A 60948-nucleotide genomic window follows, 5' to 3' on the forward strand; every position below is an offset into this window, starting at 1 on the left:
CATAATTATGTATTGCGGCTAACTCTCCGTCGTCTATTATCGGAAATGAACACTTGCAAAACAGCATCTACGCAGATCGGATTTGTGTCCGGCGGAGATCCTCCGATGCTTAAGTCAGAGAGGAAAGTTGGTGAATAGGAGTTGAATGTAAACAGTAGCAGAGGTTTGCCCCAGCGTAAGCTTATCCGTCCTATTTTCCTTATCCTCTTTTTATAGATGAGGTTTTCGTAACCGTCGGATGTGGTCCCATATTTTATGACGCTAAATCATCGGGCCATAATCACATAGTGGATCGTTAATTCTCACTGATCGTGCCGTGATATGCGGTCGGTAATCATTCATAACAGTTATGGTATGTTGAGTAGATTGATCGATCATATGTTGGTAGAACCGACCATATATCGGTAGAATCCATGAGTGACCGTCGGCTAGTAGTTTTATTATACCGATGGTCTAAGTCGTATGTTGTCGATCGGTAAAAATCGAATTATTAATCGATCAACCGGCAATAGATTGGTGCAGTTCACTCAGTTGGTCGATGAAAAATCGAAACCGTATATTCAGTCGATGTAGAGTCGGAGTTGTATGTCTGATCGATCAACTGTTGTTGAGTCGGAGTCGGTAGTCGGTTGAACTGAATCGGAGGTCGATTGACTTACCCCAAAAGTTGCCCTCCACTTTCAAGTCCAAGGTGAGTCGACGTGTATATTACCGCGTAGTTTGTCACATTGGACGAAGGAAGTTATTTTTTATCACATCGAATCTCGATTTTGATGATGTTTTCTTCGAGATATGGGTGATCAGCTATTGCGGTGAAAGCCTGTGTAGTCGATGGCAATCAGTATGAATTTTTTCTATCCAGATGCCAAGAAAAAAAGATCAAGTATGTCAATCCCCCATTGTATGAAGGGTCATGGTGCTACAATCGATATCAGCTGACTAGCCGGTTGACGTTGTGTATTTGCATACTTTTAACATGGTTCACACCTTCGGACGAGTTCAACTGCATCTTTTTTTCATGATGAGCCAGTAATATCCTTGTCGCAAAACTTTATAAGCTAGAGACTTGCCTCCCAAGTGATTTCTGCATATCCCTTCATGCACTTCTCTAAGTGCATAGTCGGCATCTGTAGGTCCCAAATACTTTAGCAAGGAGAGAGAGAACGATCTTTTATAAAGATATCCATTCATTATTACATATTGAGAGACCGTCCATCAGAGTCGTTTAGCCTCTAAGGAGTCTACAGGAAGGGTCCCATCGATCAGATATTAAATGATCGGATCCATCCAGCTTGGTTCGATAGTGAACTGTAATACCTCCTCGACTTTATCAATACTCGACTGTTCGAGGTATTCAACAAATATCTGACCCAGCGAGTTGAAAGCAGTAGTAGCTAGTCGTGAAAGTATGTCGATCCGAGCATTTTCGTTTCTAAGAATGTGAAAGATCTCAAAATATTTCAAGCTTGTCGTAAAATCTTTCACTTTTTGAAAGTACATCATAATGGGGTCGCAGATCTCAAATTCACCTTTGATCTGTCCAACGATCAGTTGTGAGTCAGTGAAGACCTTCAAACTGTAAATCTCAAGCTCTTTGGCTATCTTCAAGCCGACCAAAAGTGCTTCATATTTGGCTTGATTATTTGAGGCTTTAAAGTTGAACCGAAGGGCGTACTCAGTGACTACCTCTTCGGAGTTCGTGAGTATGAGGCCAGCTCCACTACCTTGTGCATTAGACGCTCCATCAATGTGCAGCATTCAGCTCACTTTAAGTTGGGTTTGGGAGTGGTAGCCTCTTTTATTGTGTTGTCATCTGTATCTTCTGGCTTATTATCGAATATAGTACATTCGGTGACAAAATCGGTTAGGACTTGCGTCTTCATGGATGGTCGTGGACGATATTGAATGTCGAACTTGCCAAGCTTCACTGCCCACTTTGCCATCCAATCTAACGTGTCAGGTTGTTGTAAGATTACCTTCAGCGGCTGATCTGTCAGAACTACAATCGAATGGGCTTGGAAATACGGATGAAGTCGCTATGTCGATATGATTAGAGCGTAGATCATTTTTTCTGTCCTTGAGTATCGAACTTCGGCATTGTGAAGTACTTTGCTGGTATAGTAGATTGGTCGATGGATTCTGTTCTCATCTTTCTGGACGAGCACCGAACTAACCACTTCTGCTGAAGTTGCCAAGTAGAGATATAATATCTCTCTAATCCTTGATTTTGTGAGCAAAGGTGGAGAAGTAAGTATTATTTTAAGTCTTTGAAGGATTGTCGACATTCATCCGACCATGAAAAATTTTTTGTTTGCCATAAAATTTTAAAGAATGACAAGCATCTCTCGACCGACCTATAAATAAATCGGCTGAGTGTGGCAATCCTTCCATTGAGTTGCTGTATCTCTTTCTTTGAATTCGGATGCTTCATGTAGATAATGGCTTTGATTTTTTTCGAAACTAGCCTCAATTCCTCATTGTGAAACAAGAAATCTGAGAAATTTTTTAGAGGTTACCCCAAATGTATACTTAGTCAGGTTTAATTTTATCTGGTACTGTCGGAGTGTGTCGAAAGCTTCCTCCAGATCCTGAACATGATCTGTAGTTTGGAGACTCTTCACCAGCATGTCGTCTACATATACTTCCATGTTCCATCCGATCTGTGTCTTGAAGATCTTGTTGACGAGCCTTTAATAGATAGCACCGGTATTTTTCAGATCAAAAGGCATTACTTTGTAGCAGTATATGCCTTTGTTGGTCATAAAAACTACGTGCTCTTCATCTTCTGGTGTCATGCGGATTTGATTATATCCAACGAAGGCATCTATGAAACTCAGAAGTCGGTGGCCAGAAGTTGCATCAACTAATTGGTCAATCTTCGACAACAAAAAGTTATCCTTCGAACAAGCTACATTCAGATCGATATAGTCGATGCAGATCCTTCACTTTTCATTGGTTTTTCTTACCATTACCACATTGGTAAGCCAGTCGGGATATGTAGCTTCTCTGATGAAGCCTGCCGCAAGGAGTTTGTCAACTTCTTCATCAATGATCTTTTGTCTTTCAGGAGCAAAAGGTCGCTTCTTTTGTCTCACCGGCTTAACATTTGGATTGATGTTAAGTCGGTGAGTTATTATTTCTAAAGGAATCTCAGACATGTCGGTGGTCGATCAAGCAAAAATATCGGCATTTGCTCTAAACAATTTTATTAGTTGTTGCCGCTCTGAGTCGGATAATTGTGATCCAATTCGGACCATTTTCTCTGGATCTTCTTCTTTTAATGGGATGGAAACCAGTTGTTCAGCCGGTTCACCCCTCTCCTAATTTTCTTTTTGATCCAATTTATCAACAGATAAAGAGTCTTCAGATTTGTTATTTTGGATGGAGACAAGGAAGCAACGTCGGGCGAGTGTTGATCTCCACGCATCTCTCCGACTCCATGTCTTGTTAGGAATCAGACTAACAAATGGTATGTCGAAACCATTGCTCTCAAAACATTAAGCCCAGGTCATCCCAGTATGGCATTGTAAGTCGAAGGTACTCGAACTACCATGAACGTTATGAAAATAGTATTCTGTTGTAGTTCGATCCCAGCAGTTAAGGGGAGAGAAATTTCTCCCTCCACTGTAATAGCATCTCCTATGAAGTCGATCAGTGGCGTCGAGATTCTTCTGAGTCTACTGCTACTGGAGGCTTCTGACCGCCTCCGTAAGAACGTTCATTTGCTGCACGATTGCAGCAATCTGGACGTCCGTGGTGACCACGGGTCGCGAAGAACTGGGCTCTACTATCGGAGGCAGGGGAGGAGCCTCTTTCCGACGGAAAGAGTGCCTCACAGATCCAGTTGCTGTTGACTGTTGAGCTCTGATTTTTGTCATTGCAAGTTATCTCCTCCCCTTCCTGGCACGCCAATCTGTTGCGGCCAACTCTCCATCGCCTGTCGTCGAGAATGAACACCTGCAAAATAGCATCCATGCAGACCGAATTTGTCTGGTGGGGACCCTCCGATGCCTAAGTCAGAGAGAAAAGTTGGTGAACTGGAGTTGAATGTAAACAATAGCAGAGGTTTGGCCCAGCGTAAGCTTACCTGCCCTATTTTCCTTACCTCCCTTTTATAGATGAGGTTTTCGTAACTGTCAGACATGGTCCCGTATTTTATGACGCTAAATCATCGGGCCATAATCACGTAGTGGATCATTAATTCTCACTGATCGCACCGAGATATGCGGCCGGTAACCATTCGTGATGGTTATAGTATGTTGAGCAGATTGACCGATCATATGTCGGTAGAACTGATCATATGTCAGGAGAATTCATGAACGACCGTCGGCTAGTAGTTCTATTATACCGATGGTCTAAGTCGTCTGCTGTCGATCAGTAAAAATCGAATTATTAGTTGGTCAGTCGGTAATTGGTCGGTACGGTTCGTTCAGTTGGTCGATGAAGAATCGGAACCATATATTCAGTCGATATAAAGTCGGAGTTATTTGTCTGATCGGTTAGCTGTTGTCGAGTCGGAATCGGTAATCGATAGTCGGTTAAACTGAGTCGAAGATCGATTGACTTACCCCAACATTGTGAATTATCAAAGAAAAGTTATTTGTGATTTAATGGATCGTAGTCCACTCCATCAATTTGGATGGCCAATTGGCTTCAGATCGGATCTGGACCTGTGCTTAGATTTTTCAAAAATTTTTGGACCTAAAACCAACCTAAACCCCTGCCCAAGGCCTCAAAAAATTTTAAGGTGACTCAAGCAGGATTGTTGCCGGATACAGTCTGATCTATCTTCAGCTCTAATTATAATCATGCACACCACTAATTATAATTATTTATTTCTATAACGATGCATCAAGAAACATACTTGATAATGGAGACCTATAAAAAAAATGGTTGTGATCGGTGGCATGCATGTTAATGCAGCGTAGGAAATAATTTTTCCGTACTTTACGTGCAAAAGATGGCGTCACAATGCTATGGTAAGGAATAATTTGTGGGACCATATCGGGCATTCAGCGCTGGACAGGAGTTGTATCTTTAGTTTGCAAAAAACATCCACCGTTGATCACGTAATAGCCGCTTTAGATCTGTGGGTTCATTTTGTGTGTGGGGAAAGAGCAGCAAGTGCATATTACGTCATACCGTTCGTTAATGGCCTACATATTCATTAAGGAGATTTTGACGCGACTTCGTATGCGCTTTCATCGTAGCTGAAATAATGCCGACTAGAAGGTCAACAGAAATACGTCTAGCGAAGATATCTTATCTTAGATTTAGAAATTAAGAAACCCAGTTCACTTGGTAGTGGATCCGAATCCAAGTTGCACCAAGTTTGTGTTATCGAATATTATATCGTATAACTGCAGAAAAGTTGGGTGACAGAAAAATAAATAGTTAAAAAAAAATTATATTAAAAAAATACTTAAGTAAAAAATAAAAAAAATATTAAATAGACTTACAATAATTTAAAAAAAATTCTATTTAATATTCAGATATCGATACAAATTTTTTTTTTCACGTGACGTGTGTGACAATATATTGATGTGATAAATAAAAAAAATAGAATCTGATTAGAGAGGTGATAAAATCACTACTCTAAAGGAGATTTCGGTCCCTTTTCGTACGAAAATTTGGACCGCACATCCTTCTTTAAGATATAATTTAAAAATTAAGTACTCCAATATCCGTCGGTGGCACGATATCAACTCTCCTCAGCCCAAATGATTAAATGAAAAAAGAAAAAATAGTGAGAGAGAGTATGTGTTTTAACAGAATTTTAGAAAGAGGAAGGAAGAACTCTCGACTGCATGAAAAGAGAACTCTCAGGTTGAATAATCAGAGAACTAAGAAAATGATCTTTTTATAGGCTTAAACCGGCCACTAGTGCACAGAGTGCTCGTGCAACATCCACCAGCGCGCGGAGTGCTCGCGAAGTGGAACGATCGTGCGATCGGAGCTCATGCAGAATGGCCACGAAATGGCCTTGTGCGGATCTTGCATGGAACGGCAGCGGAATGGCCTCGCGCGAATCTCAGCCAGAATGACCTCGCATCTCGGAAAGGAGTTTTTGAAACTCCCAAAAGTCAACAATCCCTCACAAGTTTCAAAAACTCATAAAAAAATATTTACATATTTTAAAATTTTTCTTAGGCTTTTACTATGCTTAGTACAAATATCTTTTGGGTTTGAACTTGCATTTAGTATAAAAATACATACGGTATGAAGATGAATTGATCTAAATGCGGGGTAGTGCTATTTAGGCCATGTGCTTGTCTTGATTTTCATGAGAGTTAGTAGTGATTCGCCTTAATCCTATAGTCGCAGCCTCACGACTACTCTCACTAAGGTAGATGCTCCAAGGATACGTGTAACGAAATCGCACCTCGCTGAACTTTTAGTCTTGGATCTATAGAGAGCTATGCTCAACCTATCCATTACACATAGAGCACTACACCATAAGGATGGGTTGGAGACAAACTCCAAAAATCGGTGCTCCCAGATGTCACCTTAGAGATCATTACCCTTTGAACCTTGACCGTGGGATCTCTAATCGTAAAGGTAGGGGTCCACTCTGATGACTAATATACGGGCTTAAGCCCCATCCCCCTTGATGTCTCAAATACCAAAGTTTTTGAAAGACCTTTGGTCAAAACATCAGACAGATTATTTTTTGATCTTATAAATTGAAGTGATATCACATCTTTTATTTTATTTCTCATAGTTTTGTATCTAATCAGGATATGATTGTTCATCTTTTTGTTTGATATCTATTGATTTAACAGATCTATTAAAGCTCTACAATCACAATTTATTGGTATTAAAGATATTTTAAATAGAAAAATTTTAATATTATTAATTAAATTTTTTAGCCATAGTGCTTCAGTGCAAGTGGTGTCAAGAGTAGTTAATTCAGATTCTAGCGTGCTTCTTGTTATTATTGTTTATTTACATGATCCCCAAGATACTGCACCTCCCCTAAACATGAAGAGATATCCTGTGGTGGACTTAATATCTAAATTATCTGTCATCCAGTTAGTATCACTATATCCTTCTAGTACTTCTGAAAATCGAAGAACAAAAGAAAGTAATCTAGAGTTCCCTTCAGATATCTAAAGACTCTTTCAAGGGCTTTCTAATATTTTTTACTAGGATTGCTAGTATACCTACTTAGCCTACCTACTGCATAAGCTATATCAAGACGGATTCTATTTGCTACATATAACAGTGATCCTATCCTCTGGAAATACTCTAATTGTCTTACAGATTCTCCTAAATTCTTAGTTAAGTGAGAATTATTATTAAATGGAGTAGAGACAGGATTTAGATCAAAATATTCAAATATTTTAAGAATTTTTTCTATTGAATTTGTTAGGTTTATTGCTATTTTATTATTTATTTTTTTAAGTTTCATTTCTAAGATTATATCAGCTTCTCCTAAGTCTTTCATATCAAAATTAATTGACAGATAATCTTTAGTTTTTTGTATTATTTTTAGCGATGTTTCAAATAATAGAATATCATCTACATACAGGCATAAAATGATAAAATTTGAGTTATTTCTTTTATAATACATATATTTATCATGTTCATTAATTCTAAAGTTATCACCTAGGATAAATTCATCAAATTTAATATGCCATTGTTTAGGAGTTTATTTTAATCCATAAAGTGATTTAATTAGTTTACATACCTTATGTTCTTATCTTTTAACTATAAAACCTTAAGATTGGTTCATATTGATTTCTTCTTCTAATTTTTTATTTAAGAATGCAGTTTTTATATCTATTTGATGAATTATTAATTTATGAATTGATGTTAATACTGCTAAGGTTCTTAAGATGGTTATCCTAGCTACAGGAGCATAGGTATTAAAATAATCTGTCTTTTCTTTGGCTGTATCTCTTTGCTATTAACCTAGCTTTATATCTTTCTACTATTCCATCTGGTCTTAATTTTTTTTTCAAAATTATTTAGTTTCTATTGCTTTATTTTCTAGAGATAAATCCGATAAAATCTAAGTTTTATTCTCTAGAATTGATTGAATTTTACTATTTATGGCTTCCCTCCAATATGATGAATCTGATGATGATATAGCTTTATCATATATGCAAGGATCACCCTCTACAAGGTATGTAAAGAATTCTTCTCCAAAATTTTTTTCAATTCTGTTTCTCTTACTTCTTCTTAATTCAATTTTAGTTTCAAATTCTAGTTCTATAGATCTAAAAGAAGATGGTTCACATACTAGAGATCTAAAAATTCTAGTCTTAAAAGAAAAAATATCCTCAAAGAAAGAAGCATCTTTAGCTTCAAGAATTGAATTATAACTTATATCACTAATATCAGAATTAATCACTAAGAACCTATAGGCATCATCGTTTTGTGCATAGCCTATAAAGACAGCATCTATAGTTTTACATCCTAACTTTCTCTTTTTAGGTTTAAGAATATTCATCTTAGCTAAACACTCCCATACTTTGAGATAATTCAAGTTAGGAGTCATGTCTTTTCAAAATTCATAAGGGGTCTTACCACTATCCTTAACAGAGATCCTATTTAGGATGAAGCAAGAAGATAGAAGAGCTTCCTCCCACAAGTTCTCAAGTAGGCCTGAACAAATCAACATAGCGTTTACCATATCTAAGAGGATATGATTTTTACGCTCTGCTACACCGTTGGACTATGGAGAGTCAGAAGCAGTTACTTCATGAATTATTCCATATTCTTGACAGAACAGAAAAAAATCATTTGAAGTATACTCCCTTCCTCTATCAAACCTAAGAATCTTAATTTTTTTTTCTTGTTAATTTTCTACTTCACTCTCATAAATTTTGAATTTATTGAAAGCTTCATCCTTAGATTTAATTAGGTAACAATAATAATAACTGAAAAAATTATCTATAAAGATTACTATGTACCTATTGCCACCACGAATTGCAGTTTTGGAAGAGTCATATACATCACTATATATCAACTCCAAGATTGAAGAATTTCTTTCAACTGATTTAAATAATTTTTTGGTTGTTTAGATTCAGCACATATTTCACACTTAGATGTATCTAAGATTGATTTGAGAATAAACTTTAAATCCATTATATATTTGATTTTTCTTAAGTGTACATGACCCAATCTATCATGTCATAATTTTTTATTAGATTTATTTATAAAATAAACTTGATTCTCAGTTTTATTAATAAAATAATTTATTACATTCAATTTGAACAAGCCTTCACTGACATATTCTCTTCGTATAAAAGTATTATTCTTAGTTATCACAACTTTATTATAATCAAGGATAATTTTATATCTCTCTGAACCAGCTGAGACCCACTAACTAGGTTCTTTCTAAGGTCTAGAATATACAATACATCCGTCAAGATAAGAATTTTTTCAAAATTCATCTTCAAGTTAATTCGTCCTTGTCTCTTGATCCTGACGGCTGTATTGTTCTCAAGGATTACACCTCCGCTTGAGTCCTGAATAGTAGTGAACCAGGAGCAATCAAAACAAATGTGAACATGAGCTCCTGAATCCAACCATCAATCAAGGTTAAAAGAAGAAATACTAACTTCAGGGTCAAAGCTTACTAACCTAAAGATGGTGTCTTCTGAACCTTCAACTACATGAGCTTGAGATCTCGAAGAATCAGAAGGTTTGCGAAAGGGCTCCTTCTTCTAGTGAAAATAGTCTCTCGCAAAATGGTTTGTCCTTCTGCACACAAAGCAAACTTATCACTTGGATCTTGGGCAAGTTTGTTAGATCCAATGTTATTGGCCTTGAAGTTTTTACCTTTAGGCTTGAACTTATTTGATTTAGGCAGTTAGGTTGATTTGATTGGTATTGTTGGTTTGATTGAAATCTAGGTTTTGATTTGGATTTGATATAGGCCAGGTTAGCTTGGGTATCTGGGACTCCGATTTGCTGGGTTTTGGATCTATGTTGGTCTTCTATCCTGCTTGAATTTAGAAGTTGAGTTAGGATTAGTTTTCCTTGTTTATAGAGCTAACCTTTGGTAAAGTCATCCCAAGAAGGAGGCAACTTATCAAGAAGGCTCGAGATCTTAAATTCTTTAGAGAGAAGGGTTTCATTGATTTGAAGCTTCCTAAGATATTCTTGAAATTGATGGAGTTGGTCATTTATAGATTTGTTGTCTATCTTAACAAATCTAAGAAATGATGCAATGTTGAACCGTTCAACCCTAGCATCATCAAGGTCATATTCAGACTCTAAATTATCCCATAATTTCTTTGCACTCTTTGTAGATAGATAGACATTATAGAATGAATCAAAAAAGGTACTTAAAATTCTACCGTTACAAAGATAGTCTGCTTCAAGGATAGTAGAAGTGGTTGAACTAAAAGAGGCAAAGGATTGGTCAATAATCGATCAGAGCTCCAAAGTGGTTAACCAAAATTTTATTTGGCTTTACCACCTTCTAAAGTTGGTTCCATCAAGTTTGTCAGGTTTAAGGCTAATGGTTTCATCTCTAAGAGTAGCCATTTGGTCCAAGTAAGGTTCAAAGGAGAAGACCAAAATTTGAAAAAAATTTATTAGTTTTTCTTTTCTTTTTTGCTTTATTAACTAGCAATACTTATTACTTAATAACTTTATTAAAGGTTGAGCATGTAGTAATACAAGTTTTGTGGGGATCTTTGATTAACTTGCACAATAGAAATGATGCTATGAATAATTAAAGAAAAATTATACAAGAAACATCATAATTATGTACAATAATTATATTTAATATAGAATATATGCATGCATTACAAAAAATATCTACAAAATTTTCTTTAGACTGTTATCAAATATTATATAGTATAACTACAGAAAAGTTGAATGATAGGAAAATGAACAGTTAAAAAAAAAATCTGTATTGAAGAGAATGCCTAAGTAGAAAACAAAAAAAATATTAAATAAGCTCACAATAATTTAAAAGAAAAGGGGTTCTATTTGATATTCAGATGTCGATCCAAAATTCTTTTTTTTCCTCATGATGTGTGCGAGACAATATATTGATGTGACAAATAAAAAAACAGAACCTGGCTAGGGAGACGGTAAAACTACTATCCTAAAAGAGATTTCAATCCCTTCTCGTGCAAAGATTTGGACTGCACACTCTTCTCTAAGGTACAATTCGAAAGTCAAATACTCCAACGTTCGTCGGTGGCACCATCTCAAACATATGTCGATCAAACTCGTCCTCAGTCCAAATGATTAAATAAAGAAAGAAAAAAAAATAGTGAGAGAGAGAGAGTGTGTTTTGACAAAATTTTAGAAAGAGGAAGGAAGAACTCTCGACTGCATAAAAAGAGAACTCACAGGTTCAATAATCAGAGAACTAAGAAAAGGGTCTTTTTATAGGCTTAAACCGGCCGCTGGCACATGGAGTGCTCATGGAACATCCACCTGCATATGGAGTGCTCGCAGAGCAGAACGACCGCACGGTCGAAGCTCACATAGAATGGTCACAGAATGGCCTTATGCGGATCTTGCGCAGAACGACCACGGAATGGCCTTGCACGAATCTCATGCGGAATGGCCTCGCACCTCATAAAAGAGTTTTTGAAACTCCCAAAAGTCAAGAGTTTGGAATCCTACATGGATTGTCTGGAACACTAATGCATGTTTTGAGGAGTACACCATATATTATGTTGCGATAAATTTCTGGCTCTGACTGGAGTGACTAAAGTTGATTGAAAATTATGGATGCAGCGAGACTTGCAAAATAAGTTTGGATTGGAGTTAGCTCCAACAGAACCCTCCAACGCCCAAGTCAGGAAGCTAAAATAGATGAAAAAGAGTGTGAGAGTGAGAGAAGGCGCGAGCCTGCATGTCTAAAGGGTTCCTTTTTTTTACCTTTATTTATAGAGAGGCAAGAATCATAAGGAAAAAAATAGTGGGAGGCCATTCCAGCCTCTTTAGTTATACGACTCTATGATATCCGATTTGATTTTTGGCGGAGGACGTCACCTTATTCGACATGCAGCCAGCTGCTCCCAATGGGGCATGATTTGTCGTGACTTCACTCTATGCATAGCTGGCCGTTGGAGTGGCATGGTCAGACATTGAGTAACATGACTTGATGGGATCGTATGGGGGTCGACCTTTCCAAATATGGCAGCCAACAGTAGTTGAAAGGAATGTAGCCTGCGGCTAGAGCCAAGGATCGGCAAAGGATCCTTTAGTTGAAGACAACATTGGGGTCAGGATCTTTTTTAGATAGGTGTCCAATATCCTGATGTCGCCCCGATGTCAGCAGTTGAGGGCCTACGATCGAAACTAAAATTGACAATCAAAATCTAGATTGGCAGCCGAAGTTAAGATTAGCTGCCAAAGCTAGGATTGGCGGCTGAAGTTAGAATCGGCGGAGTTTTCTATCAGAAAGCTTCATTCGAAAGGGCCAGTTAGTAAGTAAGGAACAGTTAGAAAGTAAGGATCCCCTATTGCTTCATTATATAACGAATGACTTCTCTACCATTGGGATTACACTCGTTTATCTTCGATCGATACTGTGACAACAACCTTTCATACCTCATCATGGATCCTCTACTAGTTCATATCTTCGGCACGTGTGACATATCATCTCCCAACATATGATTTGTGAAAGATTTGGTTTTAATCAAGTATGCAAAAAGCTTGTGCATAAGAACATTAACTAAAGTTTTGTGAAATAACAAATAGAAAATGCTACTTCTCAAAAGGAAAAACAAGTAGACAATGCTAACTGAAATAAACAAAAACGAGTAGTTGTGAAAATTTTGGTTAGTTCCAATATGGGAGACTGTGTGTAAGCAATAGTTAAGCACCAATTACCATTGCTTCTAATAAACAGGGCAAAATATTCTTAAGATCTCTCTCTTCATATATATGTATATATAATATGTCTATGCACATGTGGTTTTTTTTTCTTGTGGCAAAAGGCCAATAATTGGTTATATTTATATCTTCAGGTACTCCGAGTATTACACCATTTTTTCCGCTCACAAATGAGTGCTCAAGTACTCCAAAAGGTTTTTAACGACAAAAATCATATGGAATGGACGCTAAGAGAAGGAACTGGGAGCAGGCTTTCTGTTTTGCCATGTTTTCTCTCGTACCCATCCTAAAGCAAAAATCCAAAAGTGTGAAACTTTTCCTGCGAACGGTTGTCCCATAATTTTTAAAAAATAATAATAATTTTTTTTCTTTTTTATTTTTAAAATATAATTTTATAAATATATACTATATAACTAAATAATACATACTCAGTAAATTAATCATCAAATAAGTTAATATATATTTCTAGATGAATCAGTATATAATTTTTAAAACATGAAATTAATCTATATAATCGGATGATACACACTTAACAAATTAATCATCTAATAACCAAATATATATCTTCAAATAAATTGATATATTATTTTAAATTATTAGATTCGTTGATACACGTATATCATGACCAGATGATGCATACTTGTCAACTTCTTGATATATATTGCAAACTATTTTGATATACACTCAACAGCGATCCAATATATATCTCTAGGTAAAAATTATGTTTAAGAAACTATTTACCGATTTATCCGAGGTGTGTATTGAATCGCTACTAAATGTATACCAAAGAAACTGGCGGTATATATCAGAAAATCAACAAGCATGAATCATCCAACCATATAATATATATCGATGAAAATAATATTTTAAAAATTATATAATAATTTGTTTGAAAATATATGTTAGATTACTAGATGACTAATTTTTTAAGTATGTATCATCCGAACATGTACTGTATATTGATGAACTTCATATTCTATAAACTATGTATTGATTTATTTAAAGATGTATATTAACTTGATAAAAGATTAATTTATTTTATATGTATCATCTGATCATATAGTTTGTAGTGATAAAAGATATATTCTAAAATAAAAAAAATATAAAATATTATTTTTTTTAAAAAAATAATGTGATCAACAACTCTGTTGATAAAAAAAAAAATTAATTTTAAATATCTACTTTAAGATAGACATTAGACGAGACGTGGCAAAATAAGAAGCCCGTCGCATATATTTTACTCGGATGCCCGCCCATATGAACTTTGTTTATTTTGACGTTCAACACTAAATTCTTATCTTTAAATGGGAACTTTGACTTCTCGCCTAACAAGTTTGGTAAGGCCAAGTAGTCAAGTTCAACTTCTTAATTCCGGCATATTCCTTCTTTTTTTTTTTTTTGGGGGGGGTAATGGGTTCAGGCATACTTTATTAAACAACCAATTGCGGACCCATGAGCGAATACGTGGCTTCTACGTTCAAAGCATCTTTTGCCATGATGGCTTTAAAATAAGAAAATGCATCCTAACAGTAGTAAACCATGTAGTCCCTTCAAATACCAGCCAAGCAAGAACTATTTTAAAACGGCCCGTTCTCTAATACAAAGCCAAGCAAGGTCTACTTTTAAAAGACTCATCACATGCAATTTGTGCGATATTTCTTTGGCCAATTCTTTTGGCTCAAATCGACAACATCCACTGAACGTGACGTGGCATGGAACATGATTAATATTTTGGATATAAAGAAAAACTAATTCAAAGACCCTCTCGCCGTGACACCCTCTCAATGGTGCAAAAACATGGATCCACTGTGACGCATGATTTGCACTATAAAATACTATACACACTCAATAATTATTATTAAAAAATAAATAGTCATCAAATAAAATGAATAACACATTATATATATATTATCTAATAATCATTCATTTTTATAGTGATTATCGAATAGTATTTATATTTTATAATATAAACAATGCACCGCAGAGATCCTAAGCCCACCGGCAGAGGAGAGTAAGCCTCAGCCATCTGGTACCCTAGAAGAACATAGCATTTGGGTTGATTCGTTGAGCCATGATTGGCCAATGAGGTCGGCCCTTGGACCATGTCGCGTGAAGACGTGTTTGGAGAACATGGGCTACTTGACATGGCTTGCAGCTTGCAAAAGCCAAATTAACAAGCGGATGAAGTTACAATGAGCTACTGTGATAAGTAAAATCGGCCTAGGGTGGTTATAATGTCAAAGTTGTGCATAAAAAAGAGCATGCAAGGTTCTTGAATTTGTCCCATCTTGTACTTTTTACGATGCATGTTCTTATCCCAATGGAATGCCATGAGAGAATTTTAGCTGTCTCCATTTAAATTAAATGGTTATGAGGTCAATACTTCAATGACAAGCACTGTTACCAAAAAACAAAAAAAATGACAAGCACAATGATATCTCTCCCAACAAATTAATTAGGAGAGAACATATCTTCTCTAAACACAAACTAGTCTCCATTACGATTTGTTTGGATGATTAGACTAAAAATCATATAAGATTCATAGATTAAACCAAAACAACTAGCACGGTCTCTAGATTACTGGTTGGACTGAGCCTGTATGTATAAATATTTAAGAATGACTTTAGAGTGGACCGGTCCAAATCTCATCTCAACTAGTTCTGAATATTTATAAATATAGATGTAGCCTATTCTGACCTTTGTGATCTTGATGGTTATACTAGCCCAATCCACGAATTCTATAAGATTTCAGCCCAATCATTTAAACAAACCCTTATTATGCTTTTGTTCTCTAAAAGAAGAATGCAAACAAATCATAGAAGACTACTGAAAACTACTTGAGGAACAAAGTGATAATGGATAAAATATACCTGAGAATAAACAAATTTTATTCTTTTTCTTGCTTAGTGGGTTATTACGTGCGCCAAAATGGATTCCGAGATTCCAGGGCTAAAAGGCTTTAGTGGTCGGCATCCATTAATTTGTATCCAGCAAAGAAGATTATATGCCAACTGATTGGCAATATTGGAGCTAATGGAAGTCGGAATAATCTACTCCATCTTCTAAATTGATACGAGTATAAAGTGAACCAGTTAAGCACATGCAGATGGAGACAGTCAGCAGCTTGATTATTCCTAAACTAGATTCTTCTTTCTTTGCTTTCTTCTATTTAAATTGAAGCGAGAATGCTAGGAGATGAGATGCCACCTCATCAACATTCCCACTATAACTTAAAAGTATGAAACTGATGAGCAGGGGCTTTGCTAATGCCATGAACTACTTATAGCTCATTCTGAAAGTTTAGAATTTTAGGAGGAACTTTAGCAGTGGGGGTCATGGGATGGCAGTAGAACTTAAAATTTCTTGCAACTCAGCACATGTTTAAGATGTGAGGGATCAAATATCATGCTGCCACGTGGCATGCCATGCAGCATGCACCAAGAACTTGTCCTGAAAGTGTTAAAAGTGGGTTGTAGAGGGCCTTTGGCCTGACCCATTTGCATTGGAGCCCAACAACTCTCATGGACGATCGCCCTGATGAAGAAGAAAGACCAATGCCATGACCACATACAGAGTATAGTTTCACAAATGATGCTCATTAGCCTGCTAGGTTCTTGGGTTTTGACATGCCATTCCGATTGCCAGAAATGGCAAAGACAATCACATCCTTAAGTTGTCAACTTTTGCAAAGAACTTCTTAAACCTGGGCCCGTTATTTATGGGAGTTAAGTAGTTTACGTATTACTACTGATGGTATTATTATTTTCCAAAGGGAAAGAATATAAATATTCGTTTTTGAGTGGCATCAGCCCTAGTTTTGGCAATTTGATTAACATGGTTTCTATTTCGCAAGTTTTGACTTGGTTTATTAATGAAATAAAAAAGTTTGTATATAATATAGGATGGATGTAACATCTGAAATGTAAAGCTAGAATTTCTGGTGGAACTTCATCTCTGATACTATGCCCTAAAGTTGCCAGGAAATCACTGCATCCAAAATGCCCCGGGTAACAGCCTGCATGCGAGCAGTACGTTGGGCGGCGTAGCGTCATTCATGATTAGAATTCAACAGTGGATCGAAGGAGTACTGATTGTATTTTTCATGTAAAAAAATAATTAAATTTTTTTAATATCAAAAAATTGATTGCATACTGTATAGTTATCAAAATGATTGGTTTTTTTTTACGATGCCAATTATTAAATTATGTATTATATAAATATCTAAATATTCCATCCATTTGCATAGATCCCAAAACAGTTTTGTAAAATCCCATAGCTGGAGTCATCAAAAAAAAAAAAAGGTGAATCATTTTTTCGCAAAAGACAGCCCGAACCCTCAAAGGGATGATATATAGGATGCATGATGATATTGCTTTGGTTGAACGTAACCTTTGATTTCGTTCCGTGTTAGAAAAATTAGCTAACTACGCCAATGCATTAATAAGAAAAAAAAATAAATAAAAAAGAAAAAAAGTATGGACGAAAAAGTCAACGAGATTTGACCCAACCATACATCAAATCGCACTGATATTCCCTTTTTTTTTTTTTTTTTTTTAAGTTGCTTGAAAGTAAGGGCGTGGATAGAGATTCCAAACCGAAAGTTTTGGAAAACATTGACGTCAATAAGATACTTAAATTACTTTAAGCAGGATTATATTCGAAGAAGTTACCGTGTGATCTTATATTAGAAAAATGTTGGAATTTTTTGATCTCAACAAAATAATGTATATATATATTTTTTTTTGGGAGCACTACTGGATATAAAAATATAGAGTCTCTGACAATAAGGCTGATTCTGCCTCATAAAAATATTAAATAATGAGGGAGCGCGATGGGACGTCACAGCACTTTTGCGTCGTGGACTCATGAAAGTGAAATGCTATGGTGGTGTTTCCAGTTTTGGCGGTGCTTTGGGTCGTTTTTAATTGCATCAATCATAATGAGTGGGAGGCTAGGAACGTTGTATTTTTATCTTTTGCTTTATTCTATTAAATAAGTTGGGTGGCCACTACAAACTTATAAGATTAGAAGACCTGATGTGTGGACCTTCATTGGGTTCTTTTTGTTTTTAATCTTATCTAATGGCAAAAATAAATGGAGAAATCTGCCGATGCTAGGGTTCATTTTTAATCTCTTCAAGAGATAGGCAGTTTTGGTCAAATTAAGACAGCGATATGTGAAATCTTGACCAGATGCAACCTAACTTGAAATAGCTGACGCTCTTCTAATGGGGCAGGAAAAAAATGATCGATCTATTTTCGAAAAATCAATCATTGGATCATATTCTATAAAAATTTTAAAATATGATATCAGCTTTGTAATCTATGAGGTAGATGGAAGGAAGAGGTTTGTCGCAATTTGAAAGTTATACCAAATACGGTGCAATAGTTGGTGTCATAAAAAAAGATTAATCATTTTTTTATGCGAAAGATACAACCTAAACCCCTTCTAATGATACCCATCCATGGGTGAAAACTTTGACCAACACACTATCCGTTTACAATTTGAGTCACACACAAAAAAAAAAAAAAAGGGCCCATACTTGGAACAAGTAATTCAAACCTGGCCCAAAATAGGTTGGGTGAGAGTTTTTCCCTGGGCCGGATTTTCACCTCCTTCCGGTCCCTAATTGTAAAATTATTAATAGATCTCAATTTTAAAGTAAATTACATTTTAGTCCCCGTTCCATTTGGTAAACTATCATGTAAAATTTTTCTCGTAAGTCCAAAACATACAAATAATTATATTTTCATTCCCCCAAGTTCACCTCGGCAACTTCTTCCAATCTTCCTCTCCCTCTTGCCGACGGCCATGACCTCCCCCTCCCTTCTGTCCTCCACCTTCTTCAGAGCCCTCTCTCTCTCCTCTCTATATATATATATATATATGTCATGCACGAAATCTTTTCAAAACCAAGCCCTTAGCCCACCCAATGAGGCAGCCTCTAACGGAGATCTGATCTCGGATCCTCTTCCAATCTTCAGCACCTCCTTCCAAAAATAATGTCACAAGGGGTTTGCTGCAAATAATTTCATTCCTGTTAGTCATCCATGGTTTCCTCTTATTTTAGAAATTTTCAAAGGGTAAATCCGACTTTATGTTTCTTTCCTAATTTAAAAAAAAAAAATTTTGGTCACTTACTAGCTGAAATGTTGCTGTCAAGCTATTGTGGCAATTCATCAACTTATGTCGGAGTTTCCACACAGTGGTCCAGCGTTTAAGTTGACAATAAGCATTGTTGCAATTGTTTTTTTAATTTTCAGATAAAAGTGATGATTCCGTATCGAGGTGTAGACCAATAACTTAATCAATTGGTGTCCATAATTCTTGCAATCCATCGATGGGAAAGTATCCAACAATACAGAACAGAGGCATTTCTAGATTCGTTTTTATTAGACGTGCCTTCCAGCAGCCTAGCTGCTTTAGCACTCGTCCAAAAACTTAAAAAACAATGTGAAAGAATCGACCTTAAAAGTGAAGAAGAGGAAGAAGAAACTAAAAAATCATTGCGAAAGAATCAACCTCAAAAAGCGAAGAACAAGAAGAAGAAGAAAACACTAAAAAACCATGCAAAAGTTAAAGTTAGAAGAATGCAGGCCACAGAACAACAGGTAATAGCTCATAGGTATCAAACATATGCTGAGTGCTAGTTGAAGCATCCATATTTTGGCTAGAACGGCTGCTTATTCTCCTCCTTGAGGATGGCCAGTCTTGGAATCACATCTAGAATAAAGCTGCCATCAGTCCACACGGTCACGGAGGCCTACAAGATCATAAAAACAAAAGATAGTACATTGTAAGGTAAGATGATTCTATGATTCCAATGGTGAAAGGTAAAAAATATCTCTAGAGATCTTCGTGGAGGCTAATATGTTTTCTTCTTCATTTTTGTTTACTGATATTTTATATACCAACTGTATTATAACTTTTTAAATCTTCTTTCCTCTCTCTTGTAATTTGTTCTGAATCTTCAATAAAAACCGGCTGGCTATTTCTGCCTCCTTTTCATTCAAAAAGATTTCAATGGTGAAGATGCGTGGATATATAAATATATACATGATGGATCACTTTGATCACCCGCAGTTTTCACCTCCGTGCTTGCTTTGCGCATGCATGGAGGCATGCAACAACTAAAACAAAGCTGCCTTCTTTTATATAAGCCATACCAACTGATTGAGCGAAGAGGCTGATTTAATTGTCACTGAGAAAAAGGCTTCCAGTTGAGGGGGTGGGATGTTTTGCGTGTGTGGAGGGGGGGTTTAGAAAGAAAATGAGGTTGACCAGGAAGAATGTATTGGCATGGTTGTAGAAATCTTACCGCTATCTAATTCCATGAGTACTGTTGAGTCCATTTGACTTGAAAAACCAAAAGAAATCCGAACAAAAGAAAGTAAAAAGTAGATTTCTTTTGAAAAAAGAAATGTGATAAGTATTGCTCTAAGAATTGATTTTGAAGATCGCAAACCATTTGAGGGGAATACTAATGAGTTTTTTATCTTTGGAGAATATTTTTGTGTTGTTTCAAGTAGTCCAAAAGATTGAGTCTGAAAAGCTTCATCAAGTGTGTCAAAATTAAAGTTTCTACAAGTTGGAGAAGTTTTCGAAGCCTTTTGAGAGTGTCAAATTGATTTGAATCCATTTGAGAGCATTTAAAAATGTTCTGGTAAGTTTCGAACTTTAAATGCATGAAAAATTGGGTTGCAATAATATGGAACGACCCATCTGGGTCATCCCTTTTCATTGAGTTGCCGGCAATCTTCTTTTTGGCTCATGGCACGCAGTGGGACAACCCATATAGTGGGACGACCCACCTGGGACGATCTCTGAGACCCTGAGACCAAAATAGAAAGTCTGATTTTCAGACTGACCAAATGAGGCGTCCCATGAGACTTTCCAATCACAGTGGGACGACCCACCTGAGACGATCCATTCTGGGCGAGTTCGTAACGGCTAGTTTTCAGTCTGTTTTTGATGTATTTAATGCGCATTAAACACTCTCCAACATCTAAACTAACTCTAAGACATTCTCAAGGATAAATGATGACTATAAATGCTCTCTTGGAGTGGAAAATCAAAAGTTTAACTAAGCATTCAAGTTCAAATTCGAGAAAACTCTATCAGCTCTAAAGAGAGAAAAGAAGTATTTAATCACTTTACCAACCACTTTTCAGTTGCAATCAAGTATGAAATTCATTGAGGGTATTTAGCAAAAGCTTCTTCTCCTTAAGTATTGTATTTCTATTACATTTATTATGCTTATTTAAGGAGATAGTGTGTTGAATTTTTTTTACCTTGTTTTTCTCATATTGTTTTTGGGTTCTTGAGTTTTGGGAGATTTTAAAACTCAATTGATTGATCCGAACCCTGAATTGGATTATTGAGGATTGGCTTATATCTGAAAAATAAATGATCTTACTTGGATAGCAAGGGTCGGAGGTGTCTGACGTGGTGTAATCCTTGTAATCTGTTTAGTGGATTGAATTCTCAAATAGAAATTTGGAGAGTGGATGTAGGTACAAAGTTCACACCGAACTACTATAAATTCTCTGTGTTTGTTGTGCTTGCCTCTTTTTACTTGTTCTTTATGCCTTATACTTGCAATCTTATCATTTGTGTTTGAATTTATTTTTATTGAAAATCAATTCTCTCCACTCAAACACTTTAGCACATTATTTTAGTGCACTAATCTTTAAAATTTTAAAAAGACCCAATTCACCCCCCTCTTGGGCTCCATATCAGGGCAATAAGTGGTATCAGAGCTCGGTGCTCTAGTTCTTGCTTGATTTAACCATCAAGAGCTAAAGATCTATGGTAGCCCAATTTGACACATCCCTAGTCGAAAGGCAATCCACAAACCGACCTCCACTTTTTAATGGATCAAACTACATCTATTGAAAAGCTCGGATGAAAATTTTTATTCAAGCACTTGACTATGACATGTGGAGTGTCATAGTAAATAGATCTCACACACCTATTAAATTGATTGATGGTATGTCTCTCCCTAAGTCGGAAGGTGAATTGGATGAACTTGATAAGAAAATGGCTCAGCTCAATGCTAAAGTCATGAATATTTTATATTGTGCTTTGAATGCTAATGAATTTAATCATATTTTCACATACAACTCAGCTAAAGAGATTTGGGATAGATTAGAATCACACACGAAGGCACAAATCAAGTAAAAGAATCTAAAATCAATAAGCTTGTGCACAACTATGAACTATTTAAAATGGAACATGAAGAATCAATAACTCAAATATTCACTCGTTTCATTGATATCATAAATAGTTTAAAAAGTCTTGACAAATGTTATTCTATAGTGACCTTATGAAAAAGTGCTCAGGTCCTTACCAAGATCATGAGAGGCAAAAGTCACTGCAATCCAAAAGGCCAAGGATTTGAATACTCTACCATTGAAGGAGTTGCTTGGATTCCTCAGGACTCACGAACTAACCATGAAGCAACACACTGAGGAGGAAACCAAAAGAAAGAGGACCATAGCTCTCAAATCGACAGCTCAGGAAGAAGAAGACACAGAAAAATCAGACAATAACGAGGAAGATGAGGACTTGGCCCTGATTACCAGAAAATTTAAACGTTTCATGAAGAGAAAAAGATAAGGGACCAAGAAAAGACCACCAGTCAAAGAGGAGCCGAGCAAAGAAAAAGAAAAAGAACAGCTCATCATCTGCTATGAATGCAAGAAGCTGGGCCACTTCAGATCAGAATGTCCCCAGCTCAAGAAAGGTCAAAAAAAGTTCAAGAAGAAGAAGGCCATGATGGCTACATGGAGCAACAGTGATGACTCCACCACTGATGAAGAATCTCATGAAGAAGCCAATCTGTGCCTTATGGCATATGAAAATGAGATGTGTCTTGCATCTTAAGCAACAAAACGGAAGTGGTATCTCGACAGTGAATGCTCAAGATACATGACTAGTGATGAATCACAATTCATCACATTGAAAGCCAAGAATAGAGGGATGATCACCTTTGGAGATAATGGCAAAGAGAAGATCATCAGTATTGATAACATTAATATCACTCCCTCCATTTGTATTAAAAATATATTACTTGCAGATGGTCTTAAGCATAATCTTTTAAGTATTAGTCAATTATGTGATAAAGGTTATAAAGTAGTTTTTGAATCATCTATGTGCATTGTAACTAGTCCTACTGATGTTAGCATAAGATTCATTGGACATAGGCATGGCAATGTATACATAGTTGATTTGGATAATCTATCCTTACGAAATATGCAATGTCTTGTAGCCATGAATGCTAAAATTAATGAGACTAGTTGACTTTGGCACCGTAGGCTTGCACATATTAGTATGCACACACTTTCTAAAATTATTAAAAAAGATTTGATTTTTGATTTGTCAAAAACTAATTTTGACAAAGATAAAATTTGTGATGCATGTCAATTAGGTAAACAAACAAGAGTTTCTTTTAAATCTAAAAATATTGTTTCAACTTCTAAACCTTTAGAACTCTTACATATGGATTTATTTGATCCTACAAGGATGACTAGTCTAGGAGGAAAAAGATATGATTTTATCATTATTGATGATTTTTATATTTTACTTAAGTTTTATTTTTAGCTTCTAAAGATGAAATATTTTCTGCATTCTCTAAGTTTTGCCAAAATATTTCGAATAAAAAAGATTTATCAATTATTTCTATTCGAAGTGACCATAGTACTGAATTTGAAAATAAAATTTTGAAAAATTTTGTAATGAAAAGGGCATAGATCATAACTTCTCAGCATCTAGAATACCACAACAAAATGGAGTTGTTGAAAGAAAAAATAGAATTTTAGAAGAAATGGCCCGTACCATGCTATGTGAAAGCAAACTCCAAAATATTTTTGGACAGAGACAATTAACACAGCATGTTGCATTTTAAATCATGCTTTAATAAGACCTATTTTAAATAAAACATCTTATGAATTATGGAAAGATAGAAAACCTAATATAGATTATTTTTATATTTTTGGTTGTCGGTGTTTTATTTTAAATAATGACAAAAATAGCTTAAAAAAATTTGATGCTAAATCTAATGAAGCTATCTTTCTTGACTATTCCACTTCTAGCAAAGCTTTTAGAGTATTCAATAAAAGAACACTAGTAGTGGAAGAGTCAATTCATATTATTTTTGATAAAACTAATGATCTTCTATCAAGAAAGAGAGAGGGTGCTAATGATGTAGGTATCGTAGAAGATAGAATGAAAGAACTCATCTTCAATGACTCAAATGAGCAAAACAAAGATCAATTAGATGAAAGCATCAATGATCAGAACATTCAAGAACAACCTCAAGACATAGGTAATCTTTCAAGGGAATGGAGGTATATCCACAATCACCTTAAAGAATTAATAATTGATGATCCGACACAAGGAATAAGAACTAGATCCTCATTTAGAAATGTTTATAATTATGTAATTTTTGTTTCACATCTAGAACCTAAAATAATAGATGAAGCTAAAAAAAATCATAACTGGATAATTATCATGTAAGAAGAGCTACACCAATTTGAAAAAAATAATGTACAGACACTAGTTGCTAGACCTAAAAATTATCCCATAATAGGAACTAAATGGTATATAGGAACAAATTAGATGAAGATAGAAATGTAATAAGAAACAAAGCAAGATTAGTTGCTAAAGGATACAATCAACAAGAAGGAATTGATTTCGATGAAACATTTACTCCTGTTACTAGACTATAAGCAACAAGAATGCTACTTACTTTTGCTTGTTTTATGAACTTTAAATTGTTTCAAATGGATATTAAGAGTACTTTTTTTAATGGTTATATTACTGAAGAAGTATATGTAGAACAATCTCCTAGTTTTAAAAATTATAAATTTTCAGATCATGTGTTTAAGTTAAATAAAGCTTTATATGGATTAAAATAGGCTCCTAGGGCATGATATGAAAGATTAAGTTTTTATTAAAAATAATTTTTCAAGAAGAAATGTTGATACTACTCTTTTTATAAAAAGAAAAGATAAAAAAATTCTAGTTATACAGATATATATTGATGATATTATATTTGGGTCTACTAATAAAGATTTGTGCCGAGAGTTTGTCAAGCTCATGTAGGAAGAGTTCGAGATGAGAATGATGGAAGAACTCACTTTCTTCCTCAGACTCCAGATTAAACAAATGAAAGAAGAGATCTCCATTATCCAAAGTAAGTACACAAGAGAACTATTAAAGAAATTTAGAATGGAAAGCTCAAAAATTGTAAGTATACCTATGACCCCTTCCTGTAAATTAGAAAAAGATAAGCATGGGCTCTTTATTGTATCTTACTGCTAGTAGACCAGATATAATATTCAGTGTATATATGTGTACTAGATATCAATCTAATCCTAAAAAATCTGACTTAAATACTGTTAAGAAAATTTTTAGATATTTAAAAAGAACACAAAACCTAGGTCTTTGATTTTCAAAACAATCTTTTGTGGACTTAATAGGTTATTCAGATGTAGACTTTACTGAATGCAAACTAGATAGGAGTACTAGTGGAACTTGCCAATTTTTAGGAGTAAACTTAATCTCTTGGTTCAGCAAGAAGCAAAATTCAGTAGCATTGTCTACGACCAAGGTTGAATATATTGCAATTGAAAGTTGCTGTGCTCAAATCCTATGGATTAAGTAATAACTCATAGATTTTAGTATTGAACTTAAAAACATCCCCATAAAATGTGATAATACTAGTGTCATCAATTTGACCAAAAATCTAATTCAACACTCTAGGTCAAAATATATTAAAATTAGACATCATTTCATAAGAGAACATATTCAAAATAATGATATAATACTTGAATACATAAACACTGAAAAATAACTAGCTGATATTTTCATCAAAGCATTAAATGAAAATAAATTTTATAAAATTAGAAGGGAATTGAGCATCTTAGATCCTTCTGTTTAAATTTCAATCATAATTTAATTCTCAAAATCCTTCTAAATTTTTTTGACATCATTATTTTAATTTTGGAAGCCATCTATCTTTTTTTGAGATTTTTTAAGATAATTAAAAATCATCGGTGCTATTCAGATACCTTTTCAGATTTTTTTTGCATTGAAATACTTAATCAAAAATCATATCAAAATTTATCTAAACTTCTCATGATAATCTCAACTCGATTTGACTAATTTTAAATTTTTTATTTTGAATTTTTTTATTTTTAAATCTTTTTCTCATCGTCTTTACCTAACGACCCATGTGGGATGTCTCAATTGATCGGACAAACAATTTTCATAAGAGCGGACCCATTTTCGATTCCATTAAATAGGCTTTTAGGGCATCTCAAATCTCAAAACCCTTCCTCTCCCTCTCGTTCCAAACCTAGGAATCTCCTTTTAGATCTCTCCAAACCTCAAAATCTCACAAAATCGTGGATCACTCTCCTCAAATTTTTTGATCTCACAGCTTACTCTTTTGATTTCTCCAAATTCCAAATCCTAACCCATAGAATCCATGAGAAACTCTTCAAAATCATTTTCTCCTCTTAGTTTCACTTCAATCCATATCCTTCTCCATCCTCTTGACCATTATCCATCCTCTCCTTGGGACATAGCCCCCAAAATGAGGTTGCTGCAGAGAAAGAAGTCGGTTAGATCTTTGGAGGTTAAGAAACAGAGGAAGAAGGCAGCACAAGAGCCAACCCAAGCATCTCCACCAGTCACTCCAAGTAAGATTCTCCTATATGCAAGGAATGTTGCTTTGGGTAGAAATGTAGACTTCAAATTTTTGAGGTATGATGGTTTTTCTATTAGAGAAAAATTAATTAAGCAAGAATAAAAATTTTTTGTAAGTTTGTCTGAGCCGGTGTATATTGATTTGGTCAAAAAATTTTACTCAAATTTGATTTTCTCTAATGGTGTTTTGAGGTCTACTGTGAAGGGAGTCCAAATCATTTGGAATGCACCTAGGCTGATAGACTCCTTCAGATGCCTTATGAGGGCAGTTGCCTAGATGAACCACCTAAAAAGGAGATTGAACTCAGGACTATCCTTAGAAGAGAAGATGTAGAAGGATTTCTGAAAATTGAAGCCAAGGATTTGAGTGTGGAGATGAGGCTGCTCCATCACATGGTGTCTAAAATTTTTTTTTTCAAAGGGAGAATATATGATTTGATGACTGGTAGAGATATTTGTCTGATGCACCATGTAGTTTCTGAGACTCTCCTGAACCTACCTTTCCTAATGATCGATGCCATGAGAGAGGCCCTGAACAGATCCAAGGCTCTCTTGCCATATGGCATGGCTCTCACTGTAATTTTTAAGGAGTCTAGAGTGAGTTTTGAGGGGGAGGTTATTTGTAGACTGTCATATACCGACACCTACAACAACCACTCCCTTCGGCGCATGAGGTTTGTCAGAGTTGATAGTCGTTGGGCCAAGAGTCGAGCTGCAGCAGTTGAGGAGGATGATGAAGAGGAGGAGCAAGCTGAGGAGGAGGATCCATCTTCTCCTGTACCCAGTCGAGTCCAATTGATCACCATGTTTCAGAGCTTGAGACAGGATCCTCGGTCAGAGTACCCCCATTGAGCTGTACCGTATCTACTTTTAGCTTGGGGGATGTTGATATGGGACTGTTGGTTGAGAGAGTGACAGGCATTCTATCTGTTTAGCAACAGTGGTTTCAGGATTAGTTTTTTCAACGGTCTCACCAGTTTTAGCAGCAGATTCTCCGACTGGTGCAGCAGCAGTAGCAGTATCGTCAGGCTCCACCGAGTTCTTTCTCTGATCATTTCTCGAACTTTTCTATGGTGCCACACATATCTTCATTGATGGAGCTCTTGTCTGATCTGAGTACTAGACTGGAGAGTGTGGAGAGCTCTCTACTCAGATTCAGTGGCAAGATTTTTGATAGTGAGAGGGAGATCAGACAGATTTTAGTTTTTCTATCGGAAAGAGCGAGCACTTCGACCACCACTTCCTCACCTCAGTCGGATGATTTAACTCGAAAAATAGAGAGACTCTATAACCAGCTTCGTTCTTCTCTTGAGCTGATTCAGACAGATATCAGAGACTCCAGAGACTTCATATCTGCTGATCTAGATGGGCTCCGACTTACAGTGAGGGGGATCTTGTCCCAGCTTGATGCCATTAGGACTCAGCTTCAGTCTAGGTCCTCTGCATCTAGTGAGCCAGTCTTTGTTCAGCCCATTGCTTTCTGTTCTCTGACATCTTTCTCTCAGATCAGACCCTTCGATCGAGGATGAGGCTGATCATCTTTTACCTATCTTGATCTCGTGCTCGATGCCCATTCTCACTGATTTCATCATTTTGTATTAAATTACTTAGTTGTATTTTATAAATTAGATGTATGAGAATTTTATGCTCATGGACATATATTATGACTCTTGTAACCTTTCTTTTTATTATAATTAATGAATGAGGTTATTATCATGGCTCACTTCTTTTTTTTTGGGTGAATGAATGAATGAATGACTATTATACTTGAATGAATGCACTATTACATTGATACCTGATATGCAATCAGGTATTTGTTTTTATTCTATTTTTGATACTATTCAAAAAATTGCTCTGATACATCTATTTTTCTTGAGTGCTCTGGTATTTCTGATAATTTTATTATTGCATGAATGCCAAAATGCTTCGATATATTTATTTTTGATTTTACAAAATGCTCTAAATTCTTCTCTTTTAATTTTTGGTTTCATCCTTGCTTTGATATCAAAATAAGAAAAAGGAAAAGAAACATTCCTTTCATATTTATTACTTTGATATTAAAAATAAGAAAGAAAAGAATAAAATTTTTTATGAACCATCTCTGCTTCAATAAAAAAAAATTTTACAAATTGAATACTCTTTATATAAGAAAGGGGGAGATCTTTTCAAAATGATCAAAATGATTATTTGATCTGTCTCATACAAAAAAAAAGATTTTAACTGACTAAAAACAATCTTTAGAAAAACTCTGATACCTTCACAAATGAGTTTCAGCAAAATAAATTGAAACATTAAAATTGTTGAAAATATGTATCTTATGATTCTCCATATTTAATCTTTAGCATATTCCTACAAGTGCTCCACAAATCCAAATTCTTTGAGCTTTATGGACTGATCTTATGAACACTCAAATATTTTGTCATCATCAAAATGGGAGAGATTGTTGCTCCAAGAATTAATTTTAATGATCGCAAATCATTTGAAGAGAGTACTAATGAGTTTCTTGTCTTTAAAAAATATTTTTGTGATGTTCAAGTAGTCCAAAAGATTGGGTTTGAAAAGCTTCATCAAGTGTGCCGAACTTAAAATTTCTGCAAGTTGGAGAAGTTTTCGAAACCTTTTGAGAATGTCAAATTGATTTGAATCTATTTGAGAGCATTTGGAAGTGTTCTGGTAAGTTTCAAACCTTAAATGCATGAAAATTGAGTTGCAATAATATGAGGCGACCCATTTGGGTCATCCCTTTTCATTGAGTAGCCGGCATGTTTCTTTTTGGCTCATGGCACGCAATCAGACGACCCACCTGGGACGACCCCTAAGACCCTGAGATCAAAACAGAAAGTCAGATTTTCAGACTGGCTAAATGAGGTGTCCCATGGGACTTCCCGTCACAGTAGGACGACCCACCTGAGATAATCCATTCTGGATGAGTTCGTAATGGCTAGTTTTTAGTTCATTTTTTGTGCATTTAATGCGCATTAAATACTCTCCAACGGCTCTAAACCAACTCTAAGACATTCTCAAGGGTAAATGGTGACTATAAATGCTCTCTTGAAGTGAAAAATCAAAAGTTCAACCAAGCATTCAAGTTCAAATCCAAGAAAAGCTCTTTCAGCCCTAAAGAGAGAAAAGAAGCATTTAATCACTTCACCAACCACTCTCCAGCTGCAATCAAGTGTAGAATTCATTAAGGGTGTTCAGCAAAAGCTTCTTCTCCTTAAATATTGTATTTCTATTGCATTTATTGTGTTTATTTAAGGGGATAGTGCGTTAAATTTTCTGTACCCTATTTTTCTCATATTGTTTTTGGGTTCTCGAGTTTTGGGGGATTCCAAAACTCGATTGGGTTGATCCGAACTCTGAATCGGATTATTGAGGGTTGGCTTGTACCCAAAAAATATATGTTCTTATTTGGATAGCAAGGGTCAGAGATGTCCGACGTGGTGTAATCCTTGTAATCCGTTTAGTGGATTGAATTCTCAAGTAGGGACTTGGGGAGTGGATGTAGGTGCAAGGTTGGCACCGAACCACTATAAATTCTTTGTGTTTGTTGTGCTTGCCTCTCTTTACTTGTTCTTTGTGCTTTATACTTGCAATCTTATCATTTGTGTTTGAGTTTATTTTTATTGAAAATCAACACTCTCTACTCAAACACTTTAGCGCATTGTTTTAGTGCACTAATCTTTAAAATTTTAAAAAGACTCAATTCACCCTCCCTTTTGAGCTCCATATCTGGGCAACAATAAAAAGAGCTATAACTATGGCGAGAAAATTTACGTTCCATACTTGGAATGAAAACTATGAAAACTATTTGTTGAAATAGTTGGAGATGTAAACTGTTGAGTATGGTAGCAGTTGTTTTTTTTTTTTTCTTTTCTTTTCCTTTTTCTTTTCTTTTTTTTGAATTGTTGCGGATGCAAATAATTGAAATGGTTGGAGATGGCAGCAGTTGGGTAGTTGTTGAAATAATTGAAAATACTTCCTATGTTGTATTGGAATATTGTTTGATTTGAAAAATTGATCTTTTTGAGTATGGTAGCAAATGTTGATTAATGGCTGGTCTTTATATATAATAACTTTGTTTGATTAGAGTGTTATCTTCATATGAATGCACCATTTTTGTTTGATCGAATGGTTATAGCACTTGGATAGTTTTACGGAACGAAAGGTTAGGAAGTATGCTCCCTACTTTATTTCAGGGATGGTAGGATATTTCCAATCACATGAACAAACAAACAGGTAAACTGCAGTTGCACCTTGCAGTCACAGGTAAACAAATATTGCATTTGTGACTCCAAATCCAATAATTCTATCCCCAGATAGCCCCAATAACACTTAGTGTGTGTTGCAGATATCCAACATTACCATACCAAAAATCCAGTGTGAAGCCATATTCTAGAACCATTTCCTAGGTTGGGTCCAGCACTTCAACTCTAACCTGTAGTTCCACAAATTTGAGATTTATTAGGATCTTAAATTACTTAGAAAACTTATATTCAGTATCATCCCCTGGCAAATTGGATGTCCAATGGGTGTAGATGGCAATGAGAGCAATTGTCAGGTGCGCCCTGTTTTTGTTTTTTGGAGAGCATGTGGACCACCAGCTTATTTAGTGGGTAAATTGGAAGTCAAAGCCAACACTTAATTTGAAGTTCTTAAACCAAAATTGATGATCATGTATTGGTCTACCATTTAGAATCTTAGGTCCATGTATTTACCATCGTTGGGCTGCATCATAACATTGTAGGAGTACAAAATAACACCATAGCCCCCACAGGACACATAAGATTGGCTTGGAGTCCTGTACACAGAGGAATTGAATTCTAGCTTTCTGCATTGGTGCAGAATATCACTCACAATGGCCCTGTGACAACCTAAATCAGGACGGTAAAGTAAGCACTAAGCTAGCCTCAAGCACAGAGCTAGCCTCTACTTAGACTAAATGCTAACAGGTTGTTCTTCACTAAAACATGAAGAGAATAATTTTAATATGGTCATGGAACATTCTTCCATTGCACAAATAACCTTTCACAAAGCAATCAGAACCAAATAAACGATAGCAGGCCTTTCCATAATTATAAAGACGAGAATTTTCAGCATTCGTTGAATACATAATGGGAACTGAACAAGTCCAACTTAACAACAGCAGCAGCATTACAAACACCGGTCGCAATCTGTATAGAAAAAAAATCATCTGCTTCCTGAAAACATTCAGAAACTCTACACCTTCCCTCAATCCAATAAATCAGCATCAGTTCAGAAGTATCAACTAAAAGAAGTCGAATTCAAGATAGTTGTCCGAGCATTTTGCAGTGGCAGGTGTGACCTTCTGGCTTGTTGATGCCACAGGACCTGGGAGCCGTTCGATCTCGATGGGCTTTGGGATCTCTGGAGGGCTCGCGCAACGTATCAAGGCCCAGTTCACGCCCTCAAAGAATGGATGCTGCTTTATCTCTGTGGCACCACGCTTGAAAGCAAGCCGATGCTGCGGCTCCTTCACGAGCAGTCCTCTTATGAGATCCCTTGCAGAGAAGCTCACAACCGGCGACTCAGGGAACCGCAAGGACTGACCGACCACATTAAACAGAGTAGCTCGGTTACCTGATCCCTTGAAAGGGGTTTTCCCATACAGAAGCTCGTACAAGAATATCCCAAAGGTCCACCAGTCCACAGCACTCCCATGACCCTCACCCTTGATGATCTCAGGGGCCAAGTATTCATGTGTACCAACGAATGACATGGACCTGGCATCCGTGGGCTCTGCGACGAGCTCAGGCAATGGGCTGACTTGGTTGCCTGTCTCAAGCTTTGGTTTCCGCTCCTTCTTCGACTTGGAAGAGAAGAGGCGAGGGGAGAAGCAAGTGGTGGGGGCCATGCAGGAAGGCTGGATGCAGGATGGCCCGACACAAGCAGGCTGGACACAGAAGATGGGGTTATTCCTAAGGAAAGTTTCGCAGTCAGGGTTGGAGGACTTAATGAGCGTGGGGCTAACGGCACAACGGAGTGAAAGGTCGAAGTCAGAGAGCATGATGTGGCCATCTTCTCGGACAAGGACATTTTCTGGCTTGAGGTCACGATAGATGATGCCGAGCATGTGTAGGTATTCCAAGGCAAGGAGGACTTCCGCTACATAAAACCTGCAAATGAACAAAGTAACAGTGAATGTGAATCCAACAAATGAGCATGTTCCATAGATCTCCAGAAAAAGAGAAATTAATTGTATGTTCCTTTTTTTTTTAACTACTAAATGCCATTTGACGTCATAAAGAAATGGAGCATAACAGTTTTCTAGGTCTCAACTGCATTAAAGTAGATGAATGGTTTCAAAATTACTCAAATAGCAGTCTGAGAATAGCATCTTGTAAAAAAATAATAATAATAATACATGGACTGTCTAATGCTTACTCCTGCCTTGTGGAAGATGTTTGCCAGCTTTCATGTAAGCATGCCCAACCATCCCATATAACACATGGATGGAACAAAATCTTTCTAGTAAAAAATATAAATATTCTCATACTTATGCTAAGGAATTGAAAAGCAACGTCTCACAAACCATAAAGGTTGATTTGGGAGTTAACCTTCAAGAATGGTACTTCGTTGCAGGAGATGTTTAGTTTTGACTTAATCGCAGTTTTAAACCTGTATCTCTAGCATGAAGACTATGAGAAATAAGGATTGGACAACAATCCTCAAAAGGTCATAAAGACTTCCGCGAACTTCAGGTTCTTAAAAAGGATGTGTTCTGTTACTTTTTTCCTTTTTCTTTCCTCACTCCATCTAGTTAGAGCATTGCGAAACCAAATGCCTATCCAGAGACGAAAAAGACTTGACACTATCTATTAGCAAAGATGAATATGGTTCAGTCATGCCGGAGAATGCTTTTTCTCAACATTCTATATTACCTTTCGACCAAGACAAACAGCAAAATCATCCTTAGTCAGAGCATTTATAGAAATGTCGTATTCATAATTCATCCAAAAATTGTTTATTCCTTTATTTTTTAATACTATTTGCCACAGGTGTGTGAAAGGATTCCAAGTATGCTGCCCTTTTTGGATGTAAATGGCAAAGCAAGATTCATTGTACCCAACCATGAAAGAAAGAATGTTAGTTGCACCAATTGTTACAGTTAAGAAACAGCACATTATCAGTGAGCATATCCATGAAAGCAAAGACCCAAAGCAACCCCACGAGTATCCAGTAATTCCGAACTTATGCTGGCATGTTGCATGAAAGCTAATGGTCATCACCTGTCAACTTACACTGAATATACGACCTCATAGTACGTCCGCCAGACTCTTACCTAAGTTTTTCTTGTAAATAACACACAAATACCATTGTTCACCAATGCATCATAAAAACTCCACCATATGCAAACATAGTCCTGGCATGAGTTCAAATCTCATCATCTTTCGTGCAGGGGAAAAAATGCCTGCAATAAGACTCCGTGGAAGGATCTTTCAGAATGCCCCAAGACCAAATGCGAATTCCAGCTACCTCCTCCAGTAAGTAAGCCTCCTTTTGCAAAGAAGGAAAAACGTGATCAAATTTGCTTTCTAAAAGATTCATTCTTCACTTTGGGCTCAAACCACCTAGTCTGCCATAATATGAAAGTGCTCTAGAGCAGAAGTATCACCCAGCTTTCAACCTAATAGATATAGTCAAAAAGGCTACTTCACAAGAGTTACTCATTCATAATCTTATAAATTCTACTTCAACTGATCTTCGCCACAAGCAATTTCCAACATTGATTTTTCTACCTCACACAAGATAAAATTTTTTTTTTTTTAAAAAGCTCCTGAATTTTTTTTTTTAATTTCCTGTCCTCAATTCTGACCTCAATTTTGTCGATATGATGCTTTTCTAGAAGTAATTCTTCTAAAATCTAGACCTCAAAATTATTACTATGCAAAGTCAAACTATTTTCTTCAGAATTCCCATCTAGAATCATTTTTCTTCTCTCTCCTGCTTTGTATAATTTTACTGATTTTCAAGTAACATTTTTTCCATTCTCAAATTCTGCTGGGCATTCCCAGACCACTGAAAAGCCTAGTGAAAACCCAAGAAACATTCACAAATTCAGCAGCACCAGACAAGCTGTCATTTGCAAATAGCATAGGAAAGATCATTCCACCCATGGATATGCAAGCTTTGTCCATGCCAATTTTGACAAACAGAATCGGTGTCCCTAGACAAGTACTCTCATTTTTCATCTGAAGTAAGATCTCCTGAAAGATTCAATGGCCAGCAACAAAAGTCCATGATGCAAAATAAATGCTCCCATAAAAAAATTCGGTCCTTTTACTTCAACAAAGAATGCAAATTTCCAAATGACAATTGCCTGCACCCCACTCCTTTTTCTCTTGGCAGGCACATGTGTCGTTTTTATCATTTATGAAAAGAGTCAGATTGGATCACGAATCCATGGTTTCGCCATGCCAAGCTAAAATTCACTTAGTCTCTTACAGTCAAGCACCCACTATCAACCACCCTTTCTATTGCTTACCATCAAGAAAGACAATTTGTCTCAGATGGCTCAACCGTTCAAATAAGACTTTTACTCCATCATCGACCCTTGTCCAAATGTGATGCTTACCCACATTCAAAAGTTTAATCCCTTTTAAGTATCTTGCAGTTCTTTGCATTATAACATAATGATTTCAGCATTAGACACAATCAATTATTATCTAAGCGGAATCTTAGAACTCGCTTTGCTAGAATGGCCAAACAATCAATGAATACTGTCATTCAACAGATGGTTATCATGGAAAAGGAAAATGCCTTCTGATAATTAAAAATGCCACTGTAACAGCTACGTGATATATATTCAAAGCTACCTGGACTCAGGACCTTTGTTGGTGCACATGCTGTCTCAGTTTCAGATCCGTCGATGTCTTAAGCTTTTTCTTCCCAAATATCCCCATCCAACACATCAGGAAAAAAGGAAAAAAAAACCATATCCAAGTGTCAAACCAGTTAGTGCCAGGTTTGGGTGCTTAATGCTAAATCAAAAGTGTCCGGGTAACATAGTCTATATTAGGATAAGGGGCATAATTAAACTAATCATTTTCAAATGCGCTCACTAGCCTTTCCAACCAACAGCTCCAAGCTGCCTTCTAAAAGGAAGAGCACTTAAAACTCTGCTCCTCAACTCAAGTTATAAGGTGCTTACCATTTACTAAAGCAACTAATTCTATAACAATTATCAATGCACAATACAAACACTTTAATTGCCAATTGCCATCTTACCTTAAATTTAGAAGACCATACAAGAATTACCAAAGTAAATTGCTGAGAATTCTAGTTTTCAAGCTTTACAGATTGTTATTTCATTAAAAGAAAATTTAAAAATCCTTAACTTCGACAATGAGACACTATGTATATAGACTACAGCACTCATATGCATGCTTTAAAAAGCCCCCTTAACAGAAAAGAACAGTGGAAGTTACTTAAGTCGTATATAAGTAGCCCTTGCAAATACTCGCTAATGAAATAAAAATTATATGGTTCAACCTTAAGTAACCAGCTGAAAGCCAAAGACAATAAGCATACTTAGCAAGCATCAAAGTAATTGTCCTCTGCACCAATGCAAATATATTATCATAAGATATGGGTTCCTACTTGGCAGCTTGTTCTGTAAAATATTTTCCAGGTTGCCTCTGCCGAAGCGTGTGCAGATCTCCTCCCGGGCAGAACTCCATGACCAAACATGAGAATTTGTCAGTCTCAAAGTGTGTATATAATGTTGGTAGAAATGGATGATCCAAGCATTGCAATATCTCCCTTTCAGTCTGGGCTCTAAGCAGCTTTTTACGACTTGCAAGAGAGCCTTTGTCCATAACCTTCATTGCAAAATAACATTTCGTTCCACTCAATTCTGATAAATACACACTACCAATATCACCACAACCTAATCTCTTAAGTAGCCTGAAATGGCTCAAACCAATAACTCCATCTCTAGCCCGGATGGCCTGAATAGCTTCCCATCTTGAATCATTTGCTTTGTGAGGCTTGTTTACTCTGCTGCTTAACCTACTACAAATGCTTTCATCACTCACATCACTGCTTGTACTGGCCCTGCACGTGCTACTCTTTCTGCTCTCAATAAAATCAACACGGTCACTTATCTTAGCACTTCCACTAGTCTTTGTCAGACTGCTGGTGCCATCACTAACTTTAGCAGAAGCTGAGCTATCCTTTATACTACTCTGCTCAGAATTTTTTTTCTCTTGATCTCCACTGCCTTCCAAGCCTGCAGTTCCATTTAATTGAAGCAGCTCCACAGGGTCATCTTGTTGGGTGGGTTGCTTCAGACTCAAATTGGTAGGATCGGAAGACTTGGTAATATTTGCAGGAACCTTTCCCGTGGTCAAGTCAGTAGACCCCTCATGGTGCTGATTTACTTTTGGGTCTGTTAGAACCACTGTATCTGTATGCTTTGGGGTGCTCGTCAGCACAGATTTTTCCAATATTCTTGGTGTGGTAGGCTCTGGCTTGCTTTGCTTAGAAATTTGCAAAGGGGAAGGCTTCCAGGTAGCTGGTTTCACTACATGATTACCAGTTGTTCTGTGTAGCTGTTCTGAGCCGGTTTTAGGTGTAGTTTTTGAATCCATTTATCAGACCACTGACGATGGAAAGCTATTAGACCGCAACAACAGAAAACTTGTTCTATTGTTTCGAATGGATGCTGCACCAAGCCCCCTCATTGATAACATAAAATGCCTCTTCCCCCATCACCACTATATATGCTCAAGGGGTATCTGCCAGAAAAAAAAAAAAAAAAATAAACACAAAAACATCACAACCATAAAAGTAAGCAAACCATCGGGCATATGGCAGAATAATGGATAGCATATCATTATGGAAAGACGACAATTATTATAGGGGCTTCAGATCCAATGATAATTAAAAAGGGATTTTATCAAGAAGAGAAAAAACTATCATGAACCAGGTGGGCCTTTTTGTTTTATCAGGAACCATGAAAACTGGATCGGGGAAATACCATGGACTTACAAGTCTAGGGATCCAGATTAACAAACCAATCAAGAAAGCAAAACCACAAAAGGTTTTTACATCACATGCCTCCTGAACAGCAACAAAAGAAATCTTTTTCCAGTACAAAGCTTCAACAAACCAAAATCCACTAATTAAAACAAGAAAATTTAAAAAGGGAAAATCACATGTTCCAGGGCAACGTCAGCATATCGATCATATTATTAAAGAGAATCCACTGAAAATCCAGTCGACAAAAAGGTGAAATCTTTCTCCAGAAGAGAGAAATTTGGACAAAATCACACCCAGAGAGGCATGATTCTTGTAAATTATAGACAAGAAACAGCAGGGAAGGGGTTACCTATTCCTTCATCAAGTTCTATTTCCCGACACCCAACATAAAAATTTAAAAAAAAAATTGCAGCTTTAAGAAAACAATAATGGACAATCAAGGGCTGGTGATCGCACCAACCACACCAAAATCCCATCTTTATCGAAAGAAAAAAAAAGGAAATTCCAAAACCCAACGGGCAAACCGCTGCCGCAAAGAAAAAAGGACGACGGGAAGAGTAGATGCCAAAAACCCTAGGACAAGTGAGGACAGGGAAGACCGAACGATACCTTCTCACCCAAAGATCGCAGCTTTAGGGTTTACCAGAGGAGAGGGAGTTCAGCCTGTAGGCTTCCTCAGTATCCACGGGAGAGGAAGAGGGGGAGAGAGAGAGAGAGAGAGAGATGGGAAAGAGGGAAAAAGCATAAGAAAAAGGTACGAAAGTGTGAGAGGCGTGTGTATGTGCGTTGGAATTGGATGGTCATACACTCAAATGGAATGTAGGTGGTGCCATATGGGCATTCGAGGACAGAGAGGGGCCAAATTTAAGCTGCCTCCATTGTTTTCTCAATTAAACATATCTTCATTTTCTTTCTTTTTCCTTTTGTCCTCAGCCCAAAACCTAGAGGGGCACAGGGAGGAGAAATTATACCCTATATATTGCATATAACATATTGTTGCATCCATCTAATCACCACATCCTATTCTTGTAAACTTTAATTATCAAGTGCTTACCCCGATGTATTGTCATAAAAATGAATGGTTATGATTGACTGCATGCCCGATCTTCAAAGGAGCCTCTTCCAGCACCAACCCTCTTCGTTTGTCATAATGTCTATTAAATCTGAGAAATTATACTTTACATCATGATCGTCACTTGATCGTGCACTATTCCAATCACCTCATCTCGATCATGTGATGCATGCAGTAGAGGATGTAATTTACCCTCAAACCTATATCCCAATCCCTCAATAATAACGTTTCCATATGGTCTTCCTAGCTAATTTCATTATCTTTCTAAATCATCTGCGGTTCATTGCATCTTCTTTATTGAAGAAATATAATTAACAGCAAGCCTGAAACATCTTTTCAAAGCTTTCCTCTTAAAGAAAAACTACTCTTGAGCCCATGCATTATGCACAGATTTTAAATCTGATCATAATGAAAAAAATATATATATAAATAATAAAATAATATTTATTCAAATTTTTGATGTCATTTCATATTCTCAACTATGGTAAACTTTAATTATAAGAATACAATAATATTATATATTAATAACATAACTTAATCATACAAATAAGATTTAATATAGTTTTTTATTAATTTAAAATTTAAATTTAATGCTTGAAAGATTGTTAAATAGGAGGACACATGGTATAGAAAAAATTAATTATGTAGAAAATTTTCAATGCTAAAAAATTTTCTCTCCATTTCAGATGCTAAGAAACCTCATCTCAACCACACGATGATGCATGCAGTAGAGGATGTAACTTGCCCTCAAATCTACATCCTAATATCTCAACAATGACATTTCTATATGGCCTTCCTAGCTAATTTCATTGTCTTTCCAAGCCATCTTCAGTTCATTTGTCATTTGTCAAAATGACAAACGAATCTTCTTTATTGGAGAAATGTAATTAATAACGCGTGAACATCTTCCCAAACCTTTCCTTTTAAAGAAAGAATTACCACATAAAGAAATGTGGGACCATCAGGATAAGATGTTTCTTTCTAAAATGAGGGACGTCATCCGGATTTCTTAGGGGAGAGGTTTTCATAGTAGAGCTTTCCGTGGTAGGAGAGGATTGCCTGGAAAGCCAAAGTATAGCAATATGCCAACCTCCCTCCGGCCCAGCCCTCTTTCTTTTTTGGTCTATTTATCTCAAGACAATCATTTAAAATAGTTATCATGCTTCGCATCATTATATAAGATGGATGAGATTAAGATAATCATGAAGTAAAAAAAAAAAAAAATTAGCAATACCATTTCATCATGTCATGGCAATTATATTCGGTCATCTTAGCCGGAATTTATAGCAATCGTACAATGAAGTTACATTTATTCAATTTGATGTTGTAATTGGAAACATTGCTCTAAAATATAACAGGTGTAAGAAATGAAATAAAAATGAAAGTAATTAGATTCCTGATTAACAATGGTCATATTAACCATATAATATAATTATAACAACTAGAGTGACTGCATATGTATGGCCATCATTATTATACATTACCATAACAATTATATTGCTTTTTTTTAGAATCATGCTATAATGTGCCCCTTTTATTTGGGATAATTAAAAGAGTGGTTCCATGTCTATTTCAAAGTCAACAGATGGAGATGGAAGTAATATTATGCATGCATATGAAAAGACTTTTCATGTTGCGAGCCCGTGACGTCCAAATCATAATAAAGCAATCTTACTACTACGTCAATGCTCGTCCTCTCATTTGGAACAATTCAACAAATGACATCAATAGAGCGACTCATTTTTGAAGGCCAGCGAAGATGGCCGGTGGAGACAGCAACAGTTATCTCAACCAGATTGCTTGATGCTTCAAACATGTAGGGCCTGGCATGATTCATCCGGTCTCCATACAGTTGTTTGGGAATAGGCTCTGAATTCTCCTCCGTTGTCTAAATTATGCCTCTTAAGAGGACCTCTCCCAAATGTGCCACTAAATCCATCTTGGGACCATGACAAACCTGAACCACCGTTGGATATGGATCATCACTGCCTGGGGTGTTTACAGACAGTGCTGGAAAGAGAGTGAGGTTTGGAAAGTTTTCATGGGAGTTGGATTTGGTAGTAAACTTTTCCCTTTTTCTTTTTTTTTCCCATCCTTACAGATTTGATACTTGGATCAACGACCCCTATCCAGGAATGCTGAGCTTGAGTTTATTGGAATGCTTGCAAGTTGCACTTGGACTTTTGGGGGCAATGCTTAACCCATTTAGCCCGATTATTTTGATTCATTCTAACATTGGGTTGAGTTACCTCTATTTCATAAAATGATCGGGTTTAAATCTGAATTTTTGATTGGATTCGGAGTGATAGATTTTTATTCTATCTTATATCTGACCCGATTTGTATATGATCGGACCTGACCTAATTGACACAAATGCTATTAATGATGTTTAATTGCTACTAATGCTGTCCATATGTTAATAAAACCCTTAATGCAGCACCATTTATTTGAAAACAATTGGATGATGTTTGAAGATGCTGCTTCTTTCAAATAAGAAATAAAAAGAAGAAAACAGAGAGAGAAGGATATACTTAGAATATGCTTCCACAATCCACAATCTTAAAGTCAAAATTTGCGTGTGATCTGTATAACTCACTACCACAATATTGCAACCATTTATAGTAGGTACAATATGCACGTGTCTGGTATTCACATGCACCCTGTGGCCATTTTATATCCACTTGTAACTGGATTCTCGTAGCTTTGCCTCCTCACAATTTGTCAAAATTTCAAAACAACCAGTCAAAATCGAGAGTCCCAATTGCTAATAGCCCCAAAGAATCATCTACCATCCATCGTCTGCTCTTTTTGGGTCCGACTGGTGGTCCATAGGCCACTGCCCTCAATCTTTATTGACCCTCTCCGCGGCTCCGCCTCTTAATTAGCTCTAACAGGTGGTCCACAAGCCAGTGCCCATGGCCCATGTCATACGGTTCTCTGAATGGTATCTTTTCAAGGATCAGGTCAAAGTTAGGCCATTATGTATGCTTTATAAATTGGAAAGTCTCTGGGTCCATAAGGAGTCCACATCTCCAACAAGGTATCTGTATTGGAGAACCTCAGCAACTGCGACAACAACAACAAAAAAGAAAAGAAAAGAACAAAAATAAAGCTGAAAGCTTCCCCAGGCGCAATGCTGCACAATATGTGATGCACGACCTTCTAGAAATCAAATTTCTTCGGAATATATACAAGCACATGCAGCGCTATTGATGTCTTGCTGTTCTACCAGCACATCCAGGGGTGGTAGATGAAGGTTACCTAGTTATTCAGTGAGATAGCCTTGACTAAATTGTATTGGCTCGGGTTGTATCTCTCGCACGATACAATGTTGGATTGCATCTTGCACAACTATCAAAGCACTCCAATATCTTTCTTCCATCCATCCACAAAGCAGCTATTGCACAGTTGATATCGTGAAAAAAGATGAATCATTCTTTCACATGAAATATATAATCCGAACCAAAATTATACACTCTGTACGTATATCTATGTTGCCAGTTTTCATGATTCGTGTATGGTTGGTTGATGGCCTTGTACTGTGCACTTGCTTTGACCTAGTTGATAAAAGTAAGTCACTGTAGCCTTATTAAAATGATATGATTTTCTTTTTTTCTTTTGTACATTGTTTAATCCTTTTCATTGTTGCTAATGCTAGCAAGTCAATGTAACTCATTTCTTATGTAATGAATAAAGTTCATGTCTGCATTGTTTAGTCTCTTTCTTCTAGTGAATGTTAGCTAGTCAAAATGTGGTTCATTTCTTTCAAATTAAGTGACATACATAATATGTACTGGCATGTCTCTCTTTCAATGAAAGACTACATAGGAGTTTAGCATGAGATCATTTTGGTCAGTCTTTTGCTAATGTTACTGACACATGTATGAATGATACATTAAAATGGTAGGGGCACAACTAGTGGTTGGACGGTGAAAAGTAGACCGATGACCTATAACCACAAAACCATAAGATGTCACAGAGGTGTTTCTCTTTTAAATATTGGATAAAGACTCACAAAAAAGAAAGGCCAGGCAAACACATAAAATTCACACTCTTCTCAATTTTGATGAATGTGCATACTTCATTCAACATCATGCATTTAAGGTTAAATTTGAAAAAAAAAATAGTTTACCAATAAATCTTTAGCATGAAAAATTATTATCTCCATAAAGAGAATAGAAAGGAAGAGGTTAGTCTAAACAAAACGATAGATTATACGGACTATCGTTTTGCCAAAACAAAAGATGCAAACTAGACCAATGCTTGTACGTTCTTTTATTGCAAAAGGACTTCAAGAAGCGGCATGCGTGAATAGTTATCTTCTTCTCTGCATTCTAATGAAATTAATGTAGGAGTAGGTCCAGAATAACCAGATCTGAATAAAAAAAAGTCCAGTACACTGGCAGATTTGATGCACAAAAACTCGTTATTTTCTAAAGAGAGTAGTTGGCTAAAAATATTGCAAGGCTAAATCATTGCACCATGACATTCTAAAGAAGAATAAAAGCATAAATGTGACCGTCCTAAGCATAACTAATACAGTATCGATAAAGTGGAGATGTATTTTTAGAGTATCATGTAGTTATTAAATATTATAAGAGCCTTAAAAAAATGTTTGCTAGTTTTAAGACAAGCTTTACGCATGAATTTGAAACACCAATATCAAAGGCTCATGCGTAGAGCAACCAAACAAAGATGATAAGAACCAGAAGTGAGATTAATAGAAAATTAAAAATATATATATTGACTAGAATGTTTTGGATGTGCAGTGGCCAAAAACTGCTCCGATGAAGAGTTCTAAAAACAAATTGAACGGTCCTGAAAGAGGAGGGAAAGACCAAATGAGACGGGACCAGACATTTCATAATTTGGAAAATTCGGACTTCAATACAAACCCAATGCATGCAAACTTTGTTTTTCAAGGACACAAAATTACTGAAAGGTTACACTTAAACAACCAGAACTGCTCCCTTAAAAGGTCGAGAGAAGATTGAATCATACAAGAAGTTACAGGCAACAATTTTCCTTTTTCCAATAAAAAAGTATCATATATATTTCAAATGTTGGCAGTGAAACATACATGACCAACCTCAGAGTATTGTGATGATGTCATGGCTTGGTAGAGGTCATCATTTCCATACTGCTTGATTGTATCAAAAAGGCATATTATAATAAATAAATTGTACTATACTTTCTTCTGTAGATGCATTACAATAAGGACCTGTTAACGTGTCAGATCTGCATGGTAGCATTAGCGAGTCCCAGGCTCCCAGCAGCATGGATATTCCCTTTCACATCTCAGAAAACCTCTGAAATTAAGAGGACAGTTAACACTCTGTAATAAGGATTTGATCACTTCATGTTAACAATAAGACAAACAAAATTTGTAAGAATTACATTTGACATATCTAAAATTCAGCAACAGCTACATCATGCAGCTTTTATTTCAGGAAATGAGCTATGAAATCTTTTGATGAATAGTCGCACTGAATCCATTATAAAGAACATCAAGTTCGTAGTAACTCGATAACATCAGATACACTTCTCGCATAATAATCTGGGTGGATGCTATTTGAAGGACTCTGAAGTTCTGATAAAGTAGTCACACCTGCAGTTATGATGTGTTTGAAGAGAAACCAGTTATTAAGAGTTAATTCTATCATCTCAACTATACTAGACTGATAACTTGCATAAATTACTACAAAGAGATGATCAGGACATATTATAAGTGATCGGCTAAAACAGCTGAGGCAGACCTGAGAGAACAAGAAGGGTCTTGCAGCCAGCATTTTGCCCAAAAAGTATATCAGTGTCCAATCTGTCACCAACCATGCACATTTTAGAAGTATCAATTTGGAACCTGCCATGCAAATACAAGAAAAAAAAATGGTATCAAATGTGGGCATTCCCTAGCAAAAAATGTCAATTATGCAGCCCAAATCCCTCCATATAATTAAATATTTTGCATCTGCTCATATATCCTTTCAGAAACATGTAAAAATGGTAACACAGTGCTAATAGACAGCGTATATCACAAGGTAATATGGTATTACTGATATTATACCTATAGGCTAACAATCAATGCCAGCTTATAGTAAGACTTTAATATGTTTGGCCTTGAAACTATGCTGTATACCTCTCTAACAGAAAATCCATCACGAAGGTTGATGGCTTCCCAACAACAATAGGTTCTCGCTGGGTTGATCCACATATTGCAGCAACCATGCATCCTGCACCTGTACCCACACCAAAATAAATTTCATGGAAATGAACCCTGAACAAATAGGTAAGCATGAAAATTGAAGCCCCTAACGAACCCGGCCATTCTTGCAAGTCCGTAAAGTGACCAACAGCATCACGGTTGGTGGCAATGAAAAGGCACCCAGGGTTCTCACGAATACACAGAGTTGCATACCTGCCATATAGAATATTTGATATTTTGGTTAATCTTGCAACAAGGTAAGCGCTAGAAATAAAGAAATGGTAAGATAAAAACAGGCATTATTTATGTTTACAATCGGACCATGTGGAAGAAGAAAAAGACAATGCAAATCTTAAACAAGCAAGAACCATCTTGCCTAATATGAAATGTTTTACAGATTACCATCCATCCAACTCCAACTATGCCTCACATGGAAATACCTCAAGTTTCCCTAAATTTTGAATGTGATTATAATGTGATTCAGATCGATTGTTCCTTGATAAATAAAACAAGTGGAATGATTAACAAGGTTTATGCAGCAATATTACATCAATGCTGCTTATAAACTTAATATAGTTCATCCACCGTGATAATCTCATATGGAAATTACTTCGAAAGCTCATAATAATTAAATAGCACTTCTTTTTGCTTATTTCTAGTAAGAATATTATAATCATCAAGGATTCTTTCTGAATAATAAAATAAACAGAATGTTTGCTCTTCTCTGTACTTCCTGATTCAGTGCAAAAGCTTCTCCTGACATTAGCATGCAGTATTTCTATGCAAAGCTTGTTTGTAGTACAAACTCTCATGAACAAGAGCAATTAGTGTCACAGAGAAATGGATAAAAGCTTCTTGCTTGTCTCAGTTCTAGAATTGCATGACATTGCAAACACCGTAATAAGCTTTGACTAAGGAAATAACGTACAATATTTGTATTACTTCATTTCCTAGTCAGAACATCTGCATTTGTTTTAGGTACTCTGTATATCTTATTAGGAAGGCCATGAGAATCATCTCATTTTCTACTCAAACACTTTTGAGTTATGCTAACACTAGAGAGAGAAAAAGAAAGGATAAAGCGCCTCACTGGAGTTTGTAAAAGTTGATGTACTGATCAAGTCCAACAATAACAGCTCCAACCTGGAAGAAAAAATTTTCATGTATACATCATATTACCATTCTAAAACATCTAAATTATACATATCTTAGCTGCTTTTTTCATAATGCGGAACACTCTATTATCTACACTTTGCAAATACTGGAAAGAATATGGTCATGATTTCTACGTTTTTGTCATGTTCAAACCACAAGTCTGACTTTAGCTGCAAGCTCTTCTTGCCATCTCCCTGCAGCAGAGTTCATCAATTTAGAAGGAAAAAGATACCTAGAATATATGTGTATTAAAATCTAATTTAGATGAAAATCTGGTGGAAAAGAATACATGAGAAATTTTGCAGCAATAACGATATTAAATATGTTGCTTAGAAACACAAATTCAGATGCCACATAAATAAGGTATACGCATGTGGATTTACATATGACAAGGAATGATAGCTAACTTTTAGAAGCTGCAACATTTGAATCAAGGGAACTCTGACATATTATGTGAATAGTATATTGCAAAAAGATGGCTTGTTTGGGTGGAAATCTTTGAGAAATGCCTTTTCTCAAGTCAGCTAGGATCCAAAGAAACAATGCTTAAATAAATTTGGAACATATAAAAACAATATCAAATGAATAGAGTTCTTTCACTTTTGAAAATGATCAGGTATGTGGTGGGGAAGTGGTAAATAAAGATCCAAGGTAACTATGCCTTACAGGACCACCTAAGCATGTAAAACCAGCTAGTTCAAGTTCTTCCAATATGCCTTCCTCACCGACAACATAAACCTGAAAAGGAAACATGACAGAGTAATGAGTGGCAAACAGTGTTTCACAACAAATTGTCACAATTGTAACAGAGTTAACAATAAAACAAGTTGTGTGATCATATTGATCAACCCTATAGTATTAAGTACCGACAAGGACAACTACAAACTCAAAAGTAGCTTAAACTGTATGACAACAAGTTAAAATTTTGGGATTGTTCAATTAAGAATTAATTAACTGTATCTTTAGATAAAAGGCCTCCTATCATACTTAGGCTAGCACAAAAGTCTGGCATGCAAATGCTGGAAAGAGAAAAGGGTTATCCACATCAGCAAAACAAAATTGTCTCAGTTGACAATGAAACAGGCAATTGAAATGCTGGGTTTAGTTTAAAAGATTGACATCAAAATTTCAACTTAAGTTCAATTGAAATGCTGGGTTTAGTTTGAAAGATTGACATCAAAATTTCAACTTAAGTTCAAATTTGTGCACTTCACATTTTTATGTTCTGATCTTATTGTTTTTTTTTTTCTTTTTTTTCTTTTTTTTGTTGTGAAACACATCATGGCAAATTAGCACAAGCTTGGTCAGTAAGGAAACCCATCATTAAAAGAAACAGGTTGTGGAGCCCTTTACAAAATGAAAGCTAAAAGTCTTCCTTTGTTTAGGCAAGGGACAGTGGGAAAAGGGTCCTCGTGTAACTTCACTTTTCAGTAGGACAGCAACTAGATATGTACAATGTATGTTTGAGAGGAAAAATAAATATAAATTTTAGATTATATTCAATATAACTTTTTAAAGAGAATAATGAGACCATTTTATATTTTTCTTGTGTTATCACCCTAAAAAAGGGTGATTAGAATCCAATTTATTCTTTTCATTTTCCTTCCAAAAGCTGCAATTCTTATTTATTTGATTTTTTAAATAATCAACTTTATTGGAATAGAAATTACTTACATATTCTAAAAGAGGTGGAAAGGCATTTTTTGGAAGATGGAATGTTCCTCAAATACAAAATTGCTGTTTTAATATATAGTATAAATTAGCATCCTGCTTTCCTCTTTTTATTTATACTTTTTCTTTTCATTATCTCCTTGATTTGGATGGGTAAACTCCTCCCCCATTCTCATCAATACATAGATAATATATGTATGCATGTATATGTATCAAATGAATCTCAAATTCTCCATAATATGTACAACGGGGCATAATTCAGCAAGGTAATGTTAATGTTGAAAATTTGCTCACTTTTGACCAACAAAATATTTCTATTGTAACAAAATAATTGGTACTCCAACAAAATGACCAAGAAAAGTAAATAAATACATCAGGGAGAGAAACGACAAGCCAGATTCAGCAAAAGATCCTACCTTTTTATCTTTAGGAAAGTTTTTCAGCTTCAAAAACATCGCTGCTGCAAATGACGACGAGAAGATCTCATCCTGCAAACAACAAGATGGGCCTACAGTCAAATAAGTTATCACCAGGCATTCTATATATCCTAAATCATCATCAGAAAGAGCCTCGCAGAACAGCACCTCGCTAACATCAAGCCCGAGAGCAGCGAACTTCTTGGCATACTGCTTCCTCGACTTCCTCGAGTTGTTCGTCACAAAAACCAGCTTCTTCCCCTGCCCAAATCAAATAAAACCCGAGTCTCCAAAAAACCCATTTCCAGGTACGAATCAAACGGCAACACTGTATTTCTTTTCGTTGAAACCAAATTGTGATACGGATCTGGAAACCAAAATCGGAGGGAGATGGGTGATTACCATGGAGCGGAGAGCTTGCAACGCCTCAGGAACTCCTTCGATAAGCTTATCGCCCTTCCAGATGACTCCTGAGGAAATCCCAAAAACATCGATGGATTCAGAAACCAAAAAAGAGAGGGAAGGGCAAGGAATCGAAGGGAAAAGGGAGGAGGTGGAAGAACAGACCGTCGCAGTCGAAGAGGAAGGCGTCGATGGATTCGACGAGAGATCTCGCGGTCTGAGGTGAGAGGGGTCTGACCCTATTAGCCATCAGCGCTTCTCCTTCTCTTCGTTCCTCAGACCCCTCTTGCGCTTCTCCGGCCGCCATGAGAAAGAATGGGAGGAAGAGAGCCGTAGGCCGACCAGCCACGGCGTCTGGGCGACTTAGGATGACGAAATATCGCTGCCTGCCACATTTACATATTACATTCGAACCGCGCCATCCTGCGTCTCCGTTGGATTTGTTCGGCAGAGGAGGAGTGCTTAGTAATTTTGAACATGACTAGGGACCAGGACGAGCATAGCTTTTTGGACTATATGCGTACGAAAACTTCTGGGAGGGGGTATGTGAATATATATATATATGCATATATTCCGTGCAAGGGGAGAGCTTTTCCTTTGTCAAATGGGTTGGCCCCACAGCGTTACGCATGGTTTGCTAAATTCTTGTTCCCTGGAGTGGAGGAACATGATTCCGAACAAAAGCTTTTTCTTGATGTAGCATATATAATTATGCATCGCCCAGGTTTCGAGAGCAAAGTCTCTCCTTCTACGTTTCCAAAGCACGTGATCAACCCAATCTACAGGCCCGGTATCCAACCCGAGCCTAACCTAACAGCAATAAATGTATCTGTGTGGATTCGAAATTACCACGGCGAAACTTTCGAACGGAAAAAATTTAGGCATGACCCAACACAAAACTAGCATAATTATCGGGACCTGACCTGTACCGCTAAGTTACTTTGTTTATCATATATTTATATATTTCTAATTTAATTTGTACATTTTTTAACTTCAAAAATTTTAACATATGAAACTTTATAATTTAAATAGACAGAAAAATCAAAAACAATAATATATTAAAACATGTTTGGAATATATACTTATTTTAAATAAATAAACTTTTCTCTAGCCAAGCCACACCTCCTACATACTTTCAACCGGAACTTAAACTTCATTTGGTGCAAAACAAATATTAAACCTAAAACATGGTAAAATACGAACCCAATTAGACCCAATAACCACCCTACGCAGTATGCATGGCTGCAAGTGGATTGGTTCAACCTGCCTATGTCGAGAACCCAAATTAATTCAATCTAACCCAGTAGTTATTTGATTTGGTCTTCAATTCATAAAAATGACTCGATTTATGAATCAAGATTTGAATTACTGAAAATTCCCAATCCCAACCGTAATTGATCCTAAACTAAGTATATAACGTATAATTCTCCCTTGAACATAAAAAAAGCTTCCCTTTTATAATATGGTTAGAAAATACTTTATAGCATCAATTACAATTTACAAGTAAATAATATCTTTTTTTAATAATGTAGGTTTTTTAGAATTGTCTACATATTACATATTACTATTACACTAAATGATCTATTTTTAATATATATATATATATATATATATATTGACCAGAAAATTCTAATGGGTTAATTAATTAATATTATACAGCTCCCAATCTAACAAAACCCCAATGAAATTGGATAAGAATTGAATTCAAGTTTTTGACCCAAGTCATAAATGAACTCAAAACTACATAATTTTAGAGGCACAGCATTTGAAGCGATTCAGACAACCTCAGATCCTCAAAGACAGAACGTTGAATAAAAAAGAAGAAAAAAAAAAAAAAAAGGTAAAAGTGAACTGCCAGATGAACTTGCATTGGGGAGTATTGGGTGACAAAGGGAAAGCCACGTTGGAGACGCTGTCGTGAAATCACCCACCATGGAGGAGGGACTCATTTGACCCGCGGGAAAAACTTTTGTTCCCGATAAATTACTTATCCAAGGATAAAATTTTAATATATTTAATTTAATCATAAAAAAATAATTTATTACAAAATTATTTATATTTAATTAAATATTTATTTTTATAAAAAAATTATATAAAATACATATTATATTCCTAATAGATATAAGAACATATTTTTTCGCTCATAAATTTTATAAATAATTATATTATATATATATATATTAATATTAATATATTATAACATAACATTAGATCATAATAATTTATTATATTAATATAATACTAATATATTATTATATTATTATTTTAATATAATAAATTATTAATATAAATGTAAGCATAATATTATATTAATATAAATATTAATATATTAATATAAATACTATATTAATATTAATAAAAATATTATATTAACATAAATATTAAAATATAATAAATATTATAATATAATATTATATTTATATAAATATTAAGATAATATTTAAAATATTATATTAATATTTATAATGATAATATTTAAATAATATATCGAGAATTTTTATGCTCTACAACCATATATTTACATAATCATTATCATCTTAATCATCCATAGTACAAAATTTTATTCATACACATTAAAAAAATATTTTAAAAAAAAATACCATCAATTTGCATCTATAAAAATTCTAAAATCCATCTCTCCTATAAATTTTTTTATTCTTCCTTGAAACTCCAATCAAATAAAAAACTCTCTTTACCTTTTAAAAATTACCTCTCCTCCTCTCCACTTTCCATAAGCCAAACGAATCCAAAGGTTTAACATACAGCATAAACAACATCCAGAGGCAACCACTTATCGCATATAATGGGCAGCTAAAACTGATTAGCGAAAAGCACGAAACTGCGGTTGCTATGCTGGCATTCACACATATAGTGGCACAATCGAACTTGCAACAAGACTCCCACAAAAGGCGATCCCCGTTACAAACAAAATGTTCCAGCCAACCAGGAAATATTGCACAGCCGTTTCCATAATTTACCAAGGGTAAGAACTCTTCGTAGCTGACGTACCGAAGACATCCGTGACAAATCAAAATGACTAGACTCTTTAAAGTCATAATCCATCCACAAGCTAGCGTTCACCAAACATACAATTCGCTTTTCACACAGCCATCCTACAGATTTTTTTTGTTAAAAGACAGACTTCGACCCTAAAAATATTTGAACATTTTGGACAACCACATTCTCAAAACTGTTGATATAAATCCAAAAATTATTGTTATATCCTCTTACCCCTCACATTAAACCATTCCTCTTACTTGATACCCTTCTTCTACACACCCGCCCGCCCGCATACCCTCCTGCTACACCCCCCCCAAAACACACACACACACACAAGACCCATAAGAGTCGTGGAGGTCAGAACAATTCTATACAGCAATGGAAACAATAAATGTACTCGCAAGAACCTGAGAGTCAAACCCAGTCCAAAAACGAGCCAATCTGATGTGATGATGTTCAATGTCCTAAAATTTTACCATGCAAAACCAACAAAGCAAACTTTACCCAAAAAACCAAAATAATAATAATAATAATAAATAAAGCTAAAGATTGCCCACAATTTTTTTTAAATAATTTTTTTTAAAAAAAAAAAGCACTTGAAAAGCGCTTTAATATAATCAAGGAATCTAGAAGCACAACTCTAAGCCTCCAACCAAACAACACCAAAAACCCATCAGTACAACAGCCACCAGCACAAACTGTCAGATGACCACATTCATGCAATAACACAGAACATTCCACCCAACAGATTTACTAAGATCTGAAGGCTTCTAAAATAAAGGGCCATTAAATGGTCTCGAAACAGGTGCTATAAGATTTTCTACAAGCCACGCTAATAAGGTAGTCTAAGCTCTAATGAAAACCAAATGAATATAGAATCATAATGAAGTTTCAACTTCAGCCTGCTAGACATTACAGGTGCCTGATGGAGTTCTACATAGCAAATCAACCAGCCTGAGCTCAAACTTCAGTAAAAGCCCCCTCTAAAAGGTGCTACAAGAATGCCTACCGAGCCTGTGCCAATAAGAACCACCTTGCGTCCAGCAATACTAGAAGCAACCTGAAGTGACGAAAGATCTAGAACGGACGTGCAGTGAAGGGCTTCTTTCCTATCTTGCATATGGGTGATATCGACCAGGACCACCATAGCCTCCCCTACCACCATAAAGTCCTGAGCCATAAGCTGAACCTGGGGAATCATAACTCCCTCCATAGCCACCAGATCCACCGTAACCCCCAGCTTCGCGTCCATAGCCACCACCTAAGCCACTTGCACCATACCCCCCACCATATCCTCCATACGAACCCAGGCGACTAGAATAGCTAAGAGAAGATTCTGCCCGGTAATCACCTAAGCCCCCGCCATAACCACCAAATTCACCAGCAACACCCCCATAACCACCAAAACCCCCAGGCCTAGGGCCAAGACCCCCAGGTGTCCTATAGGACGAAGGACCAAACCCACCACTACTGCCAAAATCGCCATATGAGCTGCCAAATCCACCAAGACTCTCGCCAAAAGGACGAGTCCTAGATTCACTACCATAAGGAGGAGGTGGTTGGTTAGATGGCTTCTTTGGTTCAGCCTTCTTGATCTCCACCTACAACAAAGCAAGAAAATCAACCTAGGTCCTGTAATACAAAATGTCTGGAGAACCACAACAGAGTATCCATAAACCTACAGTAAGCAACGTTAGTCTGCAAATAAAATGAAAATGATCATAAGATGATGATAGTGATGACGATGATGATGATTATGGATGCCAAAGGCATAGCCACTCAGGAATTTGATAAACCAGAAGGCACAAAGGCATATTGTACAACACCGCATGACAGAGAGAAGTATGTGGCTAGTACTTTGATCAAACCCAGTATCAAACTCACCTGAGTACCAGCTAGATCAATCATATTGCCCTTTTTGGCTAACAACTCGTCTACAGTTTTTTCAGAGTCAAAGACTACAAATCCAAAGCCTCGAGACCGATTAGTTGTGTGGTCGCGTATAATCTCATGATCCACCACCTTCCCAAACTTGGAAAAGAAGTCCTTGAATTCATCTGCTTAGTTTTAATGCCAGAAGAAATAACTGGTTATGAAAACCAGCATCGAAATGACATGCCAAATAGCTATAGAATATCTTAAAAAGAAAGTTACAATACCTTCTGTCAGAGTAGTTGGTATTCCACCAACAAATATCTTCTTTGTTTTAAAATCTTTTAATGGAGCAGCACCTTTTGGGATGGTCCTTTTAATTTCAACCTGCAAGTTTCAGATCATCAATAATTTGAGGTAATGAACATATGCTAGTACCCCAAGTCCAAAAACAAGAAAAAATGGACTTGGGTGACAAGTAGCTGTAGGACAAACAATATTCCCATCCCTTAAAATAACAAATAATGGAAGTGACGCAGGTTTGTTGTTATAAAATGATGAAAAAACAAAAACACATATTCCAGAAGCAATAAAATATGACACAGGTTAACAGCTTGAAGAAAAACATGTCCAACAACCATGTATAAGATCATCAAAGCCAAGCATGCCACCAAACTTTTGGGTGTTTTGGGAGAAAAAGTAATATTAGAGTTAAATCATCTAGGCAATAATTTCTTACATGACCGATGGCACTCCTAACCTTGACATAATCATTTTTCGAACCATGCTCCTCTGACTTTTCTTGAAATACATGCCTCCTCCTTCTATCACATGTTACCTCAAAGCATTCATTCTCCTACCCCTATCATATGATAATAAGCCCTTCCCCCAATATTTAACACTCAGAATAGATCTTAGATTTTCTTATAATTATTGGCAAAAAATTGTTTAAGCATAAATAGGCCTCAGCAACTGAATAAGAACTTGCAGAACCAAACGAACATCACAACCGTTCACTGAGCCATAATCCAATCCAAGACATCCCATATCCTCATCTAGCTCTACACCTTTTGAAGAATAGCACATTTATAGTGAAAAGAATTTTGAAAAGGACTCTATGCCTTAACCATGACATTTGCCAAAATAAATAGCAGAAGGGTCTGCATACATAGGACTTGTCTAGATGAACAGTTTGTGTGCATGAGGACATACATATCAAACCCAACCTTCATTTGTTCCACATATTTCTTTAAATTTGTTAAAGATAATGCCATTAAGTCTTAACTTGTAATAATTTATAAGAAAAACCTCACTAGAAACGCATCAGAATTACATGACCGCATAGTGCAATCACACTGGAAATTTCTTTTTATTGGCTATCACCACTCGTAAAAATAAGAGGCTTCACTTCCTACAATATAACATAAAATGAACACATGAAAGTAACTGTGTCCGCCTTCTACATCTAGCTTTTAAACGTGACACATATTTTGTGCTGAATTTATTGAAACTTGTCTGAATCTATCAAGTCATAAAAAGCACCATCAGGCTTAGACCTTACAGCCATGTGGTCATAAATCATCAATGAAACCCTTAAAATAGACATGGAATTTTTTTAAAAAAAATTATGCCAGTTGTCATTGTGTTGACCACTGTTCTTGCACCAGGCACATGATACGATGACAGATTAACTAGAATATAGTTGATTGCATTTCAAGTGCAATTAAACAAGTGGGAAACAAGAATGCTAAGAAGAATCTTTAGACATGGATTTTTTTTTAAAAAAAATTATGCCAGTTGTCCTTGTGTTGACCCCTGTTCTTGCACCAGGCACATGATACAATGACAGATTAACTAGAATATAGTTGATTGCATTTCAAGTGCAATTAAACAAGTGGGAAACACGAATGCTAAGAAGAATCTTCAATCCAAAACAAGTAACCAAACAAATTTGGTATTGCAGCAAATCAAAAAAAATCACACGTATACATTCTAGAAAACTGAATATCTATAACATCAAAAGATACATTATCATCATTACAGAAAATAGCTATACAAGGATATTATATTATTTACTTGTCCCAACACAGAACCAGCTAGTGTATATCAATAATGAGAACAAAAGCTTCCCTGGAGATCATTGAAAAGAGGAGTAAAGATGGAGGGGATCAATCAATAATGACCAAAGAGTAAGATTTAACACAACAACAAAAGAGTTCCTAACACATGCTGTCGTAATCCAATAGTTAGAAACCACCGGAATTGGAAAAAGAGATAACCCTCAAGTGCCTTTTTTGAAGCTCAAACAATTTAAACGTGACTAGCATAACATTCCAAACACTAACAAAACTTACTTGTTTTCCATTGACAATTTGTGTTTCCTCAATGACTTTGTCAACAACGGAATGATCATGAAAGGTAACAAATCCAAAACCTCTAGGCTTGTGCGTATTCCGGTCTTTCATTATCACAATATCATCTATCTCTCCATATTTGCCAAAATGCTCCCTGAATGTTGCTGAATCACCATAGGTAAAAAAAAAAAAAAAAAATGCAAGGGAAAGATAAATTAGAAAAAAGTAAGAACTCTAAAAATATATAATCCTTAGATTATGAAGCTGAAGTAGTATTCCTAACAGGAGAACATATTTAGACTAGTAAGAAATTTATTATTAAAATCAAACAGAAAACTACTCGAAATAAGCCAAACATGGTGAGATTAAGAGAGAATACAGAACCTAACTTCGAAGTAGTTGGAAGAATATCAAGAATCAATAGATACAAAAATTACTAAGAGCAACATATACCAACTAAATAGTCAAGCACTGTAAATGAGAACTATTGAAGTTTCATATGATTGTCACATGCCATCTACTCTTACATGAAAACAATTGTATGACCTGTCCTATCTAAGACCAGCAACAAGACCAAGATATAAGCATTAACATATCAATGTTAAAAAAAAAAAAAAGAAAAAGAAAAAGGACAACAACAGAAATAATGTACGTTAAGGCTGCTTTTGGCATCATTGTCACTTTCCTTTTTTAAAAAAATTGAAAACAGATCCTATTTCTATTTTTTTTAAGATTCTGACAATAGAAAACATGTTTGGTTCCCTCTTTTTTTTTATATATATCAACGAGGGCCAGAGATGGGGCTGGCAACAAGGGAGAGTGAGAGTGGATGGAGCCAACAGCATGGTCGAGGACGAGGGAGAGCCCAACATCAGGCGAAGAGGCAGCTGAGGGAGCAGCAAAGCAAGAGCGAATGCGAATGCGGTTGGCAACCAAGCCAGGGACAAGAAATAGCTCGGCACCGGGCAGAGAGATGGCTGACCAGGCCCAGGGAGATGACGGGTTCAGCAGGGGCAACGAGGAGGGCAATATTGGGTGGAAGAAGAGGGGTCAGGAGGAGAAGGGCAAAACCCACTTTTAAAAAAGGTAGATGCGAAAATTTTTTCCTTCCACAAATAATGGGAGTTGTTGAAAAGAAACAGAAATATGGTAACCAAATATATTTCTGCATTTGATTCCTTGTTTCTGTTTTGAAAAAGAACTAGAGAAAAAAAGGGGGGCGTGGTACCAAAAAGGGCCCAAAAGTATGAAAGAACTGTGGGGGAAAAAAGAGCAAATAGTTGATCATAACAAGAACAATAAATTAGCACCAGATGGACCAGAATCTCTGAAAACCTTAAAAAGAGACACTGGAGAAGACAGCATCACGGCACATATAATGGGAAATCTAAAAAAATACGGAAAGATATTATGAGAGATATTTATATAAGAGGACTTTTTTCTTACTGGAGGTGAAAAATGCAACCCGTCAAAAAGTATCAGCACAATGAAATCGACAGATGAAGTGTTATGCAGCCTAAGAAAATGCTTAGACAATGAAAATTTTAAAGTTTAGTAAACTAGGCCTAAATCACCATAACAAAACATCCAATAAACCAACTCTAAGTGAACCAGGTTGAGACGAATTATAAGTTGGCCACAGACCACAAAAATTTACCATGATAGCTCCTGATCGCAAAACAAAGCATGGAAGGGGAAAAATAAAAAGAGAAAAAGGAAATAGATCCAGAACAAAACATTGCTCAAGATTTTAAAAAAAGAAAAAAAAAAAACACACCAACAAAAGAGCTATAAATTTATGAACAAAAATTGACAGTGGAAATGGAAGCAAACCTAAGAAAAAGCAACATATAGACCTGCATTCTAGTTAAAAATGTTTTTCAAAGTGTCTAAGAAGTTTATCACCTGATCCTCACATAAATAAGAAGCTTGTCACCTAATTCAAAGAAAAAAAATACAAAGCCATCAAATCAACTTGCTAATAAGACCCATATCATGAAACTGGCCAATCAAGATACAAAAATACGCATAAACCTGGAACTGCCGTCAATTTCGGCTTAACATTCAGATTACTCTCCGTATTTAAGAAATACCACCAACACCGCTCACATATTCCAAAAGCTGGAAGCAGATTTAAACTAAGGAAAAGTACCACCCGAATTTGATCGTGAACAATAACAAGAAAATAACGAGAAGCATTAAAAACATTAATTTCACTGAAAATAATAGCAAGAATCTGAGAAATTATGATATAAGTACATAAACAGACTGCAGATCTAAAATATGAAGAAATCCTAAAAGGTTATGCTACATAAAACAACGTATAAAGAAAACAGAGAAAAGAGAAAAACTAGGGTTAATAACAGATCAAAAAAGGAAAAAGTCCTATTGGAAACTTACTCAGGGTCGTATCCTTGGGAAGCCCCCCAACAAAGATCTTCCTGCGAGCACGAGAAAAGGATGGAAAAACACGTCACAAGACCATCAAACGAGAAGAAAGAACGAAGGGAACTCGATGGGTGATAGGGATATCTCACGCAGGGCTCGCTCCGTCGTGCTCCTTGGACCTCGCAGCCATCGCCGTCGCTCGCCTTTTTCTGATCTCCGCGCCTAGGGTTAGGGTTGCCGAGGGGAAAAGGGGAACGAAAAAAAGAAACCAAGCGGAATACAGGTTGGAATTCCTGAGGCCCGGAGCGGCCTAACCTATATATATATATATATATATATATATATATATACGTATATATCGTGACCTTCTCCTTCATTTCCAGAAGCTCCCACGAGATTTCTCCCGCAGGGTTCGCTTTGACCATTGATTATGTAAATCGGACGGATGTGATGATACTTGTTTACGGCGTTAACGAAGGGCCATGACGGTGCGATTGGCGTGGTTAGAACTTAGACGCCCATGGATCCATCCCAGTTGGACTCGGACGTGAGTACGGATCGGATTTGGATATTTGACAGGTGTTATTTATAATAATATTTAAATATTTTTTTGTTAATTTTTTAAATAAAATTATAGATTATTATGATTGATATTAAAGTAAACTCCATCCATAACCCGTATGAACCTAAGATACTATAGATTGACCATAAGTTGACCATAGCATTTATCGTGGAACTTGATTGGGTTTGAAATTTTCGCTTGACAAGAATAGCATATATGTATTATAATAATCTTACATATATATATATATATAAGATCAAAAATATAAATAATATTTTTTTAATTAATTTTTTAGATAAAATTATGGGTCATCATAAAGTCACTTGATGATACTTGATAAAATTATTCATGACGTTTGGTCCGAGACTTCACTAGTTTAATTACCCCAGGAGCATATTAGATATATATTTGACAAGAATGCTAGAAATTAAACAACAAATTAATTATAAATTAAATAAATTTTAAATATTTATATAAAATTAAAAAAAATTCAAATAATTTTTTTAATTATTTTTTTGATAAATTATGCATCATCGTAAACCGCACTCAATGATACTTAATAAAATTATTCGTGATGTTTAGTTTTATTCATAATAGACTTCACTAGTTTAATTACGTCGTGCACATGTGTTTATATAAATATATAATATATATATATATATATATATATATATATATATGGATATAAAGAATATTTGGTTAGAGAGAATGGAGCTCTGGAATCGAAATTGGAATGAGTAATTTTTATTCCAACTGTTTGGTCGAGAGGAATCCATTCCGATTTTGATTCTAGAATAGAATGAAATGGCTCAATCTATATAAAACTCAATCCCTATTTTTTCTTATGGATTCAAATTTTCATTTCGATTTCGATTTCGATTCCGGTCACAAACCAAATACTTCAGAGAATTTAACCATTCTGATTCCGATTCAATTCCAAACTATTTGATTTTCATTTTTATTTTCATTTCGATTTCGATTGCGAACCAAACACCTCCTAAATATATCGAACAACATGTGCAAATTACAATGGTTATGGCATCTCTACACTATTATCACTTTATAAGTATGATAAATTCTTTGCAACCAAGCATTTCTCTTGTTATGCTATACGGTTGAATATGCTGCCTACATTGTTTCATATATGGGCTAAGAAGAGAGCGAATTGCCGAAATGAGAATATCGCCTTTCAAATGGAGATGTCAAGCCTGGTCGATCCATGTGTAGATGGCTGTTTTGCCATCTGTTATTTTGTTTTGGTTGCAGGACTGGAACAATGACCCAAGGATGGTGCAACCAAGTTAAAAATGGCCCTCCAAAACCAATCAACGAACCAAGGACAAGTATGACAGGTAACATGTCACAACCCCAGCATCAATCGATTGACCCATTTGGTTATTGATTAACCCATTATTACCCCGAATAGCTCCCTTATCCATTTAGGTGTCGCCGCAATTATTAAAACCAAAAGCACCTCATCAATTGCAGTCAACCATTTTGATCTATCGAATGAAAAAGCTACCATCACGCCAAAAAAGGTTCAAAATAGAAACTAACCACACAATCTATTATATCCCATAAGCATCACTAAAATTCAACAATTAGTAAAGATGCAATCGAGTCGATTCGAATCGAGTAATTAGAAGTTCGAGTACGATTCGATTTAAAATATTCGAACTTCAAACTCGATTCGAGATTGATCGAGTCATAATATTTTAAGCTCGAACTCAATTCGATAAAAAATAGATAAAATCGAGATTGATTTGACTCAACTCGAATATCAATAGAGTCATATCTTAATTTTCTAATAATATATATATATTATAAATTAAAATAATATTATTAAAATATATATAAATTTAGTAGGTCTCGAGCTTTTGAGCTGTAGATCTTACTATTCAAACTCGATTCAAAAAACTCTTCAAATTATTCGAGTTCGGCTCGAATTTGAATCAAATTTAAATAGCTCACGAGTGACTTTGACTCATTTACACTCCTAAGCCGAAATGAAATATAACATCATGTATTATTTTTTCCTCCAAGAAAATAGTACCCAACATTAGTAAAGAATAACTTACTAATCCCCATCCATTAAAAAAAAGATCATGGGACAATAATTATTTTTCTCCTGTCTTACAAGGTTAAACGCATGAGATAATAATATAGCCAATTGGATAGCAAGATATATAGCTAATTATACGAAAACTACTTCCGGACTACTATACCAAATATTTCTTAAACCTTTTTTCACTTTTTTTTTTTTTTTGATTCCTATATATGTATTTTTAATAGATTGGTCTAGTCATTCCGGAATTGCCAAA

The 60948-nt window shown here is 35.9% G+C and overlaps 4 protein-coding genes across 5 annotated transcripts in view; all 4 read right to left on the reverse strand.

Moving 5' to 3' along the window:
* The window catches only part of LOC140851151 (uncharacterized), a 3241-nt gene extending 1483 nt beyond the window's left edge, over window positions 1-1758 (reverse strand). Inside the window, exon 1 of the mRNA XM_073242729.1 lies at window positions 1318-1758. Coding sequence (XP_073098830.1) covers window positions 1318-1758 — 441 coding nt within the window. The remainder of the gene's footprint in view (window positions 1-1317) is intronic.
* A 29813-nt stretch (window positions 1759-31571) lies between these two features.
* On the reverse strand, window positions 31572-38420 carry LOC105050644 (serine/threonine-protein kinase D6PKL2). The gene is made up of 3 exons (XM_010930740.4): window positions 38143-38420; window positions 36151-37289; window positions 31572-32666 (listed from the first exon to the last, which is right to left on the reverse strand). The coding sequence occupies exons 2-3, from the start codon at window positions 37140-37142 to the stop codon at window positions 31799-31801; spliced, it is 1860 nt and encodes a 619-aa protein (XP_010929042.1). The 5' UTR covers window positions 37143-37289; window positions 38143-38420; the 3' UTR covers window positions 31572-31798.
* Window positions 38421-43753: 5333 nt separating this feature from the next.
* Window positions 43754-48929, reverse strand: LOC105050643 (phosphoglycolate phosphatase 2). 2 transcript variants are annotated; one of them, XR_833050.4, is made up of 12 exons: window positions 48617-48929; window positions 48452-48519; window positions 48218-48310; window positions 48050-48121; window positions 46629-46700; window positions 46097-46156; window positions 45898-45950; window positions 44923-45020; window positions 44742-44841; window positions 44362-44465; window positions 44003-44213; window positions 43754-43914 (listed from the first exon to the last, which is right to left on the reverse strand). XR_833050.4 is itself a non-coding variant. In XM_010930739.4 (11 exons), the coding sequence occupies exons 1-11, from the start codon at window positions 48756-48758 to the stop codon at window positions 44113-44115; spliced, it is 963 nt and encodes a 320-aa protein (XP_010929041.2). In that variant the 5' UTR covers window positions 48759-48865; the 3' UTR covers window positions 43754-44112. The 2 variants fall into 2 exon arrangements, 1 of the variants encoding a protein (XP_010929041.2); XM_010930739.4 differs by having other exon boundaries at window positions 43754-44213; window positions 48617-48865.
* Window positions 48930-52186: 3257 nt separating this feature from the next.
* LOC105050642 (uncharacterized) lies at window positions 52187-58376 on the reverse strand. Its single transcript, XM_010930738.3, has 6 exons — window positions 58215-58376; window positions 58078-58118; window positions 55678-55841; window positions 53611-53710; window positions 53336-53508; window positions 52187-53052 (listed from the first exon to the last, which is right to left on the reverse strand). Exons 1-6 carry the CDS (start codon window positions 58253-58255, stop codon window positions 52561-52563), a joined length of 1011 nt encoding a protein of 336 aa, XP_010929040.1. The 5' UTR covers window positions 58256-58376; the 3' UTR covers window positions 52187-52560.
* Window positions 58377-60948: the final 2572 nt, after the last annotated feature.

This window comes from Elaeis guineensis, chromosome 8, assembly GCF_000442705.2.
Source record: "Elaeis guineensis isolate ETL-2024a chromosome 8, EG11, whole genome shotgun sequence".
Lineage (NCBI taxonomy): Eukaryota > Viridiplantae > Streptophyta > Magnoliopsida > Arecales > Arecaceae > Elaeis > Elaeis guineensis.

Bases quoted from the DNA above. Each gene is read 5' to 3' on its own strand.
- LOC105050644 (XM_010930740.4), bottom strand. From the start codon at position 37,142: ATGGATTCAAAAACTACACCTAAAACCGGCTCAGAACAGCTACACAGA. The intron at 32,667-36,150 runs GTAGGAACCCAT...GTTCATTTGCAG, and splicing joins TTTACAGAACAAGCTGCCAA to GTTTTATGTAGCGGAAGTCC.
- LOC105050643 (XM_010930739.4), bottom strand. From the start codon at position 48,758: ATGGCGGCCGGAGAAGCGCAAGAGGGGTCTGAGGAACGAAGAGAAGGA. The intron at 45,021-45,897 runs GTGAGGCGCTTT...TCTATATGGCAG, and splicing joins ATCAACTTTTACAAACTCCA to GTATGCAACTCTGTGTATTC. The intron at 44,842-44,922 runs GTTCGTTAGGGG...GTGTGGGTACAG, and splicing joins GGACTTGCAAGAATGGCCGG to GTGCAGGATGCATGGTTGCT.
- LOC105050642 (XM_010930738.3), bottom strand. From the start codon at position 58,255: ATGGCTGCGAGGTCCAAGGAGCACGACGGAGCGAGCCCTGC. The intron at 58,119-58,214 runs GTGAGATATCCC...TCGTGCTCGCAG, and splicing joins CACGACGGAGCGAGCCCTGC to GAAGATCTTTGTTGGGGGGC. The intron at 53,053-53,335 runs GTGAGTTTGATA...GCTTTGTTGTAG, and splicing joins TTGATCTAGCTGGTACTCAG to GTGGAGATCAAGAAGGCTGA.